Source organism: Ostrinia furnacalis, unplaced genomic scaffold (assembly GCF_004193835.3).
Source record: "Ostrinia furnacalis isolate ACB-3 unplaced genomic scaffold, ASM419383v2 OfSCF2947, whole genome shotgun sequence".
In the NCBI taxonomy this organism is placed as follows: domain Eukaryota; kingdom Metazoa; phylum Arthropoda; class Insecta; order Lepidoptera; family Crambidae; genus Ostrinia; species Ostrinia furnacalis.
The window spans coordinates 19,248-83,401 of record NW_021133186.1 but is presented as its reverse complement, the minus strand read 5'-3'; the positions used below and the strand labels follow the sequence as shown (position 1 = coordinate 83,401).

Genomic DNA, 64,154 nt, shown 5'->3' with positions numbered 1-64,154 from the left:
TAATATAATTCATGAAAGACGTGTGGAACGGGTAGAAAGTAATTTTGGCAGTCATTTTCTTCGAAGTTGATATCAATACTACTTAGTGCCTTTGATTTAATTACTTTTTACTTTTACAAGTGTTTGAAAACTCCATTTCAGATTGTGTTCAATGTCAAGTGAAATCTCAAATTGAAATCTCAATCTCAATGAGGAGACTCTGTATTTATTCCTAGAATTCCCCAAACACCGTCAAATTACCCTTTCGAATTCAAGACAGTGCAGTTTCCCATCAGTCTGCTTCGTAATAAATAAAATAAATAAATAAAATAAAAATAAAATAAAATAAAATAAAATAAAAATCATTTATTATCAGACAAATTAAAGCAGTCCATAGTTTGGTTAGTAATGACTATAAACAAAGCTCAAAGTCAAACTCTAGGGACCTCTGCTTAAACTCCCATGAGTGCACAGAGGTACGCAGGTAACCGCGTGTGATGCTTATAGCAATTTTCGATAGGTACAGAACCCCGTACATATGTCATACATATTATAGAAAGAAAACACCCAGACCAATACAAACAAATATGTTTCTGCAATTTTAGTATGATATTTTTATTTATTAATAAACCAAGAGACTGAACAAAATTGATGCGTAGGTACCTATACTGATTAATGTTATTAACCACATGCAAAGCTTCGTGAATTGCAACAACTATAATTAAATTTATTATCCAAGCTCTAAATAATTAATCGCTACTAAGAGTAACTTATCATAAAAAAAAATTCCAATCGCTCGACGTAATCTTGAAATTCTTAAGCCGGCGCAGAACTTCCAGAAGGTCGGGCGACGCCACAGCCACTTTGAACCGTGTTTACTTCTGCAGTTATATTTTATATTTATTCGATTCTAGAATATATTCCCAAAAAGTCTGAAAGGTGTTTTAATTTGTATCACTTGGATAATATGATTTCTATTAGAAAGTGTTGTGAGTGTGACGCTTGAAGGGAAGGAAGTCAACCTAACCTAACCAACTGCGTATTTCTATACTGTGTAGCTGGAAATTGTGGCGGGAGCTCTTTGACGCGCTGTTTTCGGCGAAGAATTGCGCGCGCAGATTTTGACAGCGCGAAATACCTACTTTAGAAGAAATACCAAGCCTTAAGACATTTTCCTACATATTTTCCATATTAAAGATCTCCAGAAGATATAAAGTTGTATGAAGTGTGTAGAATAATATCCCGGAGGCATATTCTTCGTTACAGGCGTGTATCTTAGTAGTAAATATTTTACAACACGGTAATAAAGGACAATCTTAAACTAGCGTAAACTTAAACTTATAAAATATAAAATAAAATCTTCATCTTTATAAGCAGACTTTACCCCCGGCTCCTGTTGAATTTGGTTTATGACAAAGTAACCCATTCAATGCGTATTTTATTGAAACAAACTAACTTAAGACAAATACCTACACAAGGTGGTTGTAAAACTACTTTTTGACCTGAGAATCAAACCTCTATGAGTGTAACGAAAGCAGACTGTGAAATCTAAACAGAAAAACAATTTATTACGATAATTTAGAGCAAAAGAAATTAGGTGCTCCCCGATTATACAATTGATTAATTAAACTCTATGTAAACTATGTTTATGAAAATTACGCCCTGATTATTTATTCAAATCTGTGGGAAATTATTTTCATAACAATTGAAGTAAGTTAATACATACTGTGTCTCAGTCGCAAACTTCTAAAACGTCCTTCACATTATGTATAAAAGTTACTCTTTTAAAAGCAGAAAATTAGCATTAGAACCCTATTAATTAGTCCACTAAATTGCTCCTCTCACCCTTGTTTTACAAAATAATAAAAAACAAACCCAAAACTTAATATCCCCTCGATTAAATTCATTTTAAGTAGAAAATAATTCACCCATCATTACACCTAAGCCCAAACAGTAGCTAACCGCCCGCGGCGCTTGCGCAGGCCTCTTAGCATTAATTGATGCAGCGATATCACAGGCTTTTAATAAATATTGTGTTACCATTCTAGCCTCGGGCCTTGCGCGAACGTGTGAAATGTTATAGGCAATTAGAGACGCTTTACAGTTTGTATGGCGTATTTTTATGGTTATAGAGCAATTTGGTGACGATGAAGGTGTTAATGGAATAATTCGTTTGATATGTGTTGTTGCTGACCACACTTACGCTCTAGCTTTACAGTATAATATACTCGTACTTGTACATGATTAATCTATGTAGTAGATGTTAGGTCTCATGAAATTACTGTTATCTAAAAAATAACAAAATAGACATTCCAAATCTCTACATGTAAATTATTGAAATTATTTACTCCTAATGAGACCAACAATAATACGTATTGACTTGACCATATTATTTTAATGTTATTCACTAATTTCATTAGGCTCGAAGCGAAATTATGTCTCATACATTTTAGCTTTAAATTATTCCCCAAAATTTCCCGCAAAAATTACCCGAAATTAATCCAAATATTAGCGCGTTAAACCCGTAAAAAGTGTGACATCCCACTGGGCCGATATGTAAATGGGCCGGACAAAATTTCGCAATCGAAAATTGCGCGTAGAATATTTATGGCTCAATTTTGTGCACTGCACAATGCGGCGAATTTCCGCGAGGCTCGCCACCGAAACATCCTCGGTATGGGCGCACAGTGTTTCGTGGGACAACTACCCGGTTTAATTGCAGTTGATTTTTTTACGCGCAACCGGCTGGCCGCGTGGTTACAAAAGCTAGTAAGATGCGAAAGCAAAAAAGTATTTCATAAAGAGTTCAAACACCTATCAAGAAGATGCGTGTATCATAAACGCACGGTTTAGAATGATCTACATTACAATGTTACATTTAGGTACTAGCTTTAGATCCATAGCTAAACCTACGTTGAAACATTGTTTAATACAGAGTTTTAAATACTCTATAGATACTTAATAATTTACCTATTGCATCCATAATGTGCGAAAGGTATGGTAAGTCAATTAAGATCTAGGATTTTCAATGCTCCTAACAAAAGATTGAATCAAACTTTTCGTCACTCCGCAAATAAATTAACTCAACATTTGTCAAAAGTAAAAACTGGCGTCTCTGAATATTTAACTTTTTGATCCTTACCAGCTTTTGAATTTGGGCAGCCCGGGCTTATGTGAATGCATTTGTTATTTACGAGAGATACTTTTTGGGCTGTCACCATGTACGGCAAGTATGACGGCGCGTTTTCGATCGCTTTTTTTGTCCGGATAGTGACGCATTCGGAGCATCGTGTTAGGGAAATTCGTGAAGCGAGTGTTATTTGTTATATTTTGTTATTTTGTTTAACTTTGGTGTCAACAATCTGAGAACTGTATTATGAAATGAAGATCAAAACTCTATTCAATCCTGATTAGTTAAATTTCAATATTAAGATCAATCCCATAATAAATTCTTGAGGTTAAATCGAGGTATTACGGGCCTCAGAACAAACCTTAAAAGTTTCTTCATATTAATTGCGTGCGAATGTCGAGATATTTAATAATCAAAAACTGTTTACTAATTTTAATAATGAAAGGTCTAATACTTTTTACGTGATTATCGAGTATCTAAATAATTCCTTCTATGATTATCTCATTATATCAGGTGAGTATAATTTACAATGAATATTTAATATCGACGCGAAACTTTTTAGAGCACGCCTCTGTGAATTTATTATAAAAGCATCTTGATGCGATGATCCGTAACTTTGCATAATTATAACACTTTTTTTTTATACTTAAAGCGGGTTTTATTTTTCTATAGAACACGACCAGAACTTATCTTCATTAATACTTTATTGGACATTGTTAGTGATAACCGAAAATGTTAACCCTTTAACAATGCAACTCTCAACGTGAACTCAAAACTTTCATGCACCTCAAACAAAAACCCCAACGACATTCTTCCTTACAACTCTCTCTATAAACACATGCGTATGTAATCGTCCATCGGCAATCGAATCATTCGTTTAATCGAGTAAACTGAACTCGCCAGCGGATGATTTATTACTGTGACACGTGTTTTTTGTGCCGTCGAGCCCGCTCGCGGAAACAATTTCGAATCATTTATGCCGACCGCCCGATCGGCCGCCAAATATGGACTCAAGATGACCTGCCATGGAGACCAGCTACGGGTGTTTCACCTTAATTTTCGAGAAAAATGAACGAGCGATTCTCGATTTTTTTCGACGAAAACCTTTTTTCGTTTTGCAAAATTGAATCTGACACCGCTACATTAACACTTTCAACGGCTTTTCCGATCGATTTCGGCAAAACAGTTGCTACTGTTTAAAAAAAGGTTTAATGAGCCTTTGTAATGTATAACCTGTTGAAGATGTTGCGTTCAAAAAATCGTTCGGCAGAGACAAATTGCAGATAAAAATTCCCGAAAGCTCAGGCGGCTGCCGGCAGATTCTGTCGAAACACTTATTAATTTTCATGAGTAGCGGGCTTGCTCCATTTTTTTGTCATGACGAATGGACGTGTTGTCTCACTGTGCGTTCGGTCCTCATAAAGTTTTATAGCACTTTACTTTGGGGCGTAGCGCTGAGGAGATTGCGCTCAAATATGTGGGGTATGCACCCAGTGGGTCATGTAGGAGAGTCAGTGACTTCGTGTGAATAAAAACCAGATAAGTTCTCGTGGCAATTTAGTTTTCTCTAATTTTTGTTATTAGGAATTTTGCTTCTAGATTATTTTTCTATTTTTTTGAACTAAGTGCCACAATCACTATAATCTATGTAAGTAAATTATTGTTAAACTTTTGACCACAAGTATTTTTTTTTTAAATACTCAACCGCAGTAGGACCAGAAGTATAAAAAAACCTATCGAATAAAGTACTTTAAAGTAGTGTATTATTCTGACTTGTGCTTTAAAGTAAGTAAGTAAAATAAGTACCTATTAGTAACAATTACTGTGCCAAGTATTAAATACTCGTACTGATAATTAAAAAGGGCAATATACTCAGCTAGTTCTAGGTTCACCCTCAATGGCAGATTAACCGTGGACAAATGACCGATGGATTAATGGTTTATTCATGAAGAGCTGATCAAAACCAACTTACGTCTGCAATTATCTATACAGGGTGTTGCAATTTTCTCAGACGGATAAGTTCCGCAATATTTATCATTAAATTGTGAACAGTTTATTAGGACCAATTAGCAGTAGTTGGGTACAAAAACAAAAGTCGCGTATTAGATCTTCAAATACATATTTTTTCCCGTACATATACCGATCTATAAATGATGATATATTTGTTGTGATCCGGGTTTTTATGTACATCACTACTGCCAAAGTTTACACTGATAGGCTGTTTATTATGGTTGATGATTTTCTATCAAAGATATGTTGAAAATTTGCCTGGTAATAGTATGTTATACCTTATAGTTAGACTATGATAATTACAACTTTAAGAAAATAACTAAGTGAACCCAACAGTTTATATTTTATACCTTACAATGGTGGTATAGCACTGATTTGTACAAATTTAATGTATATAAATTGTTTGAGATTTCATTAATTGGTAGAGGCGTAGATTGCAATCAACACCCTGTATACGTCTTCTTTGGATCGGTCTTCAAGAAGATGTTGGTGACGATTGATTTATTCTATCTCAACTGTTTATTGATTGAGTCTGGATTGAATGAATGTCCGCGACATTCGCAATTATAGAGCAATTTTTCACTGTTAGAAATAATATTTATTAATGCTGCAAAAATCTGTGAACTTTCTTTTTAAATGTTCTTTCACAATAAACCCTTTTGAAATAATTTTCATGGCTCAAAAACTGAACTCCGACAAACGTTACTTCGACATTACGTTACTCCGACACTACTGAATATCGACATGACTTTACTTCGACACTACACTACTTAGACAAAGGCGAATATCCTTTCGTTCTTTCACAATAAACCCTTTTGAAATAATTTTCATAAATCTAGGAAAAAAAGATAATGACGTTTCGGTGGTTAAGTTGAACTTATTCAGACAAAGTATTTTGTACTTTCAGTTTGAAGTACAAGTTACAAAATGTAGCGATTTCTTTCAGTTTCGTTTTTCAATGCTTTTTTTTTTCACTTACTTTACTATTTAAAATCATTGTTTACCTGTTACGTACTACAAAGTGAAGTAAGGTGAGATCTTTTGGTTTTCTTTAATCTTTTCCATATCCATTCGTAATTCATTTCATTTGACATAAAGTATCGTCACATATCGCATTTCATTTTAATTAATTTTGGATGAATTGCCTTCAACCTTGGGTAAGTGATATTCAATTTGGAAGAAGCTATTATGAACCTTAGCAACCTGTATTTGGGTAGAAATATAGAAAAAAAACAATGTCAATAAGTTTAAAGCGTTTACTTTGCACCAACCAAAAACCGTAACAAGCGCGGAATTGCAAAACTCAAAAGCGGCAACCGGACGCAATGTTGCCAACGTACGTGCAATTAATTAAACAATTAATCGCCTAATTGCACGATGATTTACTTTTTTGTCGCATTTCGTCCAGTTTGCCTCAATTTGTAAGTACCTTGTGCCTTAAAAGATTAATCGGGCGTGCCTAAGTGGGGTAACCTGGACCAGTTTTAAAGGTCTACGGTAAAGATTTCTGTTTGGGTGCTTTATTTTTATGGCGTTTTCTTGGGCACTTCCTCATACTTGAGATGTCTTTGTAATCCAGATCACATTTAAGTGTACTGATAAAAAATAGTACCTACTTAATATAGTGATATGACGGAGATAACCACGTAAAGACATTATGACGGACTGTTGGAACCACAATGTCTGTGAGCCATTTTTTATTACTTGGAATAGTTGGTTTTACAGTTTAAATCTGTGTCTGTACGTCACACATAGTATTTTGCATAGTACCTAAAGTGATACACTTTAACTCTTTGGAAAATATATTGTGGTATTTGCTCTACTCTTTTAACAGGGTTGAATAATTTACTGTCTTCTCATCTGATGATAGAAACATAAGACTAGGTACCTACACAGTCAAAGAGTTTCTTTAAAAATCTTAGGTTTTAAAAAACATCTTACGTTTACCTAAACATCTTACTAGGTTCTCTTTCATTCAGAGCACCATATCGGCTGAGAGCCTTCAAATAATAAAAATATCCAATAAGCTTACATTCACATTGTTATTATTTCACAAATATCACTTAGATCAACCAAGATATTCTTCTGTTATGTGTTAAGATTAAGAACAAGCATCAGAATCATCCTTCTGAAACAAAGTTCCCCAAATTGATACCGAAACTTGTGAGCATTCCACGACACACCCATCAGGTCAGGACGCGAAGACACGTCCCCCCGACGTGTTATCGCACAATAGAAGCCTTTACAAAAACAGTGTATAAACCTCATCTCTTCAAAAAGAAATACCTACATAGGTTATCTTTTATCCAAAATACCCAATAGGCTCACCTTCACATTGTAAGTCTTTCACAAAGATCTCTAGATCAACCAAGATATTCTTCTTGAATGTCTTAAGATTAAGAACATGTATCTTCCGCTGCTTCTTCTCAGCACTGGCCCATTTATTGTCCTGAAGCAGTCTACCACTGCTGTGGATAATAATGTGACATGTAAAAGTGCTTTTTAAAAGCCTACTTGCAAGTAAATATATGAGTGTTTTTTAGCTTTATCAGCATCATCCTCCTTCCGAAACAAAGTTCCCCAAATTGATACCGCAACTTGTGAGCATTCCATGACACACCCATCAGGTCAGGACGCGAAGACACGTCCCCCCGACGTGCTATCGCACGCGCATCGGCTACCGCTTGTTAGCGTTATCAGATCACCGGGGGTCATCAATTTCGCTCATGATTTGCAGGGAAAAAATGACAGCGGATCAGTACTGGTGAGGAGAAAAGGTTTTTTAATATAGAAAAAGAAATGAAAAGGGTTAAAAAAAGTTCTAGAATTGGATAAATTTAAATGAAACCCAAAAGGTTGGCAAGTTTGGAAATCTGTCTTTGGTCTGGTCTGGATAAATAATAATACATAATAATAATAAATCATTTATTTGCCAGAATATGGTTACAAATGGTTATAAAAAGAGAAGTTTCCAACATATTCTATCGTACATACGATGTGCAAATATTACAAAAAATACGGTTATGTTTTTAATATTAAAAAGTAGTATCATTATTAATTGAATGTCATGCAAATGTCAGAAAATGATTATGAATTATTGAAATAGCACAAACATATTATTACATTAGATTCATACAATGTCAATGATACATAATGTCATATTTTAAGACGATACGAGATATACGAGAGAGATAACGTGGGGACTTGGAGAGTGTAGGCCAGATTCTCCATTTGCCTCTGGTAAATTGGAGGGGGTCATTTTCCTGCAGTTGAGACTGGAGTTCCTGGTTCATATCATCCGCACGATAACAACTCGTACATCATCATCATCATTTCAGCCACAGGACGTCCACTGCTGAATATAGGCCTCCCCCAAAGACTTTAACATCGCACGGTATAGACCACGTAGGACGTCCACCCACAAGAGGACCGACGACCTGATAAAGCAGGAAGGCGCTGGATGCAGGTCGCTACCAACCGTTCGCAATGTGGGAAGTTATTTAGGTTTTCATCAAACCGTAACCGCATGAATACTGCTTCAATGCCTCGCCAATGATAGCTACCCACGCGGTCATCACGTGTGTCTAAACCAGGCCTAAATGATCTGTTGATGATGAAGATTACCATCACCAAAATCCGACTAGGATCAGTTTATTATTGGCCCTTTCTTCATGTTAAAAAATAAGCAAGAAAAAATTGACTTCAGCAAAAAGTGAAAACACTTTAGTGATCACCAGTATCACGCACACCGAATTATGTTGATGATATTGCTGAACGCACAACAATGATTTCGGGAACAGTAACCGTCCGATGGAGATAAAATATTTGACTAAGCCGCCGAAATAAGCGGCCGCAATGCATTTGGCGTTGGCTTTAAAGAAATGCATAATAATCCTAATTCAGTAGGTTAACACCGAAAAGATACAGAATAAACCACATTTTTTAAAAGACTCAACAATAATAACTTCGTTTTTAAATATTCTTAAATCTACTGAAACCAAATAATGGTAGAGCTTAAAGCTAATGTCACATAGCCAATATATTTTTTTTCACAGCCTTAGCTCTGCTTGACCTATGGTTGACTGGCAAAGAATACCACCTGGCATTAAGCAAATATGTATTTACACATTATACCTAAACGTCTACGACCCAAGATACATCCTCTTATGGTCATCACACTAACATTCGTGCTCTGAAAGATTTTATTTCGGAATTTTTCAGAATAGCATATCTCAACACTACATTTAAAAATAATTTTCATCATTAATCTAACATCAGTCCACTGCTGAACATAATAATGATTGAATGTTTCTCTCAATAAACGATAGAATGCCTGACCCTTAGCTATTCTTTATAGCAAACCATTTTAAGATACAACGTCGAAATTATAGAGTAAATACTAAAACCATACTGCTCTTAACCAGTTAAAATGCTTCCAAAACAAATCAATTTAAAGTCATTGTTAGCGAATACCGCATTCCCAATAACTGTACGGTTTACCATAATCGATTACCCAATTCATTATATCGATACGATCGATAACGTACTAAATCCACGGCTTGGGCCAGGTCGTGCTAACACTAGCGGTGCCCTTTGTTGATCGCCGCTCCTGTGTTGCGGGGCAGAAGTGGACAACATTTTCAATTTCATTGTGCTATTATTTACAAGTTGATGATAATGTTAGAATGAAAAATTGTACATACAAGATGCCTTATCAAATACTAGCTTTCCGCGCGCGGCTTCGCCCGCGTGGAATTTTGTCTGTCACAGAAAAACTTTGTCGCGCGCGTCCCTGTTTCAAAAACCGGGATAAAAACTATCCTATGTCCTTTCCCGGGACTCAAACTATCTGTATACCAAATTTCATCAAAATCGGTTCAGTGGTTTAAACGTGAAAGCGAGACAGACAGAGTTACTTTCGCATTTATAATATTAGTATAGATTGAGTGTTATAAATAGAAACATATTTTAAGGTCATGTCACACAATTCTAAGGGCATTAAACATGTTTTATTTAAAATACTAGCTGACCCGGCGAACTTTGTTCCGCCTTAATGGCAATAAATAAGCAGACTTTTTTTTAATTTCGAACGGGATAAAAAGTATCCTATGTCCTTCTCCTGGCTCTAAACTACCTCCCGGACAATTTTCAGCTAAATCGGTTCAGCCGTTCTTGAGTTATAAGCGAAGTAACTAACACGACTTTCTTTTATATATATAGATGTTCAGTTTTGCTAGTAAATTAAGAAGTAAAGAAATAATGTGTTTTACAAGGGAACTTATTAAAAACCATTAAGTTTATTTAGTGAGTGTGTGTTTTTAGAGCGCCACCACTGTTAAGATCACAAATCATTCTCTAATTTAATAGTGAAGTGCGTTTCCATAAAGAAAACATATCATAGAATATGTCAATGTCTGTCTGCAGACTGCTGTAAACTCTAAAATTGACCCAAAACCAGAACAAAGTTTAACAACTCTTAGTCAAATAATTGTTTTCAAACAATGCCAAATGTTGCGCACGCCTGGTGCTCCCGCGCAGCGCTTTCGTGCGCGACTTAATATCCGCGGAGCGAGATCGGCACGCAACCGCTACCTGATGTCTAGCCCTCTGTAATTCTATTGCATGTTTGTTTAGTGAACAATTTTCAAGAAGGAACAAGTAACGCTAACTCACGATTGAGCAATTTTGCTTTGATCCAAGTTTGAAACCTGCCCATCGACTTTTAGCACCAGTTTTTTGATCCGTAGTTAAAATAACCAATAGTCAAATTGACAGATGTCAAATGACAAGTGGTTATTTAAGAGGAAAAAATGATTTTCGAAAAATGGTTAGCTTGACTCTTAGTACATTTTTTAACTGTTAGTTTACATTTTGTTAATTTAACTAAACACTTTGTCAAAATAAGTATTTGTTAAATTTGATAAATAGTTATTTTGACTACGGATCAAAAAACTGGGCCTAAGTCGGCCGATAGTTGGGCCCAATTTTAATTTGTGTAAAAATCAAATCGGTGTAATGTGTGCACTTCCATAATGATACATGCCCATACTGATTAACTGCCCGACTAAACTATCAGCCGACAAAAAGTTGGTGGTCTGCGCCTGAGATTAATCCTTCTAAATAATTGAGTTTTCATGAATTAACTTACTTATACACACGTAAGTAATAACGATAAGGTTTTCTCAGTAGATTAATAAAATTTAGATAATTTAATTGACATTGACTGTAAAGGAAAGCCAAATAGCACCATCATCACATACATAAAATTACAGTCATAGAATCTAAACTGTTTTTAGAGTTTTCCTTACTGTACCCTCCTATCACGGTTTGTAATTCAATAACAGTAAATACTTACTTGTATACCTACAATAATTGTAGGTATTATGGTTCCTTATTTTCCAAATTTGTAATATCGTAAGTTAAATCAAGCTGCTATCATAAAATTTACAATCTGTTATGAGTCTAAAAAACTACATACTTACTTAGGTGCTGACTTAAGAGCAAAGTCATCGAGATCAATATTTACCTTTCGGAACAACCTCAAAGTCAATAAATGACACTTTTTGTTTGAATTACTGACATTTACATCGATTCACCTTTATGCAGACTCAAATAGAATCTTCTCATTGTTTTTTTCCAGATAAAAATACCATAATATAGGTCAAATCATGTTTTTATGATCAAATAAAAAGTATCCCACTTACCTATTTGGATTAATTATCTAATACAATCTTAAATGCCAAATAGCATAACCATTCTTGAACTGATTTAGTTTCCTAGTTTTTTGCTTAATGTGTTTTTTGTTAAAAAGCAATAATGATGTGGTGTTCATAAAGTTAGTAATTAATATGCTAATGTATGACATATTAAGCGCCATAGTGATTTAGTCATGATCAGTGGCAAGGAACTTATATAGGTAATGTTATTGCTTGCTTTTATTACCTTTGCCATAATCTCATTTTAATATTTGGTAGTCTATTGTAATCCTGTCATAATTATGCCACTTAGTAACAAAGGACTGTCGAAGATGTTACAGTGTTTTGGGACAATCAATTTAATTCAAGCAAATTTTTTAACTTTCGCGTTCTATTTCAATTAAAATGGAGAAACACGGGTCTCAACGTGGCATTTTTAGGGTTCCGTAGCCAAATGGCAAAAAACGGAACCCTTATAGATTCGTCATGTCTGTCTGTCTGTCTGTCCGTCCGTCTGTCCGTCCGTATGTCACAGCCATTTTTTTCCGAAACTATAAGAGCTATACTGTTGAAACTTGGTAAGTAGATGTATTCTGTGAACCGCATTAAGATTTTGATGCAAAAAAAAAAAAAAAAATTGCGGGCTCCCCATACTTAGTTTAGAACTGAAACTCAAAAATTTTTATTCGTCAAACACATACGAGTCCGACTCGCACTTGGCCGGTTTTTATGAGTTACATTATTAACCCACGGCTTGACGTTTCGGCTGCAATGCTGCAGCCGTGGACACAAGCAGACTAGATGGCGGCTCGCGGCGTCGTTGACATCCGTATTTCTCTATTTTAATTCAAGTCTAGTTTTTATCGGCCATCTCTTCAGCAATTTCTCTACTCTCTATCTTTTTAAGAAACAAACCCAGGATCTGTAGATCGATCGACTATCTTACTAGATAGACAACGTAAGAGGAAATTTCATCATTCACTATGTAGAATACATTTTACTTTCTTTCTTTATTGCACCATGATTAATTAGATAACACCTATATCAAAACCTTCACACCAACAACAAAATCTCAATATCGCTTCAAAGTGTACTAATAAGGAAAATTGTAAACAAAACCCTAGATACATCATCTGACCACAATCTCAATATCCTACAAATCGATCTGGCCATAGTGTTCGCGGCACATCAAAGAGCTATCATCATTCAACTGCCGTAAATGAAGACATAACGGCGACGACAGTGTTGTAATTAGACGCCTTTATACAGCCTCAGTAGTTATGATTGGTCAGGCATAGAGTAGGCAGTGAAAGAGAGAGAGTTTTGTGCCTATGGCAGAGTTGCATCTGAGAGACAAACGAGCTCTGAGAGTCAAAGACCAGACTTTGAAGTTTGAAGATAGCTTTTGTGACTGGGTTTTGTGTTAAGACGTTTGATGTAGTTGACTTGCACGTTAGTTTTATAAAAAAAAAACATTATAAATAAAACAAGAGGGCTCGATGTTACCGAAAAAACCATCTTGGTGTAATTTTTACAAGCTTTTATTTATTTTCTCTTGAGATCAATGGCGACATTGTGTTTTTCAGACTGAACATTATGTTTAAATGGGCACACTGATAAATTGAACAACATTAACATTTTATACATGGTGAAATTGAAAACGTTGACATCCTTTTAAAATAATCAAATAAATTCTACTCATGAGACATTTCATAATACATTGTATTTCCCCAAATAAGAGACAAATGTAATGACTTTTTTTTACTACTTATCCGTATCCTACTAGGTGGACCGACGATCTGGTAAAGTTATTTAATTTTTAGCGTTAAGAGTCGCATCTCAAACTAATTTGAAAATTATAAATAACTTGAAAAAATTGAACTGCCTAAGACGGGAATTGAACCCACGACCTTCCGCTTGCCGGGCGACTGCTCTTCCGTGGGTTCAATTCCCGCCTTAGGCAGTTCAATTTTTTCAAGTTATTTATAATTTTCAGATCTGGTAAAGGTCGCGGAAAGAGCCTGGATGCGAGCAGCGCAGGACCGTTCATTGTGGAAAAGCTTAGGGGAGGCCTTTGTCCAGCAGTGGACGTCTTTTAGCTGAAACGAACGAACAAACGAACTTATTCGTATTAGTGTATCATATAGAATTTGAAACGATTGTGCAGCAACAGTACAGCAAATAAAGTAGGCAGAATATACCTGCTCCCTGCTCTTTGCCTACCATAATTAATCGTTGTACGCTCTCTTCCGCGATCTAAAACAGGTCCGTAACAAACACTTAATCGAGCGGACACCTCTGGATCATTAACGAGATCATACATATGTAAGCAGTGTTATTAATTGTGTACATTCAAACGAGCTTAGAGATAACATCGGAACAATTTAATTCAATGCGCGGACTTGCTTATTATGAAGTGGGGATACTGTAGTTTTTATTCTGTGTACCTATCTAGATGTTACAGGTGGTAAGTTGAGTGGAGTTGGCATACTCTTAAACCGACTGCGCGACGTAAAGGAGTGGTTTCTACATTTACGTTTCGTAGATTTAAAGATTCATTATTATTATTCATATTAAAGCTATTGTTAAAAGCACAAATGTGAAATTCAGCTACATTACTGCTCGTTTGCCTCCAGTCACATAAAAAAAATAATACAAAAAATGAATTTTCTGTAGAGAAAAAATACTTATTAGAATGGGTTGTAGCCTTTGGCTTTTTACTCGTATGTTGGTTTTAAACGAAAATATGTACCTAGTTTAAACTCTATCTTAGACATCATGATTTTCAAGTGATTGATAATGATAAATCATGCTCTAGATTTATGAGTGCAGTTTTCAATTGAATGCCTCACTCTCATATACAATAGTTAACATCACATTAGACTTCAAATTCAAATCCTAATGGTTTTCAAAGCTATCTAAATGGAACCCTATGTAATTGTATTTTTTTGTTGTGAAATAAATGAAAAAAAAAATATTGCGAAAAAGCGCCTACGAGTATTACTACTACCTATTTAAGATGCCGTATTTACTTTGACCAAGCTATCGTCTGCAATAAAACTTCCATCAAATTGTTTTAAATTCGGAAATGTCAGTACAAAACTTGGAATAACAGTTCAATTTGTATTATTGTTTTGGTATGATCTTACTAAACAAAATTGCATCCTTTCAAATACCGCAATAGCCCGGACATCTTAATACCAACTATATTATTATTATCGAGATCATGGCATTACGCACCAAATAAGGGAATCATTATAAATTATTGTATCATCGGTCCTTCACATTTTGATGGTATTTTATTTATGGTGATCATACAACGACGGTACTAAAAGCTAAAGATTTGAATCTTTTCCAGTTGTAATAAAGACGATTTTGCGATAAGTTTCTGGCCTGATGTGGTCCACTGTACTACCAATTGATCTATCATTAACAGTTACCGATTCTATATAAAGCAGCATTGTATTTAAATGAGTTGAATGACCTATGCGCTTTTGGTATTTTGACTATTTTCCTATTTTTAAATATCCGATCTAGAGCTGATTAGCATTTTAGAACGAATTCTAGGCGAATCGATTTAAAATATTGGTGCTCGGAATAAGGCAATAAATAATAGATAGACGCCATATACGTGGATGCCAGCTGATCAAAGAAACTATGTCGCGAAATCTTAGGTCCATAATAAAACAACGCTTAAATTCGAGCCAATCTCTCATAGATCATGTTTTGTGACTGATAAAAATATGAAAATGCAAACAAATAAGCTCAGTCTATGGGTGGAAAAATAAATGTTGAGTGCCATTCTTTAGTACGGATTAGAATACGACAGGGATCATGGTGATCAAAACTGAGTGTTTCGTAAGACACTTAACACACCTTGAAAAGCAATAAATGATTGAGTATTTGAGTACTGATTAAAATGAGCAGGAATATGAATTTTCATAACCCTAACATGAGTTATGAAAATTCTTGATGGTTACTTATTTAATTATATTATGTAATTTATGAAATGTATGTATTTATATGAAATGAAATTTAATCATGTAACTTTTTTCCGGTAATTGAATAACCTACTCGTATTTTTCCCATATCCTTCTCTCATCTCAGAAAAAAATGATTAAATGTTTAATAAAACTCACAGTCTGCCTTACTGTCGTATTTATACACATTGGTATCTTATTTTGGAGTAGAATCTCGACTACAATCAACTATCTATCTAAACAAAGACAAACAATGTCGTCATCCACGTGAATATCTAAGTCCAAAATTAGCTCTGCCGTCCTAGGAATAAATCTCCCGATAAGTCCGGCGCTAGGTGGCGCTAGCATCGCGATAGGCTCGTTTGGTGCGCCCGCGCCGATGCGGGCTGATCGCGTTTCGGAGATAAATGCTTTGAGAGGATTTTTTTTACATAGTTTTTCCTTTAAGTTCTATTTATTCTGTACTTTAAGGCACACACTATGTGTATATTATGAATAAGAAATAGTAAGGAATAGACAAAGTATTTAAAAAGATCCGCAGCCTAAAAAGGCAGAGTCAGCGTCAAATAGTTAATGACACCCAAAGTTGTCAAAAAACACCTAATTTCAATAATTTGTAACAAAGATGTGTTGCGGTCTTTTTGGCTACTTAAGAGCGTTGTAGCAAAAAGTTGGCGTTCGAATTTTAGGTTTTTATTGCTTGACGTCGCGTAGTGAGTGCGCAAACTGCATTTATCTGTACAATTTCAACGCTGCGTTGACTAAACGATCTTAATCCGTAGTTGTATCGTACCTAAGACAGTACATCATACATAATAATAAAGAAATAATGTATAATTTACCTATTAGATTTTTTCTCAGATCAGACTTTTAGCAAAATGAAGTTACGTAATTAATGTAATTTTTACACTAGTAAATCCCGCGACAAGTTTTTAATCTTTAAATTGAGTAAAGTAATAAGTTGATGGGTTTGAAAGAATTTATGTTTTATTTTATTCTTTTTACAGCATCGAAAGTTTGTTTATGAAAAATATTTACTATTTAAATTTCACTTTTGACTTTTTAGTTTTTATGATGCGGGATGGAAAAATTAAAATTTATTCTGATTTTGTGACGTTTCCGCACATAAATATGGATAGGTTAAATAAATAGAATGAAATGTATGAAAACGAGCGTGCCATATTTTAAACGTTATCTATAATATCTGTGTCCATCAAAGAGCTCGTAACTAAACATCGTAAGCGCCATTCAAATTATTATCTAAAAGTTAATAATAAATATTTAGTTTTTGTAAATCTAAACAAGTCAGGAAATCAAAGAGGTAAATACTGATATCATTGTGATTTTATAGAATTTATTATTATAAACCACGGTCGTATAATGCTAAAAAATCAGAGGTAACTTTAAGATTTTTATCCATAGAGCAAAATTTATCTAATCGTGTTTTTAAACAGTTATCCCATTAGGTACACATGCGTTCTGTAATACAAACCCATCAAAAACAATACTTGTCAAAAAACCAAGTCTCACTACTCAGTTGTTCTACGGTAAAAAGTTGTGAGATCCATGTAATACCAAGTCCAGTCCAGGAAATCATTAACGTTTTACATAAATATATTGACTTGGCCATCGCATGAAAACACGTGTAAATTAAATTATTTAGTGCGAAATGAAACGAAATTTTGCATGCCTGTGTAGACATGCAAAATTTCAGCTCAATGGGAAAACGGGAAGTAAGTAAATTTTAAGTTGCAAGATTTTACAACTCCAGATGTCAAAGAAAATAAAAGCTTGTAGATAGCTTTACAAAGAAAAGAAAGATTTATGAAGAAAATAAAAAGTACTGTCTACGATACATTTGTTAGGCCGTGTTGCACCGTCTTACTTTAACATTGACATCAAAATTTTGGATGTCAAAAATCTGTCTAACATAATACACCGGTTATTGTCAGTTAGTGTCAAAGTTAGGTGGTGCATCTCAGCCTTAGTGTATTTTGGGACATTGGGAACTTTAATATGAGAAAATGCCCCACGGCGGACAAAGATGAAACGTATTTTATTTCAAAGCTTTATACTTGTAGGTATATTCACTTAAAGCGCTATGTTGTGAGATATGGGAATTCTGAGATATGACGAGTCTAAGTTGAAAATATATTTGCCTAAAATGATTTGATATTTTTACATGTTATGTTGTTTGGCATTGCAGAGTAACCAATAAAAGTAAATAAAATAATAAAAAATATAAATAAAATAATATAAATAAATAAAATATTATAAATACTTAAATCTGGCATGAAAACACGTGTAAATTAAATTATTTAGTGCGATGGCCAAGTCAATATATTTATGTAAAACGTTAAAAATTTCCTGGCCTGGACTTGGTATTACATGGATCTCACAACTTTTTACCGTAGAACAACTGATTTGCGAGACTTGGTTTTTTTGACAAGTATTGTTTTTGATGGGATTAATATTAGACAACATCTCATATATTACTCCAACACAAAATAAGNCCCGATTTTATAGTATTTTCAAATTAATTTTTCATTTGAAGATTGAAGATAGATATTTTTTCTTTTTCACACAATAATAGTACTATGTTTCTTCTTAAGTATTAAGTAGTTTATGTTGCCAAATGACTTTTAGATTATGAGATGTGACCTGTTTTCTTGCAGTAATTTTCTCGAATATTGACCATCTTAGACATGATAAAAATGCATTTTAATGAATTAAACATCAAAATTTTCTCAATACACTTTCTTCTTCAGGGTATGCTTATTCTAATGAATACATTCTATCTTCTTACTTAGAAATAAATTTGTTGTAATATTAGTTCAAAGTTGTGCCTTCGCGAGTTACCTGGAAAACGGGCTTTCGAAATTCGCTGTTTTCGTAGGCAAAAATCCAATTTGAACGAGATTTTGTCAATAGACATTCTGTAAAAAAGTATGATAATTACGATGATATAAGTCAAAAGAAGCTATAACAATAAATTATATGACTAAAATCATTTCGAAATCTGCCAAATTCTCGATTTCTGCATGAAAAATGTGACAACGCTCTTAAGGTGTCACAGACTATTTTGACGCTGACTGTAAACAGGTATTCGAATCTTCAGTCTCATAAATTCTCATCGATAGATTAAAAATAAAGTGATAATATTATTTTCTTGGCGAGTTTTTTAAATTATTGGCTGTTGCACAAATTACTAATAGTTTCTCACTAAACCATCTAGTAGCCCATCCAGCAAGCTAATAATCTTAACGATACACGTTACACGTTAAGCAGACAATTTTTAAGTAAAAAGTCATGTTCTACATATTATTATAGTATTTAGCATCGCAAATGCAATCATCCGATTGGTCATTATTTTGTCGTCGATCAAAAACTAATCTGCAAACGATCTACAAATGAGACATTTACGATTTATTTAAACATTTTAATACTGGTCTCATAAATAAAATCTAACTATAAACTTAACATAAACGATGCAAAAATATTAATTTCAATGCAAAGCGGTCAAATATCCGATAGCAAAATTTAGTGCTCGAACCAAAACGTTTCAATACAATTTTGTCTTAATAAAACTAGTTCTGTGATAATTCAAGATATTTAACATACTGTTATTTGCATTAAAATATTACTTATATGACGCTTAGTAGAGCTTTCGGTATACAATGACTTTTTTAGAATTAATATACATAATACATATCAGTCTATTATAATTGCAATTTAAATAATTATAATACTAGGTTGGCAGACGCCCCCCGCGGGTCTGCCATTTTAATAAAGTTACGACTAAATTATGTAATCAATCGATTTCAAATCGTTTTATCTTTTGAACTTTCGGTGTCATAGTGCTCGTAAATTTGTATCGGTTATGAGTCATACTGAGACTGTTAGAAACTAGATCTGTAAAAAATAGCGTTGGCTTTTATTAAAATTGTTGCAACTTTCGACACGTTTGTATTATGTGACTTTTTGTTATTTGAACTGAGGTCACAATTCTGGTATTCATTAACCATCATCATCGTTCAGACATGGCTCAATTAAACTGATGGGATGGCTTAATGTGATCTTCCAAACGTGTTTATAGAGTTATCAAGATAGACAAAAAACTAACCAAACTGAAAACATCAAAACAAAGAAACTTTTCATCTGTTTTTTCTGGCAAAGAAATGTAAGTATTAAAAATCATAATCTAAATTTATCCTTCTTATAAATCAATAATTTTACTTGAAGATTATTCTAAATAACTCTCAAAATATTAAAATATTAATTTAGTTTCTGCCTCATCTTAATACAAAACGTTTTCCAAATAATTATTTATGACACGTGCAAAAAAAAATACAAAAATTTTGCACGAAATCGATTTTACATATTGAATAACGTGCCAAATGGAAATCGCAAAAGCTGTGTTTTTAGCATTTTATGTGACGTTTACGCAGTGAAACTAACCTGTAATTATCACGGACCAAAATTAAATATGAAATTGAGAAAATTGCTACCGAAATTGTCAATGTTTTAGTGATATTTTTGGAATTTTTAATTCAGTGTAATCATGGAACATTTACCGTTTAAGTTTGAATCCGTATGAGGTTATTGAGTCATTGTGTGAAACCAAATGTAGCGAGTTCAATGGTGTTATTTTGCGTTTCGGCAACCCTAATGTGTAATAATTACGGTTGTTACAGATTTTATTGTTCATTTGTTTGTTTTTGGTGTATAAAAAATAAAAAAAGTTTATTACGCTCACGTCATTGTTTGTTTTATAACGACACGCACGGATTACGTCATTGTTTTTGATTTAAAATTGAATTCGTATTTTTCGCAATGATTTAAACAACTGTATAAACTGTAAATTATTATAATGTCATACATATTTGATACTAGGAACACTAGAAGGGTTATCGACCGATGCATGCACACATGTTTTTTAAGGACGTTCGTTTTATTATTGAGTTGTAAGTATGTTGTATTTGGCAAGAAACACAAAATTGCCATTGATTATCAATTTTGAATCTAAATGAGTACATAATTATATTTTTCCTAGAAACAAAATAATGACTATCACACAAAAAGTTGTTTATGAAACAATTACACCGAAATCGTTTTGATAAATGAACTCCATTTCCCACTTTATGATCGTTTATTGAATGAAAACACTACGCCGTTATTATGACGCGGCTTATTATAAAATACCGTTTCAATTATAATTTCGAGCCGCCAAAAATGTCGGAGACAATCGGAAAAAAGTCGGCACTCGTGCTCCCGTTTCGAGAATTTCAAGATGTCTATCCCGAAGACATCTCAATAAATCTGCCTTGTTTGTTCGTAATGACATGATTTTTCGGACCACTGTCCATGGCGCAATCTCAATTAGCGCGATATATTTCCTCGTTAAAATTGGCGGCGCAAACTGGGCCTTTTGACGGTGCAGTGGTGCGGAAAAGTGTTAAGTTTCTTTGGTCGAAGGGCGATTTTGGGATAGCCCTTTTATAACTTTGTTGCATTCATAAGTGCTATGGAATAATTTTCTTCCTCCTCTTGTGTAAGGCTGGGTGGCACCATCTTACTTTAACTTTGACAAACGTCAAAAGTTTCTAACTCTCATGTCAAAGTTGTAAATAATTATGATGATTTAAACTAAGAATAACATTAGGTCTTTGACTCTTTTCAGATTGCTGGAGCTCAGTGACTCCCAATGCGAAGAAAAACGTCAGCAAAATTATGAAACCAGTATCAAAATATTGGAGATGCATTATCGTGAGCGACAAGAAGTCTTCTAAGCATTTTGGGCTACAGACATCGATCAGGTAAGTTGCAGCTAAAATTAATAAAGATAAATAAATAACTTATCAACATCTTCTTTTCTAGTAATAAGTTCTAAATAATTACTTCTTGTAACTATGCCCAGTGATACCTAGAAAATTTTAAACCTTATTTAAGATATAGAGTTGAGTGTGTTCTTACAGGTACAGTTTATTTTTATAATAATCAAAACTTTCCTGTAGTTCGAACCTTACAAACCGACATAGTTAACTGTATTATGTATCAGCTGAACATGTCTAGTGAGGGACCATAAACTTCAGGTGATATAGAATAGAATATCATTGTTCAGCATTTAACATTATTGAACTATTCTGAAAAGGGCGCTCAGCGAAAATCGTAACATGACACTCGTCAAGTCACGAAGCTGGTTTTCAGCGGGTACCATCGTTATGTCGTAAGGTTTTTAAGAAATAAGAAAAAAATGTTTTTCATTCACCGCAATCCTTCCTCGCGCGACTGTACCCCGCTCAATAATGCAAAGCTCCCATTATCCCCACTAACGAGCAAACATTTCTTTTCCCCGCGTAAACGGCCGACTATATCGGGAAATGACCGACGGCCGGCCGTTCTGAAAAAATAATGATTTGTTACTTCGCACTGTTACATTACTCCAATTAAATTGAGTGACAAAAATCTTGTAGTGTCGTCCGATTGGCTCACCACACCCGATTTTAAACTCTATGGGTTTATAATAAGGTTTATTTTCGTGTTTTTGGACAAGTACAGTCAGCGTCAAAATCAGAACGGCAGATAATAAGTACAATTAAAACTGTTAACGTTTTATTGGACCAGCCCCTTATTAGTATAAGTGGGTTGTAACAACATTGATTTCTCGGGTCAATTTTATTGTTTTGCGTCTTGATCATTTAATTTAATTGCTGCATAGTATTTTCACAAGGGCCTGGCAAGTCATTAAGTTAATTTATGTCGTTTTGTATGTTTATATGAGTGTTACTGTACGATTGTGACAATTGAGCATCACCTCAGTTTCAATATTTTTAATAGTATACTCAATTCTTTAATTTGTAGAACTCTAAATTTTTTCTTACAAAATAACACTACTACAACTAAAACTAACTTAAGGTGCACAATGTTTACCTACCTTGATGTACTGGTTGTCTTCTATACAGTGAGAAAAATAGGACGGATATACTTACATTTCATAATCATTATCAAATCAGCCATACGACATCCACTTCTGCTACTTACAGTTGAATATACCATCCACATTTCAATTCTTCTTCAGGAGCAGTCTAGCTAAATTAGAATAAAAAAATATGTTCCATCTCCGTAAGAATAACCTACATGTCACTAGTTCAGTTGGTCAACTATTTATTAAGAAATCTAACTGAACAGTTCACTGAAGTATTTTAAATAAGTTTAAGTATCTAGTCAAAATTAAAAATACAGCCAAAATGCACTTTATACTTGCATGCCTTAAGGCACAACTTGTCTCATCTTCAATCAAAAAGGAACTCATTTATGTTATTCAACACACTTCAACACATTCAACAGCCTTACGTATGAAACGTCAAGCAATTACAAGCACTTGACATATCCACGCGATCACAAGTAGTCGAAACAGAAACGGTAGTTCACAGTAGCCCTATTTACCACATTATGCAACATGCCCCACGATTATACTCCACATTATGTCACGTACTTTCATTTCTATTTCTATTCCTATGAATCGTATTTCAATAGAGGTAGAGCTCGTATTTGCTTGTCAAAATATAAATGGAATTATGCAAAACCGAGCCAGTTATGAGTTTATCGATCACAGGAAAAAAGCCTAAAATTGTTTGAGCTAATGAATATTTATATGTTTACGCATAAAAATTATACCAAAGCTAACATCCTACGTTTTTGATTTGAATAAACCTATTTGTTTTGTTGTTGTGTGATCGTGTTATTATAATTCTGTGAACGTGCACGTACGAGAAAAAAGTTGTATTTGCTTAATGGGTTAGCTTTTGACTGCGGCTTTGCCCGAGTTAATTTATATTTAACACAATGTCTTTTTTATGCGTGCGTTATTATAAAACAAACCAATAAAATTATGATTAGGGTATTTGTATAGAGGTACTCGTATATTTATACTAATTTATCCTTGGCAGGGTTCGAACCGCCAACCAATTGAACCATTTTATAGGACAACATTATTATTTATTAGGATAGTTTTGATTTTCTTAATTTATTTAGGAGTAAATACTTATAATCTGAAAATGTTTAATTTCAACAGTCTTTTGCATACAAACAAACAATATTTGGTCCTTAACATACCTATAGTAAACGAATATAAATGAAACAACGCAATGTATATAGGCACTCATATTTATTTTTACTTTTTTCTCAAATATATTAAGTTTTATCTATAAATGTAAAAATGAAAACACATAGATAAACATCATATCACACTGATAACAACAACTTTGTTTGAACTAAGTCAGTGCGGTTCACTTCTACTATAAAAATAAATTCTTAACTCCATCATGGAGTTTTACAAAGGCACTGCCATAACGTAATCGCATCGATTACTCAAAAGTGAACTTTAAAGTTGTACTTTAGGAAACATTTTTAATCTACAATTTGTCCAAAAACTAACTACTGGAATGGCACCTCATATCTTCAAATAGGAATGGAATGTCATTTTTTACATTTAATTACAAAAATACATAAAAAACATACACAATATTGTTGGTAAAAATTGGTACTAATGTACAAGATAAATTTTATAGTCAAAATTGTACTATTTTATATTGGCTTATTCTGATCTGTTACTATTAAGTCGCGAAGTCAAATTGTCATAAAAATAGAGAAACAATCGATGTTATTTAAAATAATAATAAACTAAGTACACATGAGCATCATAAAAGGAATGTCTAAAGTATTTAAAATCTCTAAAAACGAAACAATCAACAAATAGTAACACGCAAGCCTTAAAGTGAACTAAACATTAAACTAACACTAACCTATTAAGTACGTACAAATTAAAAAGTGACTCATACAAAACTGGCCTATGAACTATAAAAATAAATACTTAAAGAAAGTACTTACAAATTAACTTAATAGAAGTCTTGCATAGTAACGCAAGTTTAAAAATATTTGTACATAAGAATTTTGAGCTTCAAACTAACTGGCCTTTGATCCCTTTAAAAAAATAACTACATACTGGTAAAACAACACACTGGCTCATGGAACTGGCATTTCTATAAACATTCACGTATCTTCACAGTGAATTCCTTAGGCTTAGATAGGCAACAAAATGCCACTCGGCTAGAAACAGACACGCATTCAGATTGACTGCCTCTTTCAGCGTTTAATTTATTGCAACTCTATACTTAGACACAACATGACTTTTAAATTAATACCCTACTGTACAAAGAAAAAAAATAACAACTCTTACGTAATGGTAGTCAGATCAGGTAATCAAGAAGAAGGAATGTACATTTTACTTAAATACTGTATGGCAGAGAAATCAACTCGTCTCATAAAAATTAGACTAAGTTATTTACATATAAATAGAGTAACGAGCTACATGGCTGTATTGACTCACGGTTCGCTTTACAAACTAAGTTCATCCTGTCATTGGCACTTCTTCTGTTCTCTTGGGGACGAGTGACAGATCCAGAGGATTCTTCATTATGTCTTTGCCATTTTCTTCGCTCAAATCGATACTTAGTTCGGGCTCCGAATCGCTAACTTCATCGTTCTTAGGACTTCTAAATAGAACAGCAGTGGATTTAATCGATAGATCTATGGGTTGGTCTTGATCTATGGCAACACCTGCGACGGCCGGCGAATGCAGGAGCAAGTCACCACCGTTTCGGTTGGGCCATGTGGCCAAACCAGGTGGTATCGGTCTCAAATTTTGCAACGGAGTTGGTAAAAATGGACCTGTGCGCGGCGAAAAACTCGGAGTAGCTGATACTGGACCAAACGGGGAAGGCGGTAGAGTTGAAGGTTTCCGTTTCCTGACGTCCCTCGTTTGGTTCCTTATCGCTTGTAATCTCACGTCTTTTTCGCTGCACGGAGACGAAGCAGGTCTAAAGATGCTCAAGCCGCTTGTACTTCTCGAACTGTTGTCATCTTCTGGATCAGCTGACGACGCTCCAGAATCGGACGGCGACACGCTTTGCCGCGTCACGTCCTCTGTGAAGTGGTTCTTCTCAGAATTTTTGTAGTACTCAGCTAATGCGGAAGCTGGCAACAGATTCGTCGGCAGAAAGGACGGATTTATAGAGGAATTGAACCTGGGGGGTGACTTGCTCGTCTGCAGTTGCTGGATGTGTTGCTGCTGCTGCTCTTGTAACAGGCAGTGGATTTTGAACCAGTTGGATCTTCTTCCGTATCTCGAGCCGGACTTGGACATGCCCACTAGAAGGCATTTCCGTAGTCTGCAGGCCTTGCACGCCGTTCTGTTCTTCTTGTTGATGACGCACTCGCCGTTATTCTTGCATTCCGATATCGACGACAGGTTGTTGTACGTCCGCCCGAAGAACGACTGGAACAAACGAGAAAATTGCAATCTTAATAAAGGGAAATAAAAAGGGCATCGGATTGATGCAAAAAAACAACGCCGATTTCGGGTACACGCCTGCATTAAGTGTAAAATATCGACAGACTTCCGTCGGCAACGCATAAGAAATAGCAATTTATACGCGATACAGTTAAAGAGAATCATCTTTGAGCCCATTCAATTCGCTCCGTCCCTGCCCGGAATTAAAAATTACATTTTTCAAAAAGTCATCATAAAGAGCAGTGCGAGGCGTATTAAAATCTGGGTCAACGCGAATAAGGTTGTATCTCACACTTAATATTGCTGAGGCGAGCGCGCGCCGAATCCTGTTGCGTCTCTTGACATAAGTAATGGGGGTCTTTCGCGATTTTTTTAATAAATTTGGAAGTTACCCCGCTGAGAGCAGTCTCGGGTCTCTTCTTACCTAATTAAACTCGTACAAAAGCGTAAAATATGTGATTGTGCTACAGTTTCACTCGATGCCGTCGTGTGGCCGGTACACTTTCAGCGGTAAATAACGACCTGCCACATTATTTTGGATTATAACAATATTTTGCGTTGCAATTTGCGTTTATTGCGGCACACTGTTGCGTCTTCTTCGTAATTTGAAAGTTTCGTTTTAATTTAATTCTGGACTAGATCACCGAAATAAAAGTCTAGAATGGTTTCATTTCCGACACCCACAGATAACATTTACGATGTTTTTTACTTAGAAGGCGTGTTATTTAGCGGTCAGATGCAGATGTCGTGGGTCCATTGTTTGCAAGGATTTCCGCGTACATTCTGCGGCCATGTGAGTGAGTCATGAGATTAGAAATTTTTGATAAGTTGTTATGGGCGCGGATCGAGCGTACCAGATAAGTTCCTAATTGCGCGGGCAAGGTTTGTACGTGAGCAGCTTAGATTTTCGATGTAATGCGAAATAATAACATAATATAAATGGGCATTGTCCAATTTTCATATAATACGGTTATAGACGTCTGTAGGCGGTGTTGTTATAGTTAGCTTTTTTAGGGAATTATGAGATCGTTAAAGTGTACTGTTATAAAGTTTAATTTATTATAACAAAATTAGGTAGCGTTATAATTGGGCATAATATTGTGAAATAGTGCATTCCCGCATTCATAAGTGAGTTTTCTGAGCATTATCAGTAAGCAATGAATTTACACGTAAATAATAAATTTAAATAACGTGGACAATGAGCAATTAAAGTAATGTATTATCTGAAAATTAATATTAAACGATTGGCCAGTTAACATCATATTAACACAAACAACAAGAGTCAGCATATAAATAAGATGGTATCTCGAATGTAAAAGTCATCTTCCCAAAAAATGAAGCAATAAAGTGCATAATAACCTCTTATCGTCCATCAGAAATCGTTCCTGAAAGAATAAGTGCCTTGTTCCATTGCTGGGTTAAATGGGCCACTGAAAGGTCAAACATAAAAGTTCACATGATTTGTACCTGCAGATATCATCTGCATTAACATAATATATGCATATTTTTTGCTCTCAAACTGACCGCCGACAAGGATCTTAATAATGCAAGAAACTCCAACTTTTATTAACCAGGATTATCTTTAGGTGTCCTGTGTATAATTTTTGAGATGTAACAGTATATTCTGCTTTGGGGAGTTCATTTGGTTTTCGTTTTTAATTGCATTCTGTTGAGAACGGCGAGGGATTGGAATAATGCACAAAATGGAGAGAGATTAAAATTATCTTCTTATTTTGTGCTAGCTAATATTATAGCTACAATACTGCAACTTGTCATTACTCTTGGATTCTCCCCCTAAGAGAATAACGCTCGTATTCCCAAACGATGCTTGCTTAATTAAAGCAGCACTCGCACAGCGTTGAATGGAGCTCTGTGATTGGTTCGTGTCACCCGTACGTCCACGCGCACTGTGAGATCTCATAGTAACGTTTGTGAATACCGGCGTATGTAGGATTATTAACCTGTAGGGAGATGCCACCATAAAAATAAATAAATAAATTTTAGTCTGCTGATTGATATTATTGTTAGAGACACTTCGTAAAGGAGATACTACTCACTGATAACATTTAAAATGGAATCATAAATTATTCGTTAGACTGTTTCTTTCGAAAGCTGTAAAAATGTCAAAGACCAGTCATTACGTGCGATAAAATTGTATCTTCCTCAGTCTAACACCAAATTAAGATCTAACCTAATCTACATTCCATATTTGAAGGTGCGACGTCTATTTTCGTCCGATACTTCTCAACCATCACTGTTCTGCCATAAACTCTGTCACGTGACGAACAATGACAAACGGTCGAAGAATTTTATTATGCGCGTGGGCAGAATATTTTTTCTCACGGCCCCCGAATGTTTCAACTTTTACCTATCTACGATATTCTGTGGGCTTTCGTCTGGTTTAGTATGCGTAGTGATGTAATGCTGACAGGTTATCGATGTGCATTGGAAACAAAGCTATCGGTGGCGATAAATTAAAACCAAAAGAAGAATTACAATAAGACAAAATTAATGGAGCCTAACATTTGCACGTATATCTGCAATAAATAGTCTAGCTGTCTATGGGGATTGAACTAACATCCGAATTGGTGCAATCTAACATCTAAACATTTTTTTGTCATAAAATATCCTTTCTCCATTAGATCATAATCCTGATTTGAAAGTACTTCAGTAAATAAGGCCTAAAACTAGTCCTTTTTGTAATTTTTTTATTCATGTATTTTTTTTAAGTATCGATATTTATACAACTCTATACTGCACTATCAAACATTAATATTTAATTTTGTCACAGTGTTGTAAATCACGCGTGTTATGGAGATGTTATCTGCGCTGTTATGATCAATGGGAGATCTTCTGTCGTGGTTTATGGTACTTTTATGGGTGTAAAGTGGCTCTAGTAATGTTTCTAAATCATAAGGTATTTCCTTACACTATATTTATAACAAGTTTTATATAATTTTATTCGTATTTTATTTATTAAGTACAGTCGACAGCACATCAGATTGTATAGTTTTGGTTGTAAAATATCTCCTATTACTTCCACATAACAAACACCATTGTTAACTTGATGTGACGCCGCCCAGACGTGAAAATACCAGTGGCAGGCGTAAGTTAATGTCTTAAATGAATAAATCAATTGCCAAATTGGTAGATAGTGTTCATAATAATCTATTAAAATGTATGTATGTCCGTGCTAATAGAAATTGGTAATTTTTGTAACAAATAAAGGCAAATAGTGTTGATGTGGTGTGGTTTCAATAAAGGTATTATTTAATATCAGTATTGCTCGCGCCTGCACATAACTGATATTCTTTCAGCATTAAATTTCACGATTAATGTTTTATTTTAATTCAGTTTTATTCACCTAGTTTATAACACAATCAACTTTTTTTCTGTTTCAGGAGTTTTGTTTTATAATAAATAAAATATTCGTAAAATGTTTACTATTCTACTACTACCCGTAACCTACCGATACCGATCAAAACCAAAATTATTAGCATTTTGCAAACGTCCACCTTTATAGTGTTGCGGTCAAAGTGCACGCATTACAAAATGGCCGGCTCACAGATTATAGCGTGCTGCATTAAGTAACCTGGACATTTTAATAAATAACAATTTGTATATTACGACGGCGTTATATCAGAATATGGGCAAATCATGGAATGTCGTAGGTCGTGGTTTGGAAAAATAAAAACTAGTTTCGTAGAAAACTTGATAAAGGTTTTATAACAAAATTGATGCCGATCGTGTAGAGGTGTGGTTTTAAATATTAGGAGCACATCAAGGTAAATACTGTGGCACCTTAATCGATTGTGATAGGTGCCATTTTCCAACAAAAATGTGTGGTATGAGGTACTTTACTGTACTGTAAAGAAAGAGGAGATTAAAGGTCAAAGTATAAACCTATGATTTGATTTGAATGTTGTAAAAAATGTGAAAAACTATAAATATTAATTATGCGTAACTTTAGTATTATGGAGGGACTCTTGTAAATCAATTGTGTATTGATTTGAAGCACAATAATTATGTAACACGTATTTTAATACTTCAAAATTAGTAGAATTTATGTTAAGAACCAATACTTGCCTTGGGAACTGTATGTTTTTTTTTAAAAAAACTTGATCTATTTTTAAATAATAGCATTAGTTCGGCTACCAACATTATCTCTGCAAAATATGATAAAAAAATACTTAGTATGTAAACATCGCGTCCATTCCTATCCTATGACCCCAACTACCCCAGAAATGTCGCAAATTGACAGTAACCTACTGCGATCGCATCTGCTTGGCTACTCTGAAAACTTTATCCGAATTTTGGTTCCGAATGTTGCCATCTCTTTCACGCACAGCGAGGTGCCAGCATGAGCGACCGTGACAGATAGACCCGAAACTACGTAGACGGTATTTCGGAGTAGACCGGCTGCAATCTGTAATGTCATCAAAGGAGTTTGCGCATTCTGCTACAGTATTAATCCATCATGCCAAATGACCTAAGCTCGTATTCGAAGTTATCAGATGATGGTATGGTTGCTACTTGCGAGAAATCATCTTGTTTTTTTTTTTTTGTTTTAGGATCTACAGATGTATGGAAAACTTGATAGACAAGTAACTCGGCTTTGACACTTTTCAGGTAAGACTGAATTTCAATTAATTAAGTAATTAGTGTGTAATTTTACGGATTAACAAGGAAAAGGTGACAAGATCAAAAATAATAACAAAAATACACGACGTATGAGAATCATTCATTAGAATTAAAATAATTAGAGGGCGTTAAAACTAGGGCGATAATATAAAGAAAATCCCTGGAAATTATTTTCCTGCGCCATCTAGACCTTAACTAAGGTACAGGACTTATTCTTTTGTTTAATCCTCATCATCATTTCAGCCACAGAACGTACTAGATACATATTTAAAAATTTGATAAAACACTAAGAAAACTCATATTTTAAATGGGAGGTGTTGCTACTCCGCTGCGTACACCTAAACACAAAGTGACAGCCCTATTAGTAATACTATGTCTTCATGAGAAGATTATTAAGGAGGATTATAAACAATAGTTCATGGTGGATAATAGCGCACCAGTGGCAAGTGCCACGGTCACTCCGTGTTCTCACGAGCTACATCTAGGAGGACTCGTTACATTGGTGAGCGGAGCGGTTAGCGGATTAGAGTAAAAAAAAAACAAAAATGGATCACAACCGGTATTACTTAATAAAGTAATTCGTTCTCGTTCGTTTCAGCCGAAAGACGTCCACTGCTGGACAAAGGCTTCCCCCAAGGATTGCCACAAAGACCGGTCCTGCGCCGCTCGCATCCAGGCACCTCCCGCGACCCTCACCAGATCGTCGGTCCACCTAGTGGGAGGCCTGCCCACGCTACGTCTTCCGGCTCGTGGTCGACTCAAGAACTTTCCTGCCCCAATGGCCATCAGCTCTAGGAGCTAGTAAAGTAATTACCATAATGTAGTAAAAATAGATCGAATTATTTAGAGTTATCCCATAATCAATCGCTTTGGGTCAATGCAAATTCGATTATTAACCTGCAGAATCATCACGATATCTTTTATAAATAAAACCTATCATTTCCCCAGATTACCATCATCTGTCATGATTATAATAGAATTGCATTATGAACTATAGAGGTCGACAAAAAGGCTTATGCCCGCCCCTATGGTAACACCTAACAGGAATTTTATTTTCAAAGGGGTCACATAAAAATTAGGGATTGATGGTAAAAACGGGCACTAGGCGAACAAACAAAGAGCTCTATTTCTTTAAAGAGAGTCACTGTTTAGTTTTGTAAATAAAATACCTACTACTCAAAAATAAAATAAACCTTAATCGCCAACCGCTCCTCCCATCACCATACCACAAAGTACTCGAGACTAAAATCGCTCCCCGAGGCGATGCGTGCGAGTGGTAGCCGCATCAGCGTGATCGGTCTGACCTATATTACTATTTATTCTACTGTTATGACGGTAATGTACGGTAATACCGACTAAAGTGTGTGTACGTGGGACTTTGAAAAGCTTTTATGGACCTCTTTTACACGGCTGCAGCATAGCAGCCCAAACGTCAAGCCGTGTGTAAAAAACTCATAAAAAATATTTTTGCAAATAGGCTTTTAAATGCACTTTTACACCCTGGTACATAATGTAACTCATTAATAAACGTCGCGTAAAGACCCGTGTCTTTCTATTTTATGGAACTCGTTGCTGAAAAAAAGCTGGCTAAGGATCGAATTTGGAGTTGAAACTATGTATGAGGAATCTGACTATTTATTCTATTATGACAGTAATGTACGGTAATATCGACTAAAGTGTGCTTTTATGGGATTCGTTGCTGTAAAAAAGTGGATGAGGATCGAAATTGGAGCTGGATGGAAGGATGTATAAAAAAACCATAATTTTCAAGTTAAATACGGAAAGTCATGTTTTTTAACCACAACGGGAAGCTCATCTGATGAAAAGTGCGGATTATTGTGTTTTTGAATACTTGGGAATCGCAAATTCCTAAATTTTTGATAATGAGAGCTGCAATAAAGACTATGATGATACAAAAGTTACAAAACATCTTTTTCATTCGCTCTTATTTTTTGCGACATAACTCAAACATACTCCACATCTTTCTCAGAAGTCTTTATCTCCCTACCAAAGCTTAATAGCCTAAGTATAACGTCAAAAACTTAAAAATAAACAAAGCTACTTTCGAATTAAGTGTAGACAAGTCTATTTATATCTCAACTTTACCATATAAGCTAAACTAATTCATATTATGATCATACTCGCACGCGCAGAATTGTGCAAAGCTGATTTTCTGACCTCGCTTTGTAACACCTCTAGACTAAGAGCTAATGAACGCCAGACCTACGTAATTTTATAAAAGCTGAAAGTTTGTCAGCGTATACTCCCAATATAGGATAGAATGTTGGTGAATCATGAAGTTTGGGTGATACGCATACGCTGACAAACTTTCAGCTTTTATAAAATGACGTAGGTCTGGCGTTCACTAGCTCTTAGTCTATACCGTCTTGGTGATGTATTATGACCCGTGATTTTTGTACCCGATTACTTTAACTTATTACACACTTACATAATGATAATGTTACAGGTGTGTGCTCATTGCATAAAGCACTTGTGATTTAAATATCGTTGTTTATACTGACGTACTTGTTCAAACATCACCGGGTTGCGGAATAGATTCATGAGGTGGAATTGTGTAAAGCAATCGTTATCATTTAACAGTTCATAACGTGTACGATTATTCTGTCAAACGCTTTGTTTAACTGACTATATCGTACGTTATGAACTGTCAAATGATTACGATTGCTTTACACAATTCCACCTCTGATGGGGAAAAAATATTATGGTAGCGTGAGCTTCTAGAGTCAAAGATGCGAATACTTATGGTGTATTTCAATTATCATCAATCAAAGAAGCTCAGTTTAGTTTAAAGTGGTTTTGGTGGTCTTTAAAAAGAGTTTTGTTCAATTTTCGATAGGTTGGAAAGCTTTTCAGCATAAAGGCAAGAAAAATAATGATGCATAATGAATATGAATAAAAATTCATCAGTTTTTTCTAGTTATTTATTTATTTTTTATTTATTTATATTAGGGAAACAAACAATTTTGATATACAGACAAATAATATATTAAACTAAATAATGTGTTCATTCATAGAAATAAGTTTTAAGATTACTAAGGAAGTGATATTGTCATTATCTTAGAAGTTAGAGCTATGAGTTGTAAAAAATAATAACAAATTACTAATTTAATTTCTAACAGCATCATTAAAAATTATAATACCTAAAACGTGTTTAAAATTCACAAAAAACTTAATCGTTCAGCAAACGTTACAAAAAGATACATCATTACTATCGCATAATAATTTTACAAGTTTATTCCGTTGTGCATTTTCTATACGAAAAAGAAGAGGTAGTTTAAAATAATTATCGCGCTAATTAGCCACTCTCACTGCTAAATGAGTGTGTTAATCAAATCAAGAGTGTTGTTAATGATGATTAGCGATCATCAACCCACAGGCTGGTATTTGTAGCATTCGGAACTATTTCTATGGACGGATGTTTGGCAAGACTTAGGTCGCCACAGTGATTCCACGGAAAAATTGTTCTTTTTATGAGGGAAGGCGTTTATGACACTTTTTAACACAAGTCGATGTCAAAATAAAATTTGGTTAAATCATTAGATTAGGTCAATTTAATGTACTTAGTTTTGTCTATAGTCATAACAAAGTTTAAATATTAGACAGATATAAAATGATGTGAGTATTGTGTAAGTTGTGGCCTGTTACGAGGGCGGCACTGAAAATTTCGGGAATCAAGGAAGTGAAACAACATTACTATTTAAAAATGTATTTATTGCTTTTTAAAGTATTCTCCGCGAAATTTGACACATTTTTCCATACACGAAACCAATCATTGAAGCAACCATTGCATTCGGAAGTTTGGGTCTCCAAAATGGCCGTTTTGTAGGCTTCCACAGCTTCTTCAGGTGATGAAAATCTCTGACCACGCAATTTATTCTTTATTTTAGGGAAAGTATAGAAATCATTAGGGCTTAGGTCGGGGCTGTACGGCGGATGGACTAATAATTCTATGTTTTCTTGCTCTAAAAACTCTTTTGTTCAGTGCGCGGTGTGAGAACTCGCATTGTCGTGATGGAGGATGATGCGGCGGTTGCAGTTCTCTTTACGGAGTTCAGAAACGACCTGTGGCAAACAAATGCTAGCATACTAATCTGCATTAACCGTTCTTTGTCCCCCAAGAGGAATAGTCGCAACATGGCCGGTTTTGGAGACAAACGTGGCCACCATTTTTTTTGCAACACTCCGTGAACGAACAATTTTTGTTGGCTTTAATTCATTTTCGAACACCCAAACTCGTGACTGGTTTTTTGTTTCGGGTTCGTACGCGTATATCCATGATTCGTCACCTGATACGATGTTGTATACAGCATTTGAGGATCCTGCATGTAATCTCCCGAGAGTTCTGACGCACCAAGTAACGCGAGCCGCTTTTTGCTCTTCACAGAGCGAATGCGGTATCCATCGGGAAAACAACTTTTTTACACCTAATTGTTCATGCAAGATTATTTGTATTTGACTCATGCCAATGTCTAAAGTTGCCTGAATTTCGCGGTATATCACATGTCGATCTTCTTCAATCAGCTTACGCACAGCATCAACGTTTTCTTAGGTGACTGCAGTTTTTGGACGACCTTGACGGGGATCATCACTGAGCTTGACACGTCCACGTTGAAATTCAGTAAACCAGCGATAAATTGTGGTTTTGGATGGGGCTTCATTACCAAATGCAGAAATCATCCGGTCAACACACTGTTTTTGTGTTAAACCACTTCAAAAGTCATAATAAATCATCGCTCTTGAATTTTCTCGAGTCAATTCCATTTTCTCAACGACTAAACAAGTTTGACAAGACCTTGTGATACGACCGAGAATCTTTTTTTAAATAAATAAATGGTATACGATTTTTGAAACCCTGGAGTTTGCAATTAAATAGATTTTAATATGACTGGAACAGTGGAAATATTCCATTCCCGATACTTTTAGTGCAGCCCTCGTATGAGTAACTAAGTAATTTAATTTAACATTAATTTGAGTTTACTAATATTTAAAAAACAAATAGGTAGGTAATTATTTATGAATATATAATGCACCAAATTACATGCAATTCTTAAACATACCTACACAATATCATTGTTTGTTGAACATTGTTCAGTAAAGCATACAGTTCGTTTCGTAAGTTAGCATATCTCAGGTTCTGAAATTCTGAATGGAGAATTAGCTTGGTTTAAAAAGTTCATAGTTACTAAAGTAGAAGATGAGAAAGAAAGAAAGAAATAAATAATAATTTAATTTAACCAGGGTAGGACTGACTTTTGAACGACTAATCGCACGCCCAATTGGCCGACTAATAGCAACCGTGTGGCGCCTCAACCGGCGTGCGCCTACGCCGCGTGCTATATGCAAATCCAGCGCACTCCACGTAACTTTATACGACTTTAACACGTTCGAGCCGCATTTCTCCGAGACGGATGTGTATGGCGATTGGCGCTATGACGGCGATGTGAACTGGGCCTTACTGGTTGTGGAGATCGGCGGATTTGTAGAAATTGGATTATGGATTTTGTTGGTTAATTTTTACGGCTGGTTTTGTTAATTTGGGGTATTTGAGTGAGCAGTATTCAATTAATTAGTAAGAATGTGTGCTTATGTAAGTTTAAATAAAAAAAGTTTGATTAGCATCTCCAACCCGCCTGGCAAGCGCTACAGCCTGGGAAGTGTAAGAAATCCTCCATTTGCCTCTAGTAAATTAAGAAGGGTCATACTCCTGTAAGTAGTGGAGACTAAATGACCTTTAATTTTTTGTAAAAGAAACATTTAAGAAAATAGAAAAATATTAGGAACGATCGATACACTTCATAAAAATATCCTAAAAAAATATCCTCTGATGTCAGATACTGAACCGTACATAATACTTAATAAAACCGCTAACATTAAAATTCATATTTTCTCATTAGTATTCTAAGTTTATTTAATGTCAATAAAATTAGATTGAAATCGTGACTCGATTCATGATTTCGAACTTGATCATCTTTTATTTATATTTACCTACTCACTTCAGGTTTAATTACTTTCGTTTATTATTTTATTGATTGACTTTCATTTTTAATAACTGCAAGTCTGCGGTATATGGTTATATTTTTATGATGTTTTGATCTAAAACTGTTTATATTGTACTTTCAACATATTGATATTCATGAGTTTGTTAGGCTAAGATGATTCATGTAAGTAAGCTTTGGGCCTTGTCCTCTCGATATCCCTCTAAAAATGTATTAGGTACCGAAATCCTTCATTTTATTTTATCAATGATGTTGGTTACAAGAAAAACTTACAATAGTAATTAAAAATTGTATAACTATGTATATTTTAAAGTCTGTAAACCCTTAAAAAAGAGGCTGACAATAGTGTCAGAGTTTCTTGCGCTGCTTCTTCTCAGCACTGGCCAATTTATTGTCCTGAAGCAGTGGTAGAGTTAATTCTGGGACGTGTAAAAGTGCTTTTTAAAAGGCTACTTGTATTCATAAATGTGTTTTAAAATTACGATATCCCATGCTCACCAACTGCAATTACAAGTTTGTAATGACATAAATGTGCGAAAAACTAAGTGGTGGACTTTGAAGCTTGATTTTCAACACTTTTAATGACTGTGTTCTGATTATAATCTCAGCTTAATTGATAAATAACTAATTAAAAGATGTTTTAGAAGCTAATATAAAACAGAGTATAATCTCTAATACGGAGACTTTTGACCTGTAATAAAATTTTGACCTTTTGACAGTATTTCATAAACACATTAATATTGATACTTAAATATTAGCAATAAAATATAGTAATTTTAAGATCTGTATAGTTATGCCATATACTTATTAGATAAAATGTATGTACAGATGATAATATCACGTTAAGTACACACTTTGGCATCTTAATATGTATTTGTTATACAAGCAAATGCATATTAAGATGTGTACTATTACGAAAAGTCCATTCTAATTATTTAAAATAGGTTTCAGTGAAATATGTTTTATGTAAAATAATTAGGTTATAGTGTTTTTCGAATTCACCGTTTAAAATTTTCTTTGGTAAAAAATAACGAAACTAAATAAAAATAATATAAATAAAGACATGCCCTTGATCAAAATAATTTATAGCATAAATAAATGGTTTAACATTAAGAAACTACTTTTTATAACTTTTACTACTTTTAAATTAAATATAAGCAGTAAAGTCAATGTTTTGCATTTTATTGTTTTGTTTTTAAGTGTTATAAAAATGTTTGCATACTTATAAAGTGTTTTTTGTTTATGACTGTCGCAAATCTGTCTGCATAGTATTATATTTTATTTTGTGTGGGTGTATTTTTATTTCCTAGGTCAATTTTAAATTTCTCCTGAAATAGCTTTATTAGCGAAGCTGTAGGTATATGATTATTGATTATCATTATGACATTAGAATAATTATGTAAAATAGTCATTCATCTTTATTGACCATCAAATCGATATTTTAACATCAATATAATACTTATAAACATAATAATTACTACATTTCAATATTCAAATTATATTCAATGGATATAAATATTAAAAAACTTTGCATTTATATTAAAACAAAATTTATATAAATGTAGCATTTGTCATAGTTTAAAATAAGCTGTAACAACCGCAATCTCAATTATTATAATACACTAATACCTGTTTTCACCATCAATCCCTAATTTTTAAGTGAACCCTATGGTTACAAATAACAGGAATTTTGGTTACATAGGGGTCACTTGAAAATTAGGGATTGATGGTGAAAACGGGCATAAATGTATTATAAAAGGTCAAAAACACTTACTACCTAGGTTATAATTTAGATCAGACGTCATTTAAATATAAATAAGACAACACATTATTATATGAATAATTTGTTATCTTATTAAGAAAGTTAAGCTTTTAGAGACTTTTTTAGACAAAATAAGACATTTTAATTATTTTTCCTTATGAAAAGAACATTTAAAGTACTCCAAAAACATGGACATTGTAGTAAAACATCCAGGAAGAATTCAAAAATGCATTAACATATTCATAGTGCCTTCGTACTCGAATCATTTCCGAACTCTACATTGTTTATTCATGAATATGTAGAGACCACCACGGTCATTTTAAGAACAATAAATCTTGTTTATTCACAAGTTTTTAAATTCAATTTTAATTCAGCAACTCGTCACGGGTGGTGACTATACGACACCGACTTTATGTGTTACGTCACTATTACAAGCGTATACAATAAAAGTGTGATATTGTAGCGTTGTTTTGGATGCTGTAATGCGATAAGAATGCAGTAAAGTTATTATATTAATTTGTTTTAAAATGCATAATGTATTCGTCGTATGCATAATAGATTGAAGATTACTTATTGATTGAATTATACATTCTTCATTGTTATTCAGAAGACAAGATTTAAAAATATTATTTTTTAAATTTTGTGTCATTATTTTGTGACAATACTAAAATCGATTAAAAGTCGATTAAAGCTCTGTGACTATTTTTTTTTTTTTTTTTCATTTATTATCATTTTACAAAGGAAGTTCTTAAACATATTACAATTAAATGCATTGGCATAAACCACTGAGGTTTGTTTGCAATGCTTGATGCGGTCAGTCTATTAAATTAGTAATCAAACAGTTGCGTTCTACAAAGAAACAAAGAAAAAACATATTAAAAACTAAAACTATTGTTAGTTGCTGTTACGAACAACAAGACATTTACAAGACAAAAAAACATTCGCGCACATTAGTATGAATATAATGACTGTTTTGTAAAATCACTCACTTAATTTATTCGGCATATTGCAACCTGTGAGCTTTGGTTCACGATTTAAGTTTTAGAGATAAGCAATCAGGTTTGTATAACCTCACATCGAGTTAAGCTCTGTGGCGCCTAATATGCTTATTTTAAGTGCCATTTTGCAATAAAAATATACTCTTATGTGCTGTCGACTGTATTTTACGCGGTATCAACTGCATGAGCAGATATTAACATAATATCTGACGATTAGCATAGTTATCAGATGCGCTCGCGCGTGGGCGGGACGGTGGTATGCTAGATTGAACAATTATAATTAACGTTAGTTTTGAAGTATTATTATGAGTAAATACTTTGGATTACAACCGCATCGGCACACCAGCTTTTTTTTTTTTAACTAGAAAGAGTAGAATGTAAGAAAGTAAAGTAGACCGTATACCTGAAACTATTTAGATGTTTAAATCTCAAGTACTTAGTTGTTATGTTTTTCTTTTTGTCCAAATATTATCAAGCTTTTCACGACTCTTTTTCAATTAGTCAGGTTTATGTTACGTGAGTATAATCTCTAACAAAGTTTTATTTTATCAAGAAAAAAAGTTTAAAAACAAAACCTCCTTCAACTCAAACGCATTCACCACAAACCAGTAAAAAATGAAGCGCCATATTGCTCTCATTCTCAACCTTAAAATTAATCGCCGAATTGCTCACTCTCGCATGACTTTATCGCAAGAATTTGTCGTCCGTCAGTGAAATGTCGTATTCCACATCAAATCTCTGTTAATTAATTCGGCTGGTTTATGCCTCTTTTATATTTATGCCCTTTTTATCTGACCGGCACGAGGCAGCCAGTCAGGAGCGGTGGCGACACGACGACTGGTTTTATGGATCTTTTTATGTTTGTTTGAAATTATAACTGGCTTATTAATTTTGTGGACACTTCCTGCTTGAAAATAAAGATGGTTTTATCGTAGCGAGTTATTGATTTAAGTGGTGAGCAGTTCTTTATTTTGTTCGGTGTTTTTAGCTTTGGATTTGTTATAGTATTGTTTGTTTACTTCACAATTAAAGTGGCTTAAAATCTTCGTTATAGTTAAATCGTTTTAATAATTACATTTATTGGATTAATCGATTCGTTTGTTCCTCTTGTAATGCTGTATTTTTGATTGATAAAAGTCACTTAGAATTTATTTCAAAATTTTTGGTCGATGTAGATATCCTGTTTCTACACTAAGTACCTTTGACAGTTTAATTTTCCCCCGGGACAAAAGTTTGTCAGTAAAAACCTCAATTGACCTTCACTGGTTGGGTTTTATTGGAGGTCAAGCTGCAGATCCTGGCTACACAGAAGTTGCAGCGGTGGGAACGAGAGGTGGGAATAGTCCCGTACACAAAGTACCTTCACAGTATGAACCGAATCTAAAGAGAAGGACATTCTATGTTCCTCTGTATTAAAGAATATAATTATGTTTTACAGTGAAATCCTCTTTTTAATTTGTTGACTAAAAACAATTGCCCGCTCTGCGTTCCTAACTAGGCGCCTCCCAAATTTCGTAAGACTGTATGGTACAGCCATTTTTTATTGTACGGGGTCATCGCACAGCCGGTGTCGTATTGTGCCGTAGATTGTGAGATTTATGCGTCGTGAGCCGCCGTGATAAATTTATTGGCTCTTATCACCGGTAATGGAATGTAGCCTCTAATAGTTTTGGTGAATACGCGTGAGTTTGTTTAGGTGAGATCTTTTGAATGGTTTAAATGCAATTTGAGGAAGTTTATGTAGAGTTTTGGTGGCATTTGGATGAAGTTGTTGTGAAACTAACATCGATTATAATATTTTGCTCATGGTTAGTGAGATATTTGTAAAATCTTCTTGAATTATACTTTTTTGTCACATATCAGACTAAACATTATGTTTCAAAATAGCTCTTATTATCCTACTAATAATATAAATGCGAAAATTTGGATGTTTGTTACTCTGTCACGCAAAAACTACAGTACGGATTTTGATGAAACTTTACAGTATTATTGTTTATAACCGTAGTTCCTTCAAATGTAACGTCATTCAATTCCAATTTGACTACTCTTGTACATAATGCCACAATCCTTGCATTATGTACAAGAGTAGTCAAATATTATACTTCCATGGTATATTATTAATGGCTAGATCAGACAGGTGCTTTAAGTATAAAACATTTATAAAACCGGCAGTTAGAGGTAAGATAGCCAGTTCCTCCGTGGTTGAGGATTCCGGGTGAAGCTCGCTTCCACCTTCGGCCTGATCGTCACTTACCATCAGGTGAGATACAGGTCAAGAGCTTCCTCGTTGTGGATAAAAAAAATATCCTAATCTTATTCTTAAAACGTTATCGCCACTAAAGAGTATTATTTACTCCACCATTCCACAAATTACAGTTTCTAACAGCTCATAACATTGCTGCTAACAAAGGCACCACATGATGATACTAAGTGGCCCGATAAGACCACCATTCAGAGGCAATAACTATAATATTTTCAGTAGAACCGAACTTGCCGAACACTTAGCACCAAATATCGGCGATCACAACGGCTGGCAACTATAAGTAAGGTGTTATCTTAATGTTGTTAAAGGTTGCCCGATGCAAGGTGCGCGCGCGCAGGTGTGGAGCGCTGTGATGAGCGGAGCGGGCAGCGGGCAATAATGCCGCTTTGAATTTACATTTTGACCAAATGGGTCAGGAGGACCGCTTGTTCCCAACGATTCACACCCAAACGTTGGGAAAAACACACCATCCAGGCACACCTTTACTCGATGGGACATCTCTTTAAAATGTTTTGTCCCTTCGACATTGAAATGGTAAGTAAGTCCTAAGTTTTTTATTTTATTTATAAATTCAGAGACAGCGCGGCACAAGTTACTTATTTTGTTAAACACAGTGGTCATGACATGCTCTTGGCTTACACAGTGTACCATTTAGGGGAGATGGCTACTGAATAAGCACTATAATCAAACATCATGCGTTATATTTCTGGAAAACATTCCTGGAGACTGTTTTATCCGTAGAGCGTCAACACAAAACATGTCCCAGGTCACGTAGAATGTTAGGTCCCTCGCCCACAGCGACTTTTTGTCGCGAGTTTCGTAAACGAGCGACAGCATCGCTATTAGTCGCATTTTCAACGCACTACAGAAGTGATGCCAACGCGCTACGAACGCGCTACAGCAGCGCGACTGCATCGCTACAAAAAGTCGCTGTGGCTTATGCGTAACACCGAGGGATATTTCGGGGCAGCTTGGGAACGTTGCTGCAACACGTAGAATCTGAGCTGCACAAGACATTTTGGTCAGGCGTAAAAACGCTCCCCGCTCCTCCCATGACCGTCCAACCTCATTAACTTTGACCGTCGTAGTGTGGAACTGTGTCTTACCGTAATGGCCGATACCCGGCGCGAGATAACATGAACTATCGCCGCCCCGCGAGATTTAATTAGATTAAACTTCCAACGGATATCGGTTTGTTTGGTTTAGGGCATCTTATATGGCAGGGCCTTGTACAAAAGTTATTGAGATAAGACTACAAACTTTTTGTCGGCCGATAGTTGCGTTCGATTCTAATTTGAAAAATAATGAAAAATCGGTGGAATGCGCCTAGTCTTAGGAAGGAATACATCTGAATCCGACTTAGTAATAATATTTCATTTTCAAAACGTCTTTATCACTGCGTAGTTCATTCAAGTACACATTATACGTTCACATGTTCAGTTTGTGCAATATTTTCAATGACTGACCTAAGACGTCTAATTTTAAATCTATTCAACCGGATCAGACCATCGATCATATTTCACTGAAAAGGGGACACTTTGCCTGCATTTCGCCTGATGGAAAGTGATGATCCGTATGAAGTGGAAGTGAGCTTCAGCTAGCTAAAAGGTAACTAGGCGAACTATGAATAAGCTCTACTGCCAACCAAAACAAGCAGAAAATATTGCCTTCACTGGCTAGGGGATAAAAAGCCGGTGTTTCTTAACTGAGAAATACCTACTCTGTTGTTCTAATTTTCGGATAGATCCAGCTTATTTTGTAACTTTTTATTGGTACCGTTGGATAGATCTCGTGAAGCACTTTCAGGGTCAGTTAACAGTTTTGGATATCTTGTAAAGTTTAGAAATAATCGAGAGTAGTAGGGAATTGGGTTCNCCTACTACTATCGAGTAAGATATGGTTTCCACCCTGTATATTAATAAAAGCTTTGAGTTGTAAATTGAAGAAAAAGTTAAAAATAAGTCTTCACTTTCATTCTAGCCACGAAAACAAACCACTGATCACGCAAGCACCTCTTTGATCATCGACCACTTGATCAATTCCCCGTCTAATTTATAGTTTTCAATCAGCGCCTCAATGACAGGTCTCTCACCGACTGATTTTGATAAATCAAATTTTATAATTATAAAATATGATTCTATGTAATTACACGCGGAATAATGTTTCCTGTTTAAAATATTAATTTGTAAAGAAAGTGCTGGTCGGTGGTTTTTGAACTAGTTTGATGAAGGATGTTGGTTTCTATTGGTGCCATATTATTAAAGGCAAAAGCATTAAGTGCTGGAGTTAAACTTTAAATTAATTTAATAATAATTAAATGTTTATTAAAAAAAAAAGAAAAGTGATAGGTACATATTCCTTACAAAATTACAAAAAATTACACTAGATACTAACCTATTTAAATATTTGCCAGTGAGACCCAAACTAAGCAGTTTAGTTAGTATAGTTAATTAGGTAACTATTGATTACATCCCTACATTGATTAACAAAAGGGGGACAAGATAAAAATTAGGTATTCGTTTTTATTTCTGCACTAAAAATGGTATACGAGTAGTCGAGTACAGTATAGATAGTTCTTATTATGTATATCATAATGGTAATTTAGATTTAGTGTACCTATTAAACTTAATTAAGCTTTATCAAATTCATTTCAAATCAATCGTATCATACGGTAATAATCAGATATTGAAGTGTTACGTGTGAACAATAAAAAAGGAGCCACGATAATAAATATCGGCTGTCAAATATCACTTTGTGATTTGTTTCAAATTTTAAATCAATCATATACACTGCCACCGAATTCTGATTTAGGTGTGGTCTAAGTAAAAGAAATTTAAACAAATCATGCTCATAGTAAAATTACAAAACAATTAGAATGAGCTAGATCATCAAAAAGGAAATAATTATAATAATCTGAACGAAAATACTTGTGTGTTTTTCATCATCAGACTCCATCATTAATCATTTGATAATTTTTCATGAATTCTTTTAATGACAGTTCACTGTTAGACGTACCTAATCCATGTGAAAATAGCCACAAAGCATAACATCTAATAAATATAAAATAATAAAGCCTGTTTGTCGAAAATAAATGAATTTTAAGACTTTTTATGACTCTCGCTTTTTTCATCCAGCCTCTGCCGCTGTCTTATGTATTAAAATTATCACTATGTAATTGGCACTATAACTAGTTACATTACTCTATGGCACTGTTAACCGTTACCGCCAACGCCCCCGCTACAGCTCATCCCACAACCACCGAGCGATTGTTTCCATCACATCCAAAATATGAAACATTTATTATGATTTTCAGCTTGTCAGTCCGTCTATTGAAATTCGAGCGTGTCTTATCGGTGATTGGATATCATTAGGGTACAGATAATGAAGTAGGAAAGCTGGTGTGAATAGATTTTTTTGGTTTGACCCACACAACCTCTGTTTTTGTGGCCTCAAACGGTAGACGTGTGATATTTTGTGGTTTGTTGCTACCTACTGTGTTGAAAAAGTGTTGAAATGCTAGGATTGATTAATAAGACGCTAAATAGCTGCTATGGTCTTTAGAATTGAGTGTGTATAAAAAATACTTTGTCTTAGGACAATGCGCGTATTAGCTGTATGAATCTTGAATTTATCATCTTTTAAAATATTTTATGAAAGTTTTGGTTTTTAATTCGACAAATCTGTGGTTAAAAATAACATTGCTATTTTGTTCTGTTCAAACTTAGATGAAATTTTTAATATGCTCGATGGCACATCAATTTAAATACTGTCATAACATGCTTATACATGTACTTTTGATAGGTGCAATTTTTCAACAAAACTGTGTTTTAATTTTTATGTTCTTGAGGCTGTAGATACCAAAACTCTTTCTAAAAACCCAAATCGGTACCACACGCAATCGAACTATGAGTAGAGTCGTCCAACAAAAGAAGCTAACCCTCCGGCGCTAACAATTACTCCGGTAGCCGCCACCATTATCGTCTCAGATCACAATCGGAAAGATAAAATGATAAATTATACCTCAAGAATACCGGGACGGTTCTTTTGGAAGTTTTTTGAGTTATTAATTCCAATGTACGCGGATGATTTGGCGGTTTTAATTAGTGGAATGCAACTCGCATCGGCAGGTTCGATTGTATCGGCTTTGAGATATGGCGGCATCGTTCTATTGCAATTGGAGTAGAATTGATGAAGAAAGTTCTTGTCAATGAGATTTTACGGACTAGTTGTTGTATACAGTCGTCAAAAGTATATTCATCTTTGTTGCATTAAAACACCATGTTATAAGAACTACCCTACTTAACTATAAGACTCAATTATCGTTAGTTCTTAGTTGGGGATATAAATTATGAAACTTGATTCAATCTATTTTATGAATATTTACCCCAATGATGAATTTATTGTTTCTTCGTTTGAATATTTACCTTTTGTTGCAGTATTTAATGATTTAGTCAATAACAAAAATAAACAATAACTAACGGTGAAATACAATTTGCATAAATATACGTGTTTTGTTAATTTTAATTGCAATTCTACTTTTCATAATATTTCACACCAATTTATGTTGTTTCGATCACAATAAATAACACTTTTTACGATCCAACGTGATGCCATAAATAGTTTATGCGAACTTTCAATATAAATAAAAGTGGTCCGTAAGTTTTAAATATTAGGTAAAACAAAGATAGCGATTTCATATTATAAAAATTTGAAGTAATTTTGACAAAAAACAATAGGTATTTAAAAAATAATAAGTACGATGTACAAAAATCCTGAAAGTATCAGTTTATGCATCTAGCATGTGCCTTTACCTTCAATTGCTGATAAACTGTTTTATTTTTAGTAATAAAATTGACCTCATAAATCCAATCTATAATACTATAATTTCTTAACTAGATCAAAAGATTAAAAACACCTCTTAAACCACGATAGCAATCATTAAACCATCGACCAAAATTAACAAAACCAAAATACCGTAAGTTCCATACGAGGCTATAAAGCTTTTATTAATTAGACTGAAATGTATCAGTCATCGAAAAAAACTATCTTTTCTCATGTCCATCAATACCCTCCCGTCATCGATCGAGACGGCTCAATTAGTCTTCTATTGGACCAAATTATAAAGTAACACATTAATGATCGTGTTTAGTATAATTATAGTGTATTACAATCTTACAACCGACAATTATAGATCAGTATGCGAAGTACGGTTTTGAAAACGCCGCGTTCATTCTCTTTCGTGTTTCGTAAGATGCGCCGTTTATTTTTAGAATTTTATTATATTGCGATTCTTACGCGATGTTCAGATGATTTACGGGACATAAACATCGTAAACGTTTTTAAGTGATGACCTAATGACTCTATAGAAAATTTGCGATAAAAGACGTGCTTTTAAAATACATTTTTACAAAATTAAACTACCTACCTCTGAAAAATAAAACGATTTGTTAAGGTTTTTCAGACACATTTAATAATAATATGAATGATCAAGAATACTACTAGTTTTAATAATACTCAAATTAAAACATTTTTGAATAAAAATAATCAACCAAAACGTGTCAACAGTGAAACTAAACGTCACATCAAATTGTAAATTGGAAACAAAATTCACATAATAATAACATAATCATTATAATTGATCCATTACACGTATTTATAACAAAAATACAATGAGACGCCCGAAAAAAACTACTCGGAAATTAACTCGATAGCTTAATCGTGAGAACGAAAAGTGAAAGTGTTATACAAAAAAATCGTATCTCCATTACACCAATCAGCGCGTTGTTTCAAATAATAATAATTACATAAAAATAGCGCGGGCGCCCCGTCTACAATCACAACTTTGAAGACCTGTAATCACAAAGCGTCATTTTAGCTGTCACAGAGTAAAGGTGAGCGCACACTGTTACGCAAAACCGCGAGATTCGGCGTGTGAATTTTTGTGAATTCGATTTTAATTAATCACAGCTGTCAATGGGGAATTGATGAGTGTTTTCAATTAGCTGCATTTAATGGACGATCGACTGCGAATGTTTTCGGTTTTAATTGTTCGCTACGCTTGTATGGTTGTGTAATGAGCGTGTATACCCAATATAAAGAATGTTTGTATTCTGCTCTATTTGATTGATTTAAGAATTAATAATGGTTAAGTTTATCGATGAGTAAGTCTTGATATACTTTGTACCTCAATAAAAAGGCCATTTTTAAATTTCAAGCAAAACTTCTCAATATTTCCATACGAAAATATCGAGAAAATTATTTCTTCTTGTTGTAAACTGAAAGTCTATCAAAATCATTATGTACAGCAGCTGTCAGAATATTACATTAGTTATTTAGTTACAAAATCACTCTTATGACAACTAATCAAGACTCTACACTACAATGCTTAGCTTGAAGTGCTGTCAACTGTTACATTTACCCGTATTAAGTTATTCTATTAAAACCTTTTCCCAAAATACGAAATCCCAGTGCCCAAAGATCACTGTAATCCCGCCCTAAGAAGTGATCGGTTTGCTCAGAACTCACACAGGCACAGAGCGTGCGGACGCGGTGACCTCACGCACACACGCCCACATTCACCTGTACGAGCCACTCGTGCGCACTGTCACATGTTCGGCTCGGGGTACACTGGGTACCGTTATATTTAACTTAGAGATAACGCGATGACCTAGTGAAGGTTGGGAGGAGTTTTATGTTATAGGCTTAAGATTATGTAGAGTTCTGTATACAGTGGGATGTTTCGATAGTCTATAGAGATATTATCGCAACGTTTATAGACTAGAGTCAATAAATGATACAACTATAGACAATGAAACATGTATTTCAATCTTGAATTCTGGGTACTATAATGAACGAAACTTATTATAAGATAAGAGATATCTTATGATTAAAAGACTGACATTTATCTCAAATTCAAATCCTTGTTCTATTGTATGTAGGCCCTTTTCAGGGCACATAAACACGTCACAAATATAGCTAGCCCTAGTACCTAGTACCTTAGGATAAAATACCGGCTGGTGCTGAAAGAAGTATTATCTTTTATTTATTTCCTGATCATTGCCTTGTTTAGAACTTTTAAGCGCAGATTAAGTTATTATTTTGTTTATGATAATAGCTCAGTGTGGCGCCATCCTAAGCGGTCAACTCTGACACAGACGCACACAAGCGCAGCATCGATAGAACATCGCAACGTCACCTGTCGACTCGTCCGCGACCTCCCATATAGCCACTATGTTATTAATATAGGCCTAGGGACAAATGCTATTTACATTTTGACTCTCAGTTAGATCGATTTATAAAACTAATTCTAATTGAGAATTGCGATATTTTTACTTGGTCCGAGTATAATTTGCCTCTACTGAACTTAATATGCTACTTCAGAGTATTTTTTCTGCTATTGTTACTTTTGTCAAGGTCAATAATGATCTAATTAAATTAATGGAACATTGATAATTAATTTGCAAAAAATACATTCTCATTTTCGTATTTTTTTTTATTTGACTGACGTAGGTTACGTGTCTTATATTGCATGCTGATGAGGCAGTTGGTTCATTGAACTCTACATTTTAAAGATTATTGATGCAAAATTAAATATTCATTTTTGTGTTTTCAATGCGTCATATTACGTGGACCCAGTCCCCAGCTCTAGCTGTATTGGTCAATACACACATACTCCATTTTCCCGCAAACAAAACTGAACTTAAAACCGTTGTACTAGATCACATTTCCGCTCACGTCATCGAACCGAACCCATTCAATGGGAGCATTCACACATCCAAAGTCAAAGGTGTTAGTCTATGCATGTGTGTGCTTTTGAATGGATGGCTGTCCTGCTAATGTGGTTTTGAACTTTAGATGGTTCCTTTTAAGGTATATTTTGGTCTGGACTAGGAAGTAAGATTGGATAGAGCACAGCGAAATGTGGTTCTGAGGTCGTGGGAAGCCGAACCGACTGGTGATTTGGTTAGTTAAAAGGAATTTACATGGACCGACTTCGGTTGGAGAAGACACCAGGCGACGCGCGGCAAAAGTGTGCCATATTGATTTACTGAGACAGTTATAAACCCATCTCGTGTGGAGGTGCGGCCGGGGCATTTTCAGCTCCGAATTATTAAATGGGTTTACTTCGTGACATCATCAAACATTCGTGAACATAAAAATCACATGACAGTAAAAAAACATTTTACATGATTTTTACTTAGATGATAATGACTTCTAAGGGTAATAGATATTATACCTTAATTGACGTAGAGCCCACGAAACAATTAATATCCTTGAAATTTGAAAAAAATCTGTGAAGAAAAAAAAATATCTTTCAGCAAAAATGTTCTCATCATCGATTGTCATCTGTTTTATAAAAAAATCCAACATCAAATTATTTTACAATAGTTAAATTGTACCATCGTCACTTGTTTATTTTCCAACACGCCAAAAAAAAACCCGGTCGACACTGAACGTCAAAACGACACAACAAGAACGGGACAGTGTAAACCCACCTTAAGTTTTCAGACGTAACGGTAAAAGTTTTTGATAACAGCCACAATAACTTGCGATACGCCATTGTCATTAATTTCTTCTTATATGTCATCCGCTTGATAAATGTATTTGACACCTGACTTTTTAAAATTGGAATTCTCATTTTTAAATTTGACTTTTGTGAACGGTTTTCGTGCTATTGACGTTTTGAGTTTATTAGAAATGGACTATCAATGGCGTATTTATTACTTTTGAATATTTGAAGACACACAATAGGATACATCAGGTCATCTGGCATCCACTGCAGGATCACGACTCCATCTAATGAGGGCTATCGTTTTTATACTTAACAGTTGGCACCCCTGGCGATTGACAGGACCTTACTCTACAGTGGCGCCATCTTGATGAGTGCAAATACGATAGTCCTCCTACCACTTTCGCGCTCACCAGTTGGTGCCACTGTCTTCGCTACTAGCAAGTGACAGGACCTTACTCTACAGTGGTGCTAACTGGTGAGCGCTAAAACGATAGCCCTCATTCACCAGAGGCAAATGGAGAATTTGGCCTATACTCCCCATGTTGGTTAATCAGGTCGAGGAGGCGTAATGTTCACAGATTTGTATTTTAATCGCCTCTTACAACATCTACGAGAAGTTAAGGATATGGTAAGTGATTTTGCTTCGCCGAAACCACATGATTATATGTTTTTTAATGCACTTTTCTGTCTATAAAATCATGAACTCAACCTATGACCAAAATATAAAATATTAGCCCAAGAGAAAGTCACAACAGAAGCCTTATATCCGAGGCACTATTCAATAAACTCCGTTTATCAAACACGATACCGATAAGGATCAATAAAGATCGGTTTTGAATCGATATCAATGTTGCCTCTAGACTTATTGACCTCATAGTGATAAAAGCTTCAACTTTATATACTTATCACGATTAATCCACTTTAATCGACTCTCCCAATGATACCAAATCGATTTCTTTTTGATGTAGCCGATACTTTTTCCTAATTATCGATAAAATTTAATCATTTGGGTATTACACGATTGATTAGTATGGTGATGTGAATACGAGTACATTAATCGAATATAAAAAATACGCGAATTTGTTTCCCCTTTTCTCGATAGAGATATTAGTTAGTTTAATTTAACTGTTCCTTAGATTAATGATGGACAGACAGATATCAATATTTTTGGATTAGACACGGCACAGTAAAGATTATTAGTCTCATTTATATTAGATCCGGGTTTCCGGTTAGTTAGTATTTTAATTTATTGTGATTAAAAGGTTCTCACGGAGTAACTTATTAATATTTGTTAACCATTTGCGGTAATTATTAAACGTTTTTCAAGTTTGTTGCGAAGAAGTTCTCGATTTATTATATTAATCAGGCTTATTAATGTTTCTCTTTTTCAATGAATTAATTATCAACCTTTTTATAAAGTAAGATAGAGTCAAGACAATTTTATTAGGAAACTGTGCAAATCCCAAGACAAATCAATTAGCGAAGGAATATTTTTGTTTTATCTGAAAACTTGTAATTTATTGGTCCATATGCAAATAGAGACATTTTAAGTTTGTGTTTTTACAAATTAATTCTATGATTTATTTCTAGACCGGTCTTCTTTCTTAATTTGATTGGGCTTTCATAGTCTTTGCTATAATATTTGATATTAAGCAGGTTTTTATTTACTTACTTCGTTAATGTATCTGCGAAAGTACCCACATTTGTTCAAAGAGATTATTTGTCTAATAGATCGCGTCTCAAACAAGGCTTAGCCTACCTTTCTTTACCGACTCGAAACCTTTCTGCTTGCTAATGTAATTAACATAGCAAAACCCCCATAAAGCTGAGGCCCTAATAAGTAACCACAATAGATTATTACTATTAAGCTACAACTTGAAATACCTCTAATTTTTCAGTTGGCCGCGGAAATTGATCTTCGATTTTCGTTCTTAGTTTCACATCAATATAGCTGTAATTTCCATGACTTTTTAGAGTCTGACTGTTAAATAAAAGGTAGTTGTAAACTGGTAATGCTATAGCTCTCAACAAGTCATTAGTTGTACAAACAAACTGCGCTAACAGATTCTATTTGCGTCTTGGTATGCTCACTTACGGTTCCGTTATTCGTTTACTATTTTAAATCCTCGGATAAAGATGTTTCTGTGATGTTTTGTGGGTAGATTCAATAAAGGATAGGCGCTATACTGAGCTCATTCGCAAAAATGTAGAGCAATTTACTAGAAAGAGTGATTTACACAAGTTCAATACAAGAAACAAAAATAAACTTGCCGTTCCAAATTTCAGACTGCACAAGATTGGTAATTCATTTATGGGGAAATGTATTAAACTTTTCAATAAATTACCACAAACTGTTGTAGAATTGCCCATTCATAAATTTAAAGCACATATCAAAAGCACCTTAATGAAAAAGGGCTACTATAAAGTTGATGATTATATAAAGGATAAAAATGTTTGGAATGTTTAACTACCTAGCTCGCATCAATACTTATGACTATAATTTGTATATTTTAAAGACTGTAAAACCTTGAAAAGGAGGCTGACAATAGTGACTGAGTTTCTTGCGCTGCTTCTTCTCAGCACTGGCCCATTTATTGTCCCGAAGCAGTGGTAGGGTTAATATTGGGACGTGTAAAAGCGCTTTTTTAAAGCCTATTTGCAAAAATAAATGAATTTTATGAATTTTTAATTTATTTTATTTTAAGGGAGTGTCTTTGACCATAGTGAGTTGGAAGCCTAAAAGTCTGCCAAGTACAAAATCACTATTGACCACGCTAAATACATTTTACAAAGAGAAAGAAACATAATTAACTATTGCCTATCACAAAACCTCTATAATAGACATAGTAATATGAAGTAGAGTCATTATAATGTCCTGTAATGTATTGTATAATATTAGTAGAATTGAATCCCAACTAAGAAGATTCTCGCTCTAAATAAGTTATGAAAATGGACATAACGTTGTTTAAGTTCTATCTCCACCTAAGTCGTCATTTTTAGCAACTTTTTAGGAGATTGGACGAAACGACTCGTCTTTCGATTCTCTAGTCTAGCGAATGACATCAAAATGTCAAAACCGCCAAAAAATGACTTACCTACGTGGTGATAGAACTTAACCGACGATAAGTAAAGTCACACATTATAAGTTTCAGTAATGTTGAGTCTCTTTTTAGCTAAAACATAATTTTCTGACAGTCATAAAATATTTAAGTTGTGATAATCTTTTTAATGTTACAATCTTTGCATAACATGAAACAACATACGTTGTGTCAGAACTAGTTGTTGAATATGTCCCCGATAAAAAGCGGAATCAGCAACAGACAACAAAAACTAGGATGCGCATACGCATTTCGCTTCGTTCTAGGTATCCATAGAATCTGGATTCCATGTGTGGTCCACAAAGTATTCTTATTGATGCTAATCTAGTCTGTGATCGAGTTGATCGTAATTGTAAGTCAAAGGCGATGTATTGTGAGTTGTTTAACCTGTTCAAGTCGGTAAATCTCAAGTTATAAGGATACTAGCTTTGGCCCGCGGCTTTGGTTGAGTTTAACTTTGGGCCCCCGTGGGCCCGTGGGTATGCAAAGGGTTCAGAAGTGAATTTTGGAAAAACCTTTCTTAGCGGATGCTACTTGATACAGTGTTTTGAGTTGTGTTTTCGAATCAACAATAAAATTCCTCCTCCTTCTCCTTGATAAAATTCTGTACAGTAGGTTTAATAATATACTGGTTATATTTTATCAAGGGTCACAAATAGTTAATGGTTTGAATTATGTAGAAAAAGCCAGTTTTGACTTATGCAATAACCATTTAATGCTTGCGTCTGATAACTCAATCAGATAGGCTTAATGAAATTACATTAATGAATACAAAATAAGCAATCAATCATGCCCAAATTATAAAAAAATATTTTGCCAAAATATTGACAAACTAGTTAACTATTTTGCATAAATGATATTTTATATCCAACATGACCCCCCCTCATAAGCATCTAGAATACCCAAATCAACTATAAACTTATCATAAAACATGACAAATTAATGTTGATTTCTCAAAATCTGCTTATTAAATTAGTTATGTATATTTCTTTGCGTTTTTACCAGAAATATGATATTTTAGATTTGGTTTATAATGTCATTTATTTGAAGGACAAAACTCTTTAAATTTCAAAATTTGATATTATAATATTAACAATGGATGTATCAATGACATAAGGATATGGATAGAATTGGATATAATATTATTCAGATTTTTAATACCAAACATGGAGTGCAGGTGAGGTTTTGTTCCCCAGTCGATAAAGCACCTGATGTCGTGCCCTGAGTGCCCAAGCAACTGCACTCAGGAGGATTTGATGAGTGCTGCTGACAACGCCACTCTTGTGGCGGAGTTTTGGGCTGACACTGTGTAGGTTTGTTGTCGATACGAAAAGAAGAAAAATCCTATAAAATATTTATATAAAAATATCCACATTTTTTTACGATTAACTCATTTATTGTTATATGTGTTTGATTGATTGATTTATGATCTAGTTAAATCTGAAAACCCAAGTGACAATATGGCATCGCCAAAAAAAAAAACAATCGTCTAACGTCAAAAAATATTACAACAATAGCTGTTTTGTTTTAAAAACATCTCATAGACTAAGTAGCCGACAGACAAACCGCATACAAAAGCGTTTCGCAGGCTATAAACGGGTCCAACGAGCGTTTGATATAAGTGTTTTGACGCGTATCAACCGCATGAGCAGATTGATCCTCAAGCGACGAGCCTGCGCCCGCGCACCGTACAAATTGCGATGCGCACGAGCTTAACTAGGGTTGTGTCTCATTGGAATAGAGTTTATATTGCAACATTTTATTAAGTGTAGATATTTTTTTATTATTTATTTATTTTATTTATTACCTATTACATTATTTATCGGTTACATCTTTGATTTAAATAGTGTCTTAAATCCTCTTGAGGTTGGTCTAGACACTATTGTTCTCTTTACAAATAAAAATAAACGTTTTAGTATAAGAGCAGGCGCACACCGTTGATTTTTAGTTGGCCGATAGTTGTGCCCGATTTTAAATTGTATGAAGAATCGGCCAAATCGAATCGGCGTAGTGTTGTAACACTTTTTTTTGGCGAGATTGAATACTTACCGATTTCCACAAACAAACATTCCAACGGACCGTAAGGTCACATATTACAAAGTGTACAGTATTTCCTTTGTCACTTGATTGTGTCATTGTAAGTGATTCACTGAGTTTTGACTAACTTATATTAAAATTAATTACATTGTTTTGGTACACAGAGCAATAAATAACCTCACTTTTTGAATGTCTCCGTTTGACAGATCAATGCGTTTTTTGCTCCGGCAAATTTTCATATTTACATGGCGCCCGAACAGGGACGTTGTTGGGTCCGTGGAGATTCTCCCCGGCACTGGTCTATTGCTCAGTGACGGATTGGTTGGTCACCTTAAGTTTTCTTTTCTTACTGTTATAATTTTATAATAAGTATAACCATACTGTAGTGTGTAACGAATATCACAATAAGCCGAATATTGTAACTTACTTTACTTTTTGCTAAAATTATTATTTTGATAAATCGAGATGAAGGAGGAACGCCCTATCCGGTTTAACATTTTGAACAAAGACGAATTGATTTACGAGGTTGCCATACGAGATGCTGTGCCTGAGAAAACGGTAGAGCTGTTGCGCGCCCAGATTAGACAATTGGCTCAGGATATACCTAGCGATGAGGTGAGTGAGTTCGAGGGAGATGCGCTGGCTGAGCTGAGAACTATTTCCTCCAAATTAGACGAGCTTGAGGAGCTGTGTAATAGGAAGCCCCTATTACTCAAAAAGCTAAATAGAGTGCAGACTTTAGGAAACCACGTCTTCCATAGGTTAAGCCGTGTTGAAGCTAAAGAGGAGAGTGATAGGACTTTGAGGGAACAGTTGGAGGAGCGTCTCATCCCACTTTTAAAACGGATCGACCGTATGACGCACACATTTGTTAGTAGTTATGATTTCCAACCTGCAGAGGAAGATGTGTCTAGAGCCTCTAGTTCGGCCGTGGATGAGTCATTGAAAAACAAATCTGTAGTGTCTTGTGATCGTGCTTCGTATGTTCACTCTTTAAATCTAAAATATAACGGGAAGGATAGTGTGCAGGATTTCATTGTTAGGATTGAAGAATTATGTAAATCTCGTAATATTGCGAAAGAAAGATTATTCAATTCAGCGGCCGAATTATTCACAGATGAGGCTCTATTTTGGTACCGAGGTACTCGTGACCAACTAAATAGTTGGGAGGATTTAGAGGCGTCGTTGCTGGAAGAGTATTTGCCCTACGACTATGATTATCGTTTGTTGCAGGAGATTCGTTCGAGGACCCAAGGTCCCGACGAATCCATATGTAGTTATCTAAGCCTGATGCAAAATTACTTTTCGAGGTTGCGTAAACCTTTAGACGAGGAAGAGAAGTTGAGCTTGGTCAAGTTCAACATTAGGCCATCTTACTCCATTCCTTTGGTCAATGTAGAAATAAAATCGTGGGCCGACTTGAAGAGGCATTGTAGGCAGTTGGAAGCGGCGAGACAGAGGGCGGAATCCTTCGCTGAACCCCCGCGCAGTGTACCGAATGCTGTCGCCCCTGACCTGGCCTACAAAGGTAAGTCTGCTCGTCCAAGGTGCGAGGCTGTGGTTAAAAATCCGAGCGTTGAGAAATTTTGTATGCGTTGCCGCGTACATGACCATACTCTCCTCGATTGTAATGCTCCTCGTGTAATTATTTGCTACCGATGTGGTGAGAAGGGCGTGACCGCTGTCAATTGTCCGAAGTGTGCTCGCCAGAAGGACGTCAAAGTCTCTGGAGTCACAAAACGCGTGGCGATGGACCGTCGTTTTGATGTTACACCTGTTGAAGAGTGGCGTGCTTGGTGTGATTATGTGCGTGTATTTTCTAAAAATTGCAAAGCTAATGTTGCGACGGTCCGACCAGATGATTGCCAGGACGCACGTCCCTACTTAAATGTTGAGATTGGTGGTGTTCCGTGTTCTGGATTGTTGGATTCTGGAGCGGAAGTTTCTATTCTTGGTGGTTCTGCTGTGAATTGTTTTTCTCACCTGGGTGAGTTGTATAAATCGGATTCTACTGATGCTGTGGTAACCGCGAATGATTCAACTTCCCCTACGGTCGGATATATGTTTTTACCTGTCGTAGTGAATGATGTGTTGAAGGTTATAAAGTTTTATGTGGTTCCTGGAGTTTCGTCGTCTTTGTTGTTTGGCATCAACTTCTGGAAAGCTTTTCAGATAGCGCCTGATGTTTTGCGACTTGTGAATCGGAGGGATTCGATGGTTAGGCATGCTGAAGCAGTCGTGTCTCGGAAGTTGACTGGTGATGCTGGTAAAGTTTTTAAACACCCGAAGGTTCGTCGTAGACCCTTCCAGTGTGTCAGCGTTGGTTTTGTTGGTCCACTGCCCAGGTCTCGACGGCAAGTCTTTGAAGTAGATAAGCAATTGAGGAAATCTCACTTGCGAGATGCTGATTGGTGTGATAGGCGTCCGAGGGACGTAGTGGTTAAAAGAGATGATGTTGTTTGGCGGCGCACGCATGTCCGTAGCGACGCTGCTAAACATTTTTCTTATAAGCTGGCACCTAGATTTGAAAAATGTAGGATTGTTAAAAAGTTATCTAAACTTGTTTACTTGCTGGAAGATGAAAATGGTAAACATAGTGAATGTCACGTGAAAGATATTAAGGGTTTAGATAGAAATGTTGATCTTTGTTGTGAATAGTGGTGGTTTGTTTTCTGTTAGATAGGTTGATGCTGGAGGGCCAGCGTGAATTTTTCTCGTTATCCTCGTAAAATTCTGGTGGGTGAGGGGGTACTGTAACACTTTTTTTTCATCCTCTACGTAAAAAAGGAATTTCGGAATAACTCCGAAAGCCCCGTGATTTTGCGGACTCACTGCCACGTGCTGAGTTCTGTTACTGAAGATTTTGGTTGGGCAGTGCTCGGTGGCGAGCTCTGCGCTGTGTCCTGCTTTAGCGGCTGTCGCCGGATTTTTCCTCCGTTGAAGGAGGTGTTTGGCACCGGCTGTCCCGCAGTGCCAGACGCTTGCTGCGCCCGACGGGTGCGGAGGGGGTTGAGCCGAGTGGTGGTGACTAGCGCGCTAATCCCGTAATCTTAAGTATTTTTAATCTGTACCAACCAAACGGCCCAACGACCCATCCCCTTTTTTTCTTTTAAATTTTTGTGTCTAACCCACAATTAAATTGTTGTCAATTTAAATATTTATTTTTTTATTTTGCTCCGGCAAATTTTCATATTTACACCATGTATCACGTTGTGCCGGAATAGCACGATTGCCACGAGATTTCATAAAAAGTGGTATTCAGTATGTGATGCTAAAGTCGCCCGCCGGTGAAGACATAAATAAATTCAATACATATTTTAAAAAAGAGTGGCAAACCAATAGTGTCATTGAGAAAATTTGTTGTTGTGCTACGGAACAGATCCGAACAACCAACAACTTGGAAGGCTTTCATAGCCGGATCAACAGATACATTGCCAAGAAAAATGTTACAGTAGCTCACTTGCTAGAAATTTTGATTAAAGAGACTAAAATTACTAATATTTTTAAAAGTAATACGAAAAAAAGTATAGCCTACCAAGAAATAGATACTGAAATTAATAATGCATTAAATGATTTGGAAAAGGGACTAATAACTGTGGGGCACTGTATAGAAGTTATTGCTCCATATGCATTTTTATTTTAAGTTGATTAATATTTTATTTTAGTTTTATTTCATGTCAAAAAGAGTATTTATGTTTTAAGTGTTTTGATTATATCCAAATATTTCAAAATTGGTCGAGTAGTTAAATCCGCCCTCTGTCCAGTAGGATCTACTATCTCGATCCATCAGTGGATTTAATAGCACGCTGAAGTTCACTGATCCACCATTTGGCTCGGCGGATCCTGTGATACTTGCATCTATCTTTGTAATACCTAATTATTGACAATTATTGACAATTGACATATCTCTATCTGTACCTATTATTCGTCTAATACTGGGAATGCACTGGCTGCATACGTGCCTAGTGCCTACTAGACTAATGAATTTGTTATTATTCTTGAATAGATTGGTAATACTTATTATTAATTAATGTCACATACATAGTTATTACTTTAACGGCCAAAGGGTACTGGATGGAGGGTAAATCCGGTTATAGTTTCATAGGCGGCTGAAATAACAGAAACATAGTACTTTTAGGAAACCAGTTACGTAGAAGTATAAAAAAAGCCTTTTAGGAAACCAGTTACGTAGAAGTATAAAAAAGGCTTTTAGGAAACTAGTTTCCTAACTTCGGTTTCCTTAACGGCCGAAGGGAAAAATTAGATTCCCAGGGCAGAAGAAAATGGAGGGTTGTTATCGACTATAGGAAGTTGAACGTCATGAGATAGAGCAAAGAAGTCAAAATTTGTCGGAGGTAAAGAGGGTCAATTATGCCCTTAAACGTGCATATCAAGCCAGATGTGCTGGTGCGGTTGTATCATTTAATACAGGGCGAATTCTCACTGCAGTCCATAAGACCATTCGTAGTGAAAGTCCTCATTCACGAATAAAAAATTTGAAATGGATGTAGAGAGAAAGAGAGCATACAACCAAAGTCTTCAGCGTAAGAAAAACAGAAAATTGTTTCCCAAGAAGATAAACTTTGAATACGGGGAAAACGCCAGTAAACCAGACATGGCCGCAGAAACGTACGAGCTTTCAAAAACAATATTTCTGGACAGTTTGAAAAAGACGGAAGCTGAACGTCATGAGATAAAGCAAAGAACCATTCTACAGAGTGAAAGTGGGGAATGGTTAGAGCTGCGAAGAAATCTTTTGACGGCCTCTAACTTTGGAAAGATAGTTAAAAGAAAAAAAACCAGTCCATGCAATAATATTGTTAAAAATATGCTATATAAACCAAACATCGATCATGTTTCCTCTATACATCACGGGAAAAAATATGAAAGTGTTGCTCTGGACCAACTTTCAAAACTCCAAAATATTGATATTCAACCATGTGGACTTTTCATTGATGATCAGCATCAATTTTTAGGGGCAACACCAGATGGAGTTACAGATGACATGATTATAGAAATAAAATGTCCCGTGGCAGCATTTAAAACTGGAATAGACGATGCAATAAATAATAATAAAATGCATTTCTAAAAGAAAGATAAAAAAACAGGCTATATTTATGTAAATAAAAAATCAGACTGGTATTTTCAAATCCAAGGCCAATTACATGTTTGTAAAAAAGAGAAATGCTTATTAGCTGTGTGGTATGGTCAAAACAAAATAAAAACCGAAATCGTCGGCGTCGTCGAACAACGACGTAATTCTGCAAAATGTTAAGTTTCCAGGAGAGCGTTTTGAAGTTTTGGAACCGGTTTTTTGTGTCTACAAAAAAAACTACTTGGCTGATCGGTTTCAAATTTGGGGATGTTATAAACATAAAGATGTTATTTTATATAAGCTATGTACCCATCTCCAAAAATACTTAGATTTTTGTAAAAATCACATGCGTCATTGTTCTATGGACAATTTGAGGATGTATGTGATAAACCGTCGTTGTTCTATGAATTTTTTTAATCAAATATATGACGTATGTCACTTTTAGTCTTTATTCTACGGAACTTCTGCCATGAGTACCCGTCGGATGATGAAGAAAGTTGGAGGAAATAAATAAAAAACATTGCTTATTAGGTTTCATTATTAATTAATTTATAAATAAAGAAAATAGGTATCAAAGAAAACTAACAAAAAACAAGGATAGATAAACCACATCCATATACTGCGGCAGGTTATGCAGAAGATCGAAGAGTATAACTTGCCACTATGCTTGGAGTTCGTGGACTATGAGAAGGCCTTCGATTCGATCGAGATTTGGGCAGTGCTGCAATCTCTCCCTGCACCGCGGCCGTATCGACTCTCGTTACATTGAGGTACTGAATTACTTCTACATGAACGCACCAATCCGGGCCGAATACAGAAGCAGAGCACGAGCGCGATTCCACTACAGCGAGGCGTAAGGCAGGGAGATTTTATACCTACTTCCAAAACTGTTCACCTGTCCAACTCCTGGAATGAAAGGATTCGGCATAAATATCAATGACGAGTACAACACTCACCTTAGATATGCCGACGATAATATTATATTCATGGCAGAATCTTTGGAAGACCTCTACACAATATTAAAGACCTTAATCGAGTATCCCAACGGGGCCTTTGGATGAACATGGCAACAATGAGCCTCTGTCGAATGTCCATGTTGCACCCTACCCAACTTCGGTTGGGATTTCAATTCTTGAGATTGTTGACAAGTAGGATGTCTACCTTGGACAAAAGATTTAGCTAGGTAGGTCCAACTTCGAGAAAGAGGTCAATCGACGAATCTACCTCGACTGGGCAGTATCCGGAAAACTAGACATCTTTTCGTCCAAAATCCTAAAGTGCCTAAAGACGAGAGTCTACCATCAGTGTGTGTTACCCTATTATAGATCCAAAACGTTGGCTCTCAAAGAAGCTCAAAGTTGCACGGCGTGCTATAGCAAGGGTTATGTCAGTGTTTCTTTACGAGATCAAATCATAAATAAGGGAGGTCCGTAAACAAACTAAAGTCGATGACATATCCCAACAGATTAGCATGCTGAGTGACAATAGGCAGGACACATAGTACGCAAAACTTACGGCCAATGGGGCACCAAGGTTCTGGAGTAGGCTGCATACCGAAAAACGAAGCGTGCGACATCCACCCACAAACCAAGGCGGAACGATGATCTCATAAAGGTAGCAGGAAGGCACTGGATGCAAAAACTATCACCTATAAGATCTTGCATTTTTTGAATAATGTTGGGATCTGCTTGAAAGGGTAAAGGGGGCATTGATTTGACGGTGTAAGTGCTACTTAGAAATGAATAAAATAAATAAGTATAAAATTTAACTTAGACGAAAAGCTTCCTAAGCATACCTATACTTACAGGGTGACGTGTAATAAGTGAACATCCTTGTAAGGGATAACAGGTTATTGTAACCAATTTATTTATGTAGATATNATCTTCGATTTTATTACGAATTTTGAAAAATTAAAAAAATAGTTTATAAAGGGGCTATTTTAGAGTAGTTTAATGCAATAAAACAGATTTTGACGGTTGCGATCATACGACGTTGTTCGACGACGCCGACGAAATAATAAAAAAAGATGACGAGTTTTGGTTGGACAACATGGAGTCACAGTTGTTATCTTTTTATTTTGATTGCATATTACCAGAGTTAATAGACCCTCGGCATCCAAGGAATATGCCTATTCGTAATCCAGACTATGTGATTATGAAAATTAAAAAAACTTAAATGTAAATAAAATAATTACTTTACTATCTTATACAAATAAAACTTGATTTTTTATTTTAATGATTGTTTTTTATGTTTACATATTTATCTAAATTAAAACCTGTAACCTAACCTATGTAGCAGGGTTCAAAGATATATAATATCAATGGGTATAATATCAAGCGGTTTTGACGATATATCAATAAATTATATATTTTTTTAATTTTACTGTATTTTTACTTTTTTGACATAAGATTTTATGCTTTTGCTTTGTCTGATTTTAAGTTTTAAAAACATTCAAAGTATTTTCTTTTTTATCATAAATAAAATACATTAAAATAATAGTAGCCTTTCATACAAAATTGATATTACATATCAAAGTATAGGTTTTTATTCAAATCTAACAATAATCTATACATATAACAACAAAATGTTAACAAATAACTACTAAACTAAACTAACTAAATAAAAAAGGGTAAAAATTAAAATTATGAAATATATAAATTAATATCAAAGTTGATATAATATCACAAATATCCGATATATTATTGATATTTATAATAAATATTTTCCGTATTTTCGAACCCTGCTATGTAGACCTTCATATTATTTAAAAAATTATAATACCTACACTCTCTATCCTATTTGTTCCAAGCCATCGTAAGAATTAAAATGACTATTAATAGCAGATAAATAAAAAAATTGAAACAGACTCCAAAAAACCTGCACTAAAAAAGTACAAAATAATTACGTTATTTATTTATTAGGACAAATATATTATACACTATGATTGATATTCTCGGAGTCGGTGCCAGCCTGCTCAGTGCCAAGGTCAATTTTTTTTCTATATTTATTGATATTTTTGGAGTCGGTGCCGGTAAATTTATTAGTATAGACTAATATGTTCCCCCGCTAATAGAATTGCTACCACAGACCGTCATCAAAGTCTTTCAGATGAAGACAGCCATGGACTCATGGGTGGAATCAGTATCTATGTCAGATCAGCAAGAATTAGAGTGCGTCTTGTCGGGATGTCCAATAACTTGCTATGGAGACATAATAATGCTCCAAGTGAGTTCAAGGACATGTTATGTGGTGCCTTATACTTTACTGCTATGTCTTCGAGACATCACAAATAGCTGGTTCAGCACCCTGTTATATTCGCACATGTACCGGGACAAATACTCAGGGCACGATCTATACGAAGAGACCTGGAGAGTGATTACATCGGGCTATCAGACCCTGCATATGCTGCATGAGGGCACATATGCTCTCCTTAAGATGTGGCCATCTCTCGTCATAAGCGTAATCCTCCGCGATAAAGAAAGAAATTTATTGTTCTGGAATACATTGCATGAGTCCATCTCGGAAGAACTCAGATCCACGCCCCTCTATTATTATATGACGCAAACAGTGGCCACTCGGGACGATG

The 64,154-nt window shown here is 35.0% G+C and overlaps 1 protein-coding gene across 1 annotated transcript; it reads right to left on the bottom strand.

Moving 5' to 3' along the window:
• Positions 1–24,673: 24,673 nt before the first annotated feature.
• On the bottom strand, positions 24,674–42,678 carry LOC114356804 (protein embryonic gonad). The gene is made up of 2 exons (XM_028310161.1): positions 42,517–42,678; positions 24,674–26,130 (listed from the first exon to the last, which is right to left on the bottom strand). Exons 1-2 carry the CDS (start codon positions 42,676–42,678, stop codon positions 25,204–25,206), a joined length of 1,089 nt encoding a protein of 362 aa, XP_028165962.1. The 3' UTR covers positions 24,674–25,203.
• Between the last annotated feature and the right edge of the window lie 21,476 nt (positions 42,679–64,154).

Coding starts and splice junctions, on each gene's coding strand:
- LOC114356804 (XM_028310161.1), bottom strand. CDS start 42,678: ATGCGACTAATAGCGATGCTGTCGCTCGTTTACGAAACTCGCGACAAA. Junction 26,131..42,516: donor CCAGAAATATAACGCATGAT/GTTTGATTATAG, acceptor CGTTTGTTCCAG/TCGTTCTTCGGGCGGACGTA.